This window comes from Mytilus trossulus, chromosome 11 (genome assembly GCF_036588685.1).
Source record: "Mytilus trossulus isolate FHL-02 chromosome 11, PNRI_Mtr1.1.1.hap1, whole genome shotgun sequence".
Classification (NCBI taxonomy): Eukaryota; Metazoa; Mollusca; class Bivalvia; order Mytilida; family Mytilidae; genus Mytilus; species Mytilus trossulus.
Window position 1 is genome coordinate 46,392,256 of NC_086383.1, and position 71,736 is coordinate 46,463,991.

Sequence of the window (71,736 nt, forward strand, 5' to 3'; positions counted from 1 at the left end):
GAAAAACAAAGAGACAAATACATACCCATATCCTTAAAAAATAAGATGACAAATAGGACGAAATATGTGCTCAGAAAAGATTAGCAATTCAAATTACGAATACGGTATCATGTTCGGGAATGTGAATCCACGAAATACGGAAACAGTACACAGCACTTCCAAAAGTCAGAGAGTTGACACTCAATTTATTTGTAGTGATACCAATTTTATATCCCGAGCTTATTTCAAAATCTAGAAAAATTTGCCTCTTTTATATGGTTGAAGGAAGTGCAGGACTGATGATTTACAACAAAACTTATTAGGAAAAACAAAATTTAATATGACGGACATGAACATTTCGGCAACTTTTATTTTCAAAAATATTCATGAGGAAAAGTGATATCGGGTCGGTGACTGTTTATGGCATAGAAATATACAGTCAACGTATTTTGACTGCTTAAATCGAACGAGTGCCGTATAAAAGCCAATAACAACTAGTAAGAAATCTAAGACAATGTGTGACTTTCTTGTCTTGATTGTGTCTTTCTCAAATAGTCTAATTATAAAAAATTACTACATAAAAATATTTAGATATCATCTATTTTAAGAAAGGAAGTTCATATGTTAATTAAGAATTGAAAATGCCAGATATTCAAAGAATCGTATTATACAGCTGATAAAGTTGAGGATGAGCGTTATTTTTCAATCGAATGCTCACACTATCAAAATTTGAGGGAGGAACTCTCTCAGCATATTCAGTCTAGCACATGCCAGTACTTTGAAAAGTTAGATAAATATGATAAATGTGCTAGTTGGTTTTTTTTTTCTATTTTGTTTTGGCTGCGAATGTGACAGGCTTACGGTGTTATAAAGATAACTATATCATATTACTATGATATATGTATTGTAAAGTCTTACTGTTGACCCAATCATTATACCGCCGCTTTGCAAAAGTGGGAACATACTGTTTTACCTCTGTCTGTCCGTCCATTCAACCGTCCACTCGTCAGTTCGTCCGTCCGTCCCATGAATATTTTCGTTGCATCTTTTTCACGAAGGACATAACAAGGATTCCTGAAAGGTTAATTGAAGTCGGCTACATCGTGTGATACGTTTTCAGATTCATTACTCAACAAATTCCGGTTTACCGAACACTTGTCACATGACAGCCATGTAGAAATTTTTTGTCACATATTTCGCAGGAACTACAATACAATGATTTCTAAAATTTGGTTTCAAGGTTTATTTAAGTCAATTATACGGTGTGAGGCTTTTTTCAGATTTACAACTCAACATTGAAGTATTTGTGCGGGGGCATCACCAGTAGCTCGCACCATCACTGGTTGTTCTTGCTTTATATGCTGTTTATATACCCTTTAATTTGGAAAATGAAATAATATTTTCTGTTCTTGGCTATTTACAGATTTCGAATTGAGTGTATAGAAAGTATTCGAACTACCTCAGTCTTATGTTATATATACGGAGTTATTTCTTAAAATATTATTACATATCTAAACGTAATAATACAGACAGACAAGTTTTATTTTACCCTGATATCCTAATGCTTGACTTTATAAGTGTCGGACTTATGGGTTGTCGGAGTATTGGTCTGTCGGTGCAATGGGTTGTCGGACTATTGGGGTGTCGGACTAATGGGTTGTCGGACCAATGGACTGTCGGACTAATGGGCTGTCAGAATAATGGCGTGTTTTTCAAACATCAATTATATCAAAACTACAGATATAATGGATAATAGAGACAGGCGATCATTTGATCATATACTAGGGGGAAACTTGATGCAAAACATTATTATTTACTGTTGCATTGCACTTAATAGAAAAAGAGTACTTTGTGGCAAATAAATCAAGATTTTTATATAATTACATTAGATGTAAGTTTCATTAAAATAGGTTATTCTGATTGGCTAACATGTTATTCCGTAAACAATTGCATCAGACAATAACATTTATCATGCATGATGACACGAGGTCCCACAAAAAAGTGCACAGGTGAATTAAATAAAACTGGATAAAAATCGTGTTTTCATGATTTGAGCTAAAAAAATGTAATTATAAGTATTGAATACTTCTTTTTGAAACTTTATAGGGTTGTAAAAGCGTTGACCGTGCGTACATTTTTAGAATGAAGCGCGGAAGCGCGGAAGCGCTTCATACAAAATGTACTTCGGTCAACGCTTTTACCACCCAATAAATTTACAAAAAGAAGCATTCAATTCTTAAATAAAATCCACAGCCTTTAATACAGAGTTTTTTGTTATAAAATTTGAAACATAGATTACTCATTTGCTTTTCTATGATGTGCTAGTGTTTATTTTTTGCAAAAAGATCTAAACAACCTGTAAATTCCAAAATACCTCGTGCTGAGTCACTAAAGTCGAGCGCACCCTAAAAGGTGTACTTGATTTGGTCCATATTTTTATTTGTTCTAACCAATAACTACATTAAAAAACTTGTTTTAAGGAAATCAATGCAAGCACTGCATGCAATAATCCTATATCTATCGGTCATCAAATTGCCAAATATGATAGAACAAGGATAAAGGCTGTGAATTTTCTATAAAATTTCCATATGTTTAGCATTGAAGCAACACAAGGGTACATAATCCTTAAAACTGCAAAATCAAACAAATAGATGACAACTGTTATATTCCGAATTGATTCATCTAGGCGTTTTCTTATGCAGAAAATGTTGGATTGGACTTGGTTTTATGGTTAGCCATACCTCTCATTTGTATTGACAGTCGCAGAAAATTGCGCAAAGTAACGAACAAATAGTCCGAACCTTTTCACTAATTCATTACGATCTCTTATTTGTGGAGAAAGAATAAAAAATTAACAAATTCCAAGATTTTATTGTGAGCCTGTGCATGTATAGCGACACATTTCACCATCCTTTTTTTACGATAAATTGCTTCAAAGTTGACCGATATGCATAGAATTTGGCAGAAAAAGGATGACATTTCTTAATATAGAGTAACGTTTTTTCATTTCCCCTGTCTGGTTTCGTAAATTTCCTATTAATTCTAACTGATTTAGTTTTATTTCCAACTAACAGGGTGGAGTCTGAGATTCAGCTTTCAAAATTTCATTGGGTGAACACTGATTTTCAATTAAAATTTGAATTGATTGATTTGAGGTGCAAAATGTACGGTGGCAAATATATCAGGCATGTTCAGAACCATACAATACATTTTGAAATTGTTGTGTCTAAAAAAAACACACATTTCTAGATCTTATGCAGTCATCAAAAAAGGTTACAAAAACATCCCATCAGTTGTAAAAGTGAAAAATAAAATAATACATGGTTTAAATGTAGTATATTCTCTGTATGATGGAAACGTTTGGGTAGTGTGCATAGTTGCAGACATACCTTGAAAACTGTATTTAAAAATTTAAGTTCAATTAACATTCTGTCTTTCGGGGAAAATGATATACTTAAAAAATCTGAGACCATACATGCATCATCTATATCTAAAACACTTGGTGCATTATAAAAAATCCACCTTGAAATTGTACACTGTAGAAGGAAGAAGTCAGACTCTGTGCTCTGAATATGCGCACTTTTGGTATATATATTTATATTAAAGATCATAGTGGAATATAATTGGGAAATCTCAATTGTAAATCATGTCCAACTCAACAACAAAACACACCCATCCCTGTACACCCAAGTGTAAATTAACATTAACCAAAATGATATAAAAATGTTTACGTGCATGTTTTCAGTTTGTTTCTGCATTTGAAGAAATATATCAAACAAACATATTACGGTATCTCTTTTATTTTGTTTTGGCGTTCGGAGCGCTTTTATTGGTTTATTTTCGACAATTATTAAAATAATTAAATGAGTATTAGTTTATTGTTGGCCACTGGGTTTTATTTAATGAATTGTGTGATTGTAAATTTCAAGAAATAATTTTTGAAATACTGAATTGAAAGAAAAAATATGTAACAGGGTCCGAGAGATATAATTTTATTTCGTCCCAACGGATGCGCATTAAGTGTTGAAATCCCAAAATGACAGGTCTTTGATAACTTTTTCCTCATTCCGATGTTGCTGTCCTGTGTAAACTGTATTTATAAGATTACAGTATCGGCAATCTATTTTTAAAAGCTTCCGGAACCATATTTTCTGTACAGTCAACTAATATTCTAAAAACTGGTTACACTTGGAACATATAGGAAAAGTTGTGTGCCAAAATAACCAAGTTCAAGGACATTTGTATTATTCTTTTTTGTTTATTCCATTCTAAAAATAAATTTCTGCCTGATTTTCAAAGACTGTTTGTACTATGTATTTTCAACGTTACAAATTATATCCCGTATTATTTTCCAAAAGAATTTTATTTTTCTATTTTGCAAGAAGCGTTTTTTTTGCAATTAATTTAAAACAAATTGGTTTCTTACAAAATTGCACAAATAGTGTGACAAAAATTACACGTATTTTTACAACCTGTGTTTCTATAGTTTGGATACGGGGGCGTAGCAGCCGGCTGCCGTACCAATAATTTTCGTTCGTACGGCATGCCATAACTATTTTTATTTTATAATTTATTGTAAAAAAAACCAAAGTTTTTGCACGGGATTAAAGAAAACAAGGTTTTTACAGGAAAAAACAAAGACAGAAACTTCCATTTATGAGTCGTAGGTAATATAAAGGGTATACATTTATTAATACTGGTTCAATAGAAATAAGGGGATGTGGTAGACTAGTAGCCAATTAATGAGACGAGTTTAAAACTCTTAAGCTAGGTTTTACAATGTGTTAAAAGTAAACAACTATTGTAGGTCAAACTCAGAGTACGGCATTCAGCATGGAGCCTATGCTCACACAGATCAGCAAGCTAAAAAAAAGTGGGAACCAAAAAGAAAAAAATAATATCGAATCTTTTTTAAGATATCTTTTTTATGTCTAGATGATGCAACCTTACGCTATTTTTGTGAAGCTGAACAGATTTTTTTTAACTTATCACGATTTTTTTTTAAGAAATGATGGTGGATTTGGGATATCTCTGTCAGAATCGCCTGAAAATGTTCTATTTTCCTTTGTTCATACATTGTCAGTATTCACCTCAAAAGCTAACAAAACCTTTAAACATACTTCTTAAGAAGGGTTAGTTAGTACGATAATGTTGTCAGTTCACTCAATACTGCTTATTTTGGCTTTAATATTGGTTCACTTGGACAGAGTTCTTCTCATATATTTTATATGGTATGATGGTATACTACTAAACCCCTAACGACAGGGATTGTGCTTGATATTCATAGGATGAAGACGATATCATTAATTAGTGTAATTCAGGTCTCGAGCTCGCTTGTCAGTATCTGCCAGAAGTCTGTGTTAATTGTATCATTGTCAATAGGTTTAGTTTCTTTTGTGATCTATTCTGATATCGGACTCGGACTTCTGTTCAACTGAGTTTTACTGTGCGAAGTGTTGTGTGTTTGTTTTTTCTACATTGACTAGAGGTATAGGGGGATATTGAGATCTCAAAAACATGTTTAACTAGCTGCATTTTTGCGCCTGTCTCAAGTCAGGAGCCTCTGGCCTTCATTAGTCTTGTATGATTTTCAATTTTACTCTTTTTCATGGGAGATATTGAGGTCCCCGTAATAAAATCATAATAAGCCACATTATTTGTGTTTGTGTCTGTCCCAAGTCAGGAGCCTGTAATTCAGTGGTTGTCGTTTGTTAATGTATTACATATTTGCTTTTCGTTCATTTTTTTACATACATAAGGCCGTTAGTTTTCTAGTTTGAATTGTTTTACATTATCTTATCGGGGCCTTTTATAGCTGACTATGCGGTGTGGGCTTTGCTCATTGTTGAAGGCCGTACGGTGACCTATAGTTGTTAATGTTTGTGTCATTTTGGTCTTTTGTGGATAGTTGTCGCATTGGCAATCATACCACATCTTCTTTTTTAGCTCACCTGGCCCGAAGGGCCAAGTGAGCTTATGCCATCACTTGGCGTCCGTCGTCTGTCGTCGTCTGTCGTCGTCCGTCGTCGTCTGTCGTCGTAAACTATTTCAAGAATTTTCTCCTCTGAAACTACTGGGCCAAATACTTCCAAACTTTAACTGAATGTTCCTTAGGGTATCTTGTTTATAAATTGTATCCGAAGTTTTGATCTATCAACAAACATGGTCGCCATTGCTAAAAATAGAACATAGGAAAGCGTTTAGAGCAAATCTGACAGCAATAATATTGTTTATCAGGTCAAGATCTATCTGCTCTGAATTTTTCAGATGAATCAGACAAAATGTTGTTGGGTTGCTGCCCCTGAATTGATAATTTTAAGGAAATTTTGCTGTTTTTGTTTATTATCTTGAATATTATTATATAGAGATAAACTGTAAACAGCAATAATGTTCAGCAAAGTAAGATCTACAAATAAGTCAATTTGACCAAAATTGTCAATTGACCCCTTAAGGAGTTATTGCTCTTTAAAGACTTTTTTCACAATTTGTTCATCATGTTGACTTACTTTAAAAAATCTTCTCCTTTGAAACTGCTGTATCAATTTCAGCCAAACTTAGGCTAAATGAGTTTCAGAGTATCTAGTATAAATTTTATATTTTATTTCCTTGTATGTCAAGAAACATAGCTACTATGGCTAAAATAGAACATAGGAGAAAATGATTATTTTTTTTGGCTTTTGAAGAAAATAGGACGATCCAAAGAACATTTAAATAAATTGAAAAGCCAAAATAATCATTGATGAGAGATTTAACCAAAAGATTTAAGGTGTGCGATTCAGGCTCTTGAGAGCCTCTTGTTTATATATATATGGACCATAACTTATGTATAACATAAACTTCGACAATTGAACCATATGTCTTTGACGAAAGATGTGTACAGAAGTCATCACTATAAACCTCTCAATAAATGTCAATAAGAAATTCTAGCTTTGGATCCATCCAATCAATTTATAATAGAAATTTAACGGGGTAGAATACAGCATCAAAAATGTTTAACCCTTACTCTTTATTTATATACAATCATCACGTCAATAACTATTAAATTTGTGCATTTTACACACATTTTATGTTTTTGAGCAAAAAGAAAAGGTTCTAAAAAAATTCGTCCCGCTACGCTCAGCATCGAAATTTATTATACGTACCACTATGAAAAATCCCCTCTATGCCAAGACACATTGAATGACATCCGACACAAAGTTGGAAGTATAAATTTCAGCCAAGATAATCCATTTGGATTGTTGACTTTTTGACATATTTCATGTTTCAAATTCTTTTTCTTTTCTCTATATTTTGAATTTGACTTTCAAAAAAGTGAGATACCTCAAATTGTTACAAAAAAATGATGTTTTCATAAGCGAAATTTGAGTGTCAGGAGAGGGTCAGAATCCAGGATTTTGCACCATTTATTCCAAAATTTCTCGGGCCCTTTAGCGGCCCTGAACCCCTGCCGAATATCCGCCTCAACGAGGGGGAGGGGGGGGGGGAGTCGCTTCGCGACCCATAATATTTATTGTGCCGTACCAATATAAATTTTAGTGGTACACCTCTGTATTTTATACTTTTAAATTAATCGTGAAACGGCGTGCATCCCGATTTTAGTGCCGTCCTTGGCAGGACTATTTCCGATTTAAATTTGTCAAATATCGAAAATATGGGAGGTTGCATTGGAATGTCTCTCCTAGATGGGAATTTATATGCGTCTAATCAGGTTGCAGGCATATTGCAACTATCGTTTATCAATTAATGTATCTCTTTTAAGCGCATCTACTCCTTAACAACTGGATGGATATTGAAGAAATATTTACATGAGAAAGTTCTAAATGTTAAAGGGGAGATACTCGCTACTTTAATAGTATGGCATTACAAACTTCTGAGCGAAAAATGTTTTATGGATTTAAATGAAACGTATGTCGGAAAAGGTAAGGGAGAGAGAAAGGGAGGGAGAAGGACGGCGGGAGAAGGGAGAAGAGGGGCGGGAACAGGGAGAAACCTACTCCCCTGTCCAGCCCCTCCATACTAGTTGTCTTAGCAGATCTTAGCAGGAACCAAGACATTGTATATTGCTCTAGCTAAATAAACAAAACAAGCTTAAATATTGTTAGGTTATGCATAGATTTAATACCAATAATTTGGGTATTACATCTATGGGTTATGGAACTCCAATTTGAAGTATTTGAGTTTTTAATAAACAGCTGCGCCATGAGCGCATGATACGCCCGTCGTCTTATGAAAAAAATAACAAATGAGTCGACAGGAAGTCATGATAAGTATATCCTGTCTTATTTATTATTCATTATTCCTGTTCAATTGGAAGTTTATATATTAAAGAGAAAGAAAAAAAGTGCTCACAACATGTTTTATATATTTTTGACCAAAAAGCTCAAATATGTTTTTAAACTCAAAAATAAAAATAAAGAATCATCACGAAAAAATATTCAGATCTTCAGATTAACATAACTAACAAGTGTGTGAAGTTTGATACAATAATCATAAATAGTTTCTGAGATATGGCGCCACATGTGATCCCCCTCCCTTGTTTTTTTTTACAAAAATCTCAATAACTCTAAAAAAATATTTGAATCATCTCCAAAAAGTACATAGATCTTTAGATTAATTATATTACTAAGAAGTGTGTAAAGTTTTAAGCAATAATCATACTGTTTTAGTTACAAAGTCCCGTAACATAAAACGTTTTAATTTTCTTTTCAATAAAAAGTATGCAGATTGTTTGACCATCATAAGAAACATTTATGTCTCTTTTTCGATGGTATTCTTAAACCCTTCCTCCATACCGGTCTTATCCTAGTGTGTAGACTTTTGTTCATGATATTCTTGTCCTGAACATGGACAAAATATTTTCCACCAGACATACAAAAAAAAAAAAAAAAATCTATTTTGAGATGATATTACAATTCATATCAAAGCTATATATTATAATTAATTCTCCGATTTCTGCTAACATGTGTTGCCCATATTTACGAAAACTGACACCCAAACATATAAATTTTACTTCATCAACAATGAACAAATGTACAGTTCTACATATCATGATGATGGACAGTCATGTTACATTTGTGTCTGTGGTAGCCATATTCAAAGCGTTCTCGAATGTTACATTACCAAATGAAAAGTATTACCGAATTTGTATTTTCACGAGCAACACTACGGGTGCAACATGTGGAGCGGGATCTGCTTATCCTTCCGGGACAAAAGACATTACCCTGGTTTTTTTTTAGGGATTTGTGTCGTTCAATCATTTAGTTCATGTTCATGTTGTGTTTTGTAAATCAGCAGTGGATTTAGTGTCTTATAAAGCTATATATACTAGTAATGATTATTGATATAGATTTGAACAAGTCCCACGTGTAATTCTAGCGCTGATACCTCTTTCAAAATCCCAAAGGGCCAAGTGAGCTTTTCTCATCATCGTCGTCGTCGTCAACTTTTACAACAATCTTCTCCTCTGAAACTACTGGGCCAAATTTAACCAAACTTGGCTAAATCATCATTAGGGTATCTGGTTTAAAAAATGTGTCCGGTGTCCGGCCAACCATCCAAGATGGCCACCATGGCCAAAAAACAACATAGGTGTAAAATGTAGATTTTGGCTTAAAACTCTGAAACCAAAGCATTTAGAGCAAATCTGACATAGGAGTAAAATTGTTTTTTCAAGTCAACATCTATCTGGCCTGAAATTTTCAGATGAATCGGACAACCGGTTGTTGGGTTGCTGTCCCTGAATTGGTAATTTTCAGGGAATTTTGCCGTTTTTGGTTATTATATTGAATACTATAAAATTTATTATAGAGAGAAATAAACTGTAGACAGCAATAATGTTCAGCAAAATAAGATCTACAAATAAGTAAACATGACCAAAATGGTCAGTTGACCTCTTTAGGAGTTATTGCCCTTTGTAGTCATTTTTAACCAATTTTTCGTAAATTTTGTAATCTTTTACAAAAATCAGCTCCTCTACAACTACTGGGCCAAATTTAACCAAACTTGGCCAAAATCATTAGGGTATCTTGTCTTAAAAATTTGTTCAGTGACTCCGCCAAAATGGCTGCCATGGCTCAAAATAGAACATAGGGGTAAAATGTAGATTTTGGCTCATAACTCTGAAACCAAAGTATTGGGAGCAAATCTGACAATATATATATGCCTTGAAATTTTCAGATGAATTGGACAACTGGTTGTTGTGTTTTAGCACCCCAATTTGTAATTTTTAAAGGAATTTTGCCGATTTTGGTTATTATCTTGGATACTATGATAGGTAAACAGCAATAATGTTCAGCAAAGTAAGATCTTCAAATAAGTCAACATGACCAAAATGGTCAGTTGACCCCTTAAGGAGTTTTTGCCCTTTAAAGTTAATTTTTAATCAGTTTCATTTATATGGTAAATTTTTGTAAAATTTTTACAAAATATTTTTCTCTGTAACTAAAGGGCCATGCAAGTTTATTATAGAAAATTGTAAGTAGCAAGAATGTTCAGTAAAAGTAAGATCTACAATAACCTCACTATTACCAAAAACACAATTTTGTCATGAATCCATGTGTGTCCTTTGTTTAATATGCACATAGACCAAGTTGAGCGACACAGGCTCTTCAGAACCTCTAGTTTCCCAATAGCGATGTCAGTTTGTCCATGACATCGACTTTTGAGTTTGAACATTTCATCTTCCGGCTACGCTTTAAATGGCATTAATAAATTTTAATACATAGTGTATTAAAAAAAGGAACATTTGTAATATTACATTCAGTATGTTTAGGAAAATGTCCCAATACAGCTGTAAGAAAGAAACCCGTTCTAAATACTTTGTTTCTCCTAAATAGGGTTCAAAAAGGTTTGTAGAGGAATTATGACACACACGATTCATGCCATAATTTTTGTTTCAACAAAATTTTCGAGTGAATGTGCTAAAAACTACTATGTGCATTAACATTTTTATAGTATCAGCAAACAACAATGAGATAGTAAACCAATCATACAGGTAAATAAAGTCAAATAAGCCATCTTGTCTGCTCTTTGGTCGGGTTGTTGTCGCTTTGACACATTCCACATTTCCTTTCTCAATTTTATCTAAGTCAAGATTTTCATACGGCCTTCAACAATGTGAAAGTGTCAGAACAAGTTCAAAATTGCCCTTGGTATATCATATATATATTATACGTTGGATATTTTTTATACTGTATGTTAGGGGTTCATGTGGATAGGAATTTTGATACATGTTAAAGAATCAGTAATAATAAACGGTAAATACAAAAACAAAATTGGCAATACTATAAAAAATAATTATGAGAAGCTTTTAACGGTTTCTTTGGACCTCTTTTGAAAAGTAAGTTAACTATGTGGAAGATGTATGAAGGCCAATTGCGAAGTTCCAAGGCTGGACAATTGGGAATTATTTTTATAGTTCGGCAGATAATTACAGCTAATTAATAACATTTTAGATAAATATTTAAAAAAAAAAGTTGGTATTCATTTTTTTGGTTTTGTTTGTGTGTGATATTGTGTTGAACTACTGTTCAAATTAACTTAAAGAACAATTCAATATATAAATGATAGACATATTTTACATGCAGACTTTAACTTCATAGAAGACAAAATAAAACCAAAGTACACACATTATAATTTAAACAAATATGTTATTGAAAAAATTAAACAGTTTCAAAGATATGTCAAAAGAAAAAAGACAGATAATAGAATAAGATCAGATATATTTTATTAATAACTTCACATGTTTCATAATTTGGTCAATTGTTCTCAAATTGACCAGTTGTCGCTGATCATACCTATTCATAACATTTTAAATACAGAAGGAAAACAAAAATGCTGTCTCACGGTTACCATAAATGTCCACTTTACGATTCTTATACAGTATATGTATTCTGTTCTATCACCATCTCAGCCTATGTGTCATTTATAATATGGTACATACGTATGTAATATTAAAGCCTATTATACATGTATGGACCATTTAATGCACATCGCGTGATATTCTATTTTCTACAATGTCTTATTTATTCATTTGTCACTATTACAAAGATGAAAAGGAATGCGTGTCTGTGTCGAGGTCCTCCAAGGCAAACCTGAAGTCCGACATTGATTTTACATCCTTTAAATCCAATTGATCCCTGATTGTTTGGTAGAATGTACTTGGACACTGAAAGAAAACAATACAGAGTAGAAAGTTACAATTATTCTATAATATTCAACATAATAATGCACCAGCCTATCTTTGCAATTCATTCCACCAATGGCCGCCATTTGTCAAAAACCCGTAGTAAGTCATATAGGTTGGTTTGAGTGATCCCTTTAATTAACATTTTGCACAGCGATAGTCATGATGATAACAACAGTTTTGGTTATCGAGCCATCTGAAACAAAATCCATAATGGCTGCCAAAAACAAAATGGCGACCAATAGTTGGGAGACTTTTCCATATTTGGATTAGTTATCACTCTATAATAGTTAAAGCATGACACTTTGAATAGTGGTAGTTTTATGCTTATTAACATATTTTTATATGAACTCATTCCATACGGCAAAATCAAGGGTACTTTATTAAAATGATTCAGACAAAAGTCAATTTTGTCTCACAGAGGTCATTTCGGCGCCCCGTAATAAGTGATCAGTTATTTTTATATCTGCTGGACTATTACTAGATTCACGACCTAATCACAAACCAATTAATGAAGATTTTCTTCTATTTTTTAACTATTTGACATCTTAGGTCTTGTCTAATAGTTATTGTTAACCGTTTACGAAATATCATTGACTGAAATTTATACAACTAACCTCTTGTACAAGCAGCCGAAAAAATGCCACGTCTTTTCCTCGTAAACGACCCAGTAATTTTCTGAAATGAAATGTTCATACATTTAAATGTAAAATATTCATAAAAAAAAACAGTCATCTTTTACACTTAACGGTCTCGATGGTCTTGGTGTTAAAACAGACTAGTGATACATATAGATATTTATTTTCAGACCACTCGATATGTATCGCATGTCAAGCTAAAGTAATATACTAGGTAATGTTGCTTTTCGGAAAATATTTTCTATATCGAAGTAATTAAATATTCTTTTAATAGTATACTGATTATATAGATATTTAAGATATAGATATTTGATAGAAAACATTTCTCATACATATTATAAAGCTCAAAATCAAAGAAGGCACTAAGCAAATGAGGATGCACATACTTTGGCAAACCGTTATTATCCAACCATTTCTCTACTTGTGAAGGTGTCCATTTCCTCACTGTATTAATTACAGTAGTCTTTCCCCATGTTCCCTCCGTTGGTTTTGCACCCGACATCACTGGCTTCTCTGCTTGTAAAATTGGCTGTAACAATAGAAATAATACTTCTTGGACATTTTTGTTTAGAATTAAAAACAAATGCTTTATTACATACATTTCAAATGCGCTGTTAAACCACAGTCAAAGGTTGGGGTAAATTTGAGCAATTATAACCATGGCAAACAAGTCTGTATTATCTCTATGTTCCCATTCAAGAACCTGTCATTCATTGGACATCTTGGGTTGCTGTCTATCTATGTCTAAATGATACCAACTGATATACACTATATTGGTTTCCTCAGAATATGGAATAATTTTAAAATGTTTGCGGACAAAAGAGAATATAAGCTTTGAGGTATATAGAGTAATAGTATTATGTTATGTATTTACCTCCTGGTGAGATTTAACAACATGGAGGTATAGAGTAATACTAGTATGTTATGTATTTACCTCCTGATGAGATTTAACAACATGTTCTGGTACCTCTACCAACACTTTAGTACTTCTGTTCAATGACTCCAGTATTTCTCGAATAAGTTCGTTTGTTTTTTTCTCGACTGGATATTTTCCACTGAAGTCATAAAACAGTTTGGCCCCAATAATAAACCCTAGCCAACCATCGGCCTTGTAATTCATCTCCATCTTTAATGGTATTATCTTTTTCTTCAATTGAAATGCATATTCTGCCTCTGTAATTATATCAATTAAATCTAATTTAAAATTAGAATACTACACATCTGATGTACTACAATTTCATCAAATTGTTGCATTACATTGCATAACATTGTATTATAAAGTTGTTCCTGTGTATTTTGTGCATCTAAGGAAGCCCAGTACTGTGCATACTTTTTGTGACTTGTCGCCGTCAATTGTCTATTGGAAATTGGACAATCATGATTGCAGATACAAGTGAAGTGATGTGTGACGTAACTCTGCACGCATCTATAAGCTTACGTAGAAGATGATGCTTGTCGATGTTGTATTTGTGAATTCATCTAGATACTTACGACCTTATTTGAAGTCTAAAGAATGAAATAGTATTAAATTATCATAAATTTTATCAAACTAGTAATTATAAGTTCGCGTAAGTATCGAAAATGAACACAATTCTGATTTTATTCGGTGTTACAAGTGTCAAGAATTTGAGCATAAAAAGGACCTTAAAATGTCTCAGCATATTTCAACTGCCTTAATTTTTATGCTGTCATTTGAGTATATCGAAATAATCCTATTGGTTGACAAAATGAGGTCATATAACCATCTTATAAGGAATATATGTTATCTAACTTTCTAACTTTTAAATTTGGTCTTGTTTAATATGATTTAATCTTGTATAGCTACGTTAAAGATTATGATTTAGATTAAATGCACCATATAAACTACACGAACCAGCTCTACAGTTGTCACTGTTCTTATATTTGAATGAATAGCAGACAAGGACAATATCTGCTTGCTCTACAGCCTTCGCCATAGCCTGCAGTGTTGACCCTTGCATATCATCGACGTCCATCCAGACTTTGATACCACTGTTCCTTAAATTATCACGTATCTGTTTTACCATTGGTTGATGCCCCCAGTTGTAGCTAATCATAATGTGTTTGTTGACACTTCCTGTAGATTCACCGTCTTCCAAACCACCATTTGGAGTTTGCACTAGAAAAGATAAATTGAAAAAAAAATCAGAAATGCTTATTAATAATGTTTATTAACCATCTTGTTCCACATTAATCATTTATCTTATATTCAAGAAATTCCATTCTAAAATGTTGAATTCCATTTAATATAATATGTATGACACATCTAAATATAAATTGAATGAAGAGATAGAAGACAAATATAAGTCTAATACTTTAAAAGTACATGCATGAAACTTGTGTCAAATGATATGAATGTACAACATAATTGTATTATATTTACAGCTTTTTTGGTGGTCTGTGATCGTCCATAAAGCTTTATTGCTAATTCTTTTTACTTCTTGGTCTGACGATGTGGACATTTTTTTTAGAGTCTTTATCACCTTCCATTTTTTCGTTTCGATCATCTCTGTTCTGTTTTGTTCATCAAATGATAACGTCCAGATAGCCCGAACAGCCTCTGAAGAAGAACGTCTATTACTTACAATTAACGACTTTATAACATTCTGTATAACATTCAGAAACATAATCAAAATTACCTAATATACTGTTAAAAATTAAGTGTAATATTATATGATAACCAGTTTGATTTAAACTTACATGACTTATCTGAAAATATTGATTCACTGTAAGAACCATGCAATAATTTAGAATGACGACATTGTGCTAGTAGCCTACATCAGTTCTTGTGTTTGTTGCATAACTTGAGTAGAATATAATTTACCACGTTGTTCCTCGATGTTGCCAATGCCACTGATTTTCACAAGAAGAGGAACTGCGCCATGCTGTACAACTGTTCTCTTATTGTTATCATTTCTCGCCACTTGATGAACAACTGTCAGTGATAAAATAAAGGTATATGAGGCTATATAAATAAACGATAGAAGTAGTTGGAAGCTACAATTTATGTGTCATTTTTTTTTGGCCCGAAAACTTTTGATACCGGTATAGCGTTTACTGAATAACGCATGCTTAAATCAAACAAATCTGTAGATTGTTATAAACAAAAATCTAACCCTCATGCGAAATTATCTTTTTTACTTTTCTCTCTTTCTAACACTACAAAAGATGGTAAAACAAATCATCTACCAAGAACTAGATTTCTTCTCAGAGGTCAATTTACAATTTCAATCAGTTTGACTTATTTGTAAACCTCATTTTGCTGATGTTGAACATTTTTGCTTTATGTTGTTGCTCTCTATTAATATTTGTTTCTACAAGCAAAAGCATAAAATGGGTAACACTTGTCAATCAGGGGCAATTAATTATTCCTGAAAGTAATCAGTTGACAATTTCGCCAGTGTCTACTTCTTTGTAAATCTTATTGCGTTTTTGCGTTTTTAAAAGAGCTTTTTACGATACTGTTGTCAAGTCATTAAAGATTGCATATTTTGGCGTTAATATTGAGTCACTGATAAGGTCTTTGCGTCGGAACTAAAGACATTTATTCTAAAAACAGTTGTTGGCATGACACGGGTTATGTTCTTCTCATATATGTTATGATGGTATGATACTAAACCCCTAACGGGAAGGATTGTGCCTGATGTTCATATGATGAAATCATAATCTTTCAGTCAGTTTAATTGAAGTCTGGAGCTGGCATGTCAGTTAACTGCTAGTAGTCTGTTGTTATTTATGTATTATTGTCATTTTGTTTATTTTCTTTGGTTACATCTTCTGACATCAGACTCGGACTTCTCTTGAACTGAATTTTAATGTGCGTATTGTTATGCGTTTACTTTTCTACATTGGTTAGAGGTATAGGGGGAGGGTTGAGATCTCACAAACATGTTTAACCCCGCCGCATTTTTGCGCCTGTCCCAAGTCAGGAGCCTCTGGCCTTTGTTAGTCTTGTATTATTTTTATATTAGTTTCTTGTGTACAATTTGGAAATTAGTATGGCGTTCATTATCACTGAACTAGTATATATTTGTTTAGGGGCCAGCTGAAGGACGCCTCCGGGTGCGGGAATTTCTCGCTACATTGAAGACCTGTTGGTGACCTTCTGCTGTTGTTTTTTATTTGGTCGGGTTGTTGTCTCTTTGACACATTCCCCATTTCCATTCTCAATTTTATTTGGTATTTACAATTTCTCCCTATTATCTTCTGTAAAAACACAAAAAAACAAACCATCTTTCAATTAAAAACACTCATTTAAACGATCAATATGGTCAATTGACCATTTCGACCAAATCATATTAATTGAGGTCTTGTGTTGCGAAACAGATTTCATTAGATGTGAAGTCGATTACATTGAAAGGAAATCATTTTGCACGGGAAGACTTTCTCTGATTGGAGTGGATTAAAATTCAATCAAAAGCGAAAAGTCAAGTAGACTTTAGGAGATTTAGAGCTTGATATGTCAGTATTATGTCAGTATTTTTTTTATGATAATCTCTTCATGTTTTTTACTTTTTGTGTCGTTTGGTTGCTGTTTCATAGACGTATATCACATGCTTTTTCACAAAAATGTTCAGCCAGAAGCTGTATTTCAAAAAAATAAAATGATGTAGCGACCTAAAATAAGGTGTTTTTGTTCCTCAGTTTTACATTTTACATTTGAAGAAGACATAGATGTACGTACTTCTGGCTAATTCCACCAGAGACCAGCCGTCACAGTTTCTGTCTTCAATTTCCAAAGCCGTAGAAATTGTCCACATTAAAAACGTTATGACTTCACTATTGCTCTTTAATATCTCACTTTCAGATTCGTTCACTAAATCAGCAAGGGTTGCTAAACACAGGAGTCGAATTGTATTATCTTTCGAATCCAAATATGGTTTCATTGCATCAATGCAGTTTACCTCTCGAACTTTGGGAACATTATCTTCAAACATGGCAATGTTGTGTAGAATTGTCATCAGCGATTCTAGAATATCTGATCCTTCCACTGACTTTAATGGTGAAATGGTAGAAGGTTAATTTCGTTAAGGAATGAAATCAAATATTTACACATGAGATTAAAATATTAGCTAAAGTTAATAGTGGATATGCTTTTTAAGTTAAAGTACACTTCTTTACTTGTATTGTTAACGATGAACAAAATGACACAAACTTAGCTTATTTTTATCTACTAAATTTTCTTAATGTATTCTCACTCCAACGAACTTAAAACTCTATGGCTTTTGTAAGACTATGCATGAAACGTGATCAATACAAGTCCTTATGGCATTAACATATAATTATTCAATATTTGCACATGCTTAACCTCATTTTGAGGATATACTTCGATAGAATGTTGCAGTTTTAATAACAGCAGATTTCATTGAGTATGTGCACAAAGGTAGTATCTTTGGTTAGCTTGCTTGTTAGCTGAACCGTGAATTCATTATCAGGTCTGGTATACTACCCTTCTTTTGAAGTAGTCTAGTCCAACAGACAGATAGATTGGTTATCTGCCGGACTAGTCTACTCTTAAAGGAGGGTAGTTTATCTGACCTCACAATGACTTCACGGTTCAGCTAACAAGCAAGCTAACCAACGATATTACCTTTGGATACACACTCAATGAAATCTGCTGTAAGCTGCAATTAGTATTAGTTTTTCAAACTGGCTTCTAGTGTGAAAGGAATTCGGGAAAATTTGTCCAATCCTTTAAGGTTTTATTTGCAAATTATATCTTTACAGACTTAGTTTGGGCTACTTATATTAGTTTAATCGTGGCTTGCAAAAAAAAAATCATAACAACACTTTTTTAAAAATACATTGAATACTTGTGTTTAGTAGATAATTATGTAATTTAATTTTTAATTAATTTACCATATGGCACCTCACTTTATAAAATGAATGAACACACTAACTTATTTATAACGTATTATTCCGTATGGTGCAATATGTAACTCTTTTATCGATATTTGTCATTTTTTCTTTATTTTTACCTCCATATCCGTTCCACTAAAGTGAGTAACCCTCCACTGTTGCAGCTTTCTAGTAGTTATGGTAAGGAAGTGTGTTTGCTGTGATATAATGCCACTCAGAACAGAGTTTTCATTAGAACAGTTCAACAGGTACCACAACATTGTCATTACAGGTTCAATCAGTTCTGGCGATAATCCAGGATATTCAGAGCTGCTGCCAGATTCCAATATTTCAGCGCAAAGTTTACAATAAATTTCAGCTGTCTGATTCTGTTTTAACTCCATCGTTAACTTCTGTTGCATGTCTGACCTTCTCGTGGAATTCTCTAGGTTAAGCAGACCGGAGACGATATCATTCAATGATAAAGCAGCATTCTGAAGATCAGTATTAACGAAGGCACCTATGCTTCTTTTATTATAATTTTCTTTAATAACTAGCATATACTTTCTGCCTGAGTTAATAAGATCGGATGGATCTACTGGTCCATGGTTTGTTAATACGCCACACTCACTGTTAGATTCATCATCAGACAAACCACATTGTTCTGCCTGTTTTTGCATTGCTACAATTGTTTTATCACCAGCACAGTTTGAGGTAGCTATAGATGATAGGACGTTGTCAGGATATTTCTGAAAAATAGCATTTCGATGGACATTGTGGTAATGTTAATCCATACAAAAGATTTACCTTAACATTAATGCTTAAGACATAAGAATCAACATGTGATCGCCAATCGTTTAAAATAACAAATCATAAAAATAAGAAGATGTGATATTATTGCAAACGAGACAACTCTCTACATGGTACCAAATGACGTAGAAGTTAACAACTATGTTACCTGATGGCCTTCAATAGTGAGCTAATTCCAATCCGCATAGTTAGATATAAAAGGCCGCGAATAACAAATGTAGAATAATTCAAACGAGAAAACTAATAGCATCAGCCCTAAAATAAAATCCGATTTACTTACAAAACAATAAAGCGAAAACAAAAATGATATACGGCATCAAACGAAAACCATTGAGTTACAGCCTTTTGAATGCGGTGGGGTGAGAAATACAGATACAGATGATTTCAAACAAGCTGCAAACATCCTGCAAACATTGCAGCTTTTTTTTGCTAGCAGAAACAAATATGTTTGCAGTAAGATAACAGGAAAAACTAGAATATAAGGGATGTTCGTAGCTAGATTGCAGAAATCCTAGTCAATTATATATGTTTGCAAGAGCATTGCAAGAACTGCATTAAATGACTGAGCAGGCCTATTAGTAAATTCCTGGAAGATAAAGATTTAAAATTTGAAAATGTTGATGGTGTTTGAGTCATGTAATATATTAATGTTCAGGGAGGCATTTAAGCTTGAAAACTAAAAGTTTAATTATCAAAGACATTATCTGTTAAAACGATTGTTTTCCGGTTTTTTTGTCAATTTGAATATTAATGTTGGTCGCATGTTTGCAACAAACATGCAGGAAAAGTTAATTTGCATAAAAAGTTTGCAGCAGGTCTGCAACAAACACTAATTTGCTTATAAATCTTTGCAGTATGTCTACAGCAAACACTTATTTGCATGGTACATTGTTTGCGGCATACATGTACCTGTAACGTTTTTACAGCAAACATGCCCCAAATATAGACTTTGTATTTTCTGCAAACCTGCAGCAATTGTTTGCAGGAGGCTGATTTTTTCAGTAAGGGTAGTCGTGAAACGAATCTTTTTGTAAAGTGGATACACATTACGAGCATATACAGATTCATACTGTAACTAACAAATACATGCCTGTACAATATTGTTAGACTCTTTTTGTGTTATACCTTTTGCTCCCCTGCAATAGATGAGCTGCATCCCATCGAAATAAAGTCAGCTGCTGGAAATTAAAAAAAAACATTGTTAACAGTATATATGTAGGACTCTAAAGTGCGATGGGGACGCTAAAGTACGATGGTCACGCTAAAGTACGATTGTCTTATCTAAAGTGCGATGCCAACATACGCGAAAGTGCGATGGTCCGCTAAAGTATAGACATAACGAACGTACTATGGATTATGACGTGAACAGTCGTTAATACAAACAAAAAATGAATATTTAGTCTTAGAGGGTACGCACTGAAACCCGGACCCGGACCCGGACTGAACGCCGGCCCCGGACTGAATGCTGGACCCGAACTGGGTAAAAATTATGAATTTTCTTATAAATACCTTTTCTTTTTTTATTAAGTGGAAGGAAGATAATTTTTGGAGAACAATAACACATTATATTAATTATGAGATTATCAAATTTTGCTCTTACTCTTGTATAGTCTAGCATGCAAGTTAGACTTGCAATGATTCTGAATCTTCAATTTACAGTTGTGCAACTACTTAAAAAAATATATATATATATGTATCAATGTTTACAAATGACTTTAAAAAAATATATATATATGTATCAATGTTTACAAATGACTTAAAAAAAAGCCATAGAATTTTTTTTTTATAAATTATAGTAGTTAAGCAGCTTACCACACAAATCATGCAAATGGTGATACAAGCATGAAACTTTGTAAGAACATGCCTTTAGGTGTAAGTAATCATATTATGGGGGTAGCCACGAAAAAAAATCATCCGATCATGGCGGCCATCTTGGATTTTCGAAATGACGTCTTCAGAGGGAAAAGACATCATATCTATGGCCCGTTTTGCTTGTTTTGTATCCAAAATGTTTCAAAATGGAGTAAATCATTGTAACATTAGATAAAATATCACTTTCGGTCAAATATCGGTCGATAACCCACTCCTGATTTCATAAATATCCCGAATATGACTATTTTATATCCCGAATAATGTCAGTTGTCATATTCCACAGATCTTTGACTAATCTTTGATTGCTACATTAGGTTCGATAGGTTATAGGCCAATAGGGGGTGCAATGTTAGTCTAGTTAACGTTTTTGAGAGTGTGTGTTCTCATTGTTATAGGACGTGGCTCGGTACTTGTCTATCCACAGTTTATATTTTTAGTTACGAAGTTTTATTTGCAATTGTGATTGGATATTGATTTGAAGGAATTTTATCCTTATTATGAACACAATTCTCAGATTTGTTTATTGTTTTTTTTTTTATCGGGATGTATAAGTACCCGGCCACGTCCACTTGTATTTTTGTCCGTCTGATGAGTTAAGCCTTTTTAAACTAATTTTTATAGTTCGTTCTTTTGTTGTACTGTTATACCACTGTCCCAGGTTAAGTGGAGGGCTGGGATCTCGCTAACATAGATATAGGAAGATGTGGTGTGAGTGCCAATGAGACAACTCTCCATCCAAATAACAATTTAAAAATTAAACCATTATAGGTTAAAGTACTAGCTGTTTAACATGTTTAACCCCGCCACATTATTTATGTACGTGCCTGTCCCAACTCAGGAGCCTGTAATTCAGTGGTTGTCGTTTGTTTATGTGTTACATATTTGTTTTTCGTTAAATTTTTTACATAAATAAGGCCGTTAATTTTCTTCCAAAGCTTATAAAAATTAAATGCTTCGCAAATGGCCAAAATACCCATGACTTGGGACAGGCGCATATAAATGCGACCGAGGAGGGTGTTAAAATGGGATTTGTAGGATAAGAATCACTCCTAGCCAAATTTATCATGTATCCATCACAGGACAAAATCTTAAATTGAGAAATTTTCAAAAAGAATCAACTATGTTTTTTTAAGGATTTTAATAGATGCTTATTAAGCTGCTTGGTTTTTTTTTATAATCCATCATATTGTAATAAGATACACGTACGTCATTTATGGAATTCGTCTTATTAAATTTGTATTTATTATGAACACATTAGATGAACCGCAAGTAGTTTTAGATTGTCCACTTAATTTACACTGAACTTAGAATAAACAGTTGGATATATAAAATCAAATACCGTCTTCTTTCATATTAAAAGGACAAAAATCTGTGCTATGTTATCATAAACTCATCTAAAATCTACATCTATATGGTAGACTCTATATTGATATATGCATATTAACCCACGCTGGTTTACAATAAAACAGTCCACAACCCGGACACAATTATGAATATTCTCACTTCGAAACGGTTGGTCTCTGCTCATATTTCTTGGTGCTGCGTGCTTGGCCGAGAAGCATCAAATATCAATTTCAAAGTCTGATTTTACCAAGTTGGCATTCGAGGGGAACGGATACGTGCTACCATGATACATTTGTACCACCGAAGCTGTTTACTGCAACGAAAGACATTGTCCACCCACAACTGTTGTGTAAAAGTAAAGGGAATGCTGCAGCATGGTATAATATTTAGGGTCCTTGTAATACCAACTTGTCTTAATAAACTATAACTTAGAATACCAGATTTATGCACCATTCAGGATTTTAGTCCACGAAATTTACCATCAAAATATACCACACAGTAAAATTCAAGCACAATTTTAATGCTTTAATAGATTTTTTTAACAAACTAAGCTCATTAACACAAACTTAACATCCGATCTAAGATATACAAGAACATGTTTGCCAAAGATGTTTGTGTTACAATATAATTCTGCAATTTGTACTTTTAGGCAATATTAAATGCGGTCTTCTATAATTTTAGCATTTCATTTGTAAAAATGGTCCGTTTTAATATAATCCTCAAACGCATACCAAATTGTGTTATATCTAATCATTAGATCACTTTTTGACTGCCTTCATGTATAAATACGTCCTGAATGTGACATTTATTCACTGATCCCTAAATGTAAACAACTTACTTTTTCAGCCGGTCATGGCGTTTCTCAGAAGACATCATACGGACATACCAACCATTTTCCAATTAAAAATATAATCATATATCTTACCTGGCAGTATAGGAGCAAATATGCATAATGAAGACGAACTGTTGTTTGTATTTTGTTATATTTAAACTAATTGCGAGTATATATACCCGATATTCTATAAATAGATTGATGTTCGTTGATTGAATTTCGTTGATAATGGTAACGCGTAAACATAAATTACCTTTTCAAAAACCATTAACAGTTTAAATATATTCAAACATATCACTACTAACATCATGGTAGTATAGATCCTATTAATATGTATAGTACAAATGATAATTATAGAGCATACACAGCACAAAACCTTGGTACGACTTTTCTTTAAAATTATATATTATCCGCAATGTTTTCCTTCAATTTATTAAATTGTAATTAACAGGGAATTACCATTAAGACTTTTTTGTCTTGCCTTTTGTCTTTGTAAACATCTTTCAACAGTTACTGTACATGTAACATTGAAATATAAGATACGTTTGGATTTTCGCATGGACGTAAATGTACAATAAGCAGAGCTCAACATTCGGAACATGCTTGCATATATGTCAGATTTCCTTTATTGATCTTTATTCATAACGATTTTTAAAACAATAGACAAATTAAAAAAAAAATGAAAATGGAAATGGGGAATGTGTCAAAGAGATAACAACCCGACCATAGAACAGACAACATCAGAAGGTCATTAACAGGTCCTCAATACGGGGCGCCGAATGGGACTCTTGTGGTTTTGTACAAAATTCAATTCTGTCATAACAAAATCATTTTTGTCTTACAAAACTATGTGCTACAGATTTGTTTTGTGAGAACTTCAATTTTGTGATGACAAAATTCATTTGTGTAGACAAAATTCATTTTTGTCATGACAAAATTCATTTTTGTAGACAAAATTCATATTTGTCATGACAAAAGTCAATTTTGTCTTAAAGGTATGCAAATATAAACATATTTGCATACAAAATTGACTTTTGTTACCTGATATGGAAATTAAATCACAAAAGTCAATTGTGTACGGTAAGATTCAATTTTGTGAAACAAAATTTACTTTTGTGAGACAAAATTGACTTTTGTGAGACAAAATTGACTTTTCTGAGACAAAATTGACTTTTGTGAGACAAAATTCAATTTTGTCATTTTTGTTGAGACAAAATTCAATTTTGTCATTTTTGTTGAGATAAAAGTCAATTTTGTTAATTTTGTTGAGACAAAAGTCAATTTTGTAAATTTTGTTGAGACAAAAGTCAATTTTGTTAATTTTGTTGAGACAAAAGTCAATTTTGTCAATTTTGTTGAGACAAAAGTCAATTTTGTCAATTTTGTTGAGACAAAAGTCAATTTTGTGACGACAAAATTCATTTTTGTGATGACAAAATTCAATTTTGTAACAACAAAATTGACTTTTTTGAGACAAAATTGACTTTCGTGAGACAAAATTGACTTTCGTGAGACAAAAATCTATTTTGTTGAGACAAAATTCAATTTTGTTAATTTTGTTGAGACAAAATTCAATTTTGTTAATTTTGTTGAGACAAAATTCAATTTTGTCAATTTTGTTGAGACAAAATTCAATTTTGTCAATTTTGTTGAGACAAAATTCAATTTTGTCAATTTTGTTGAGACAAAATTCAATTTTGTCAATTTTGTTGAGACAAAATTCAATTTTGTCAATTTTGTTGAGACAAAAGTCAATTTTGTCAATTTTGTCTCACAAAAGTCAATTTTGTGTAACAAAAGTCAATTTTGTGTAACAAAAGTCAATTTTGTGTAACAAAAGTCGATTTTGTATGCAAATTAGTACACAGAAACCAAACTAAACTAATTTAAATACAAAATTGACTTTTGTCGCTCAATTTTCAATTTAGGTAACAAAAGTCAAGTCTGTGTAACAAAAATGAATTTTGTCATGACAAAAGTGACTTTTGTCCGCTGATAGATAATTTTGTATGACAAAATTTCAAATTTGTAGTATGATACAAATTTTGTTAAACTGAACTCATTTTTGTTGAACAAAAGTCACTTTTGTCCGTACAAAATTGAATTTTGAGTACAAAACCACAAGAGTCCCATTCGGCGCCCCGTACTCAATGCAGCGAGAAATTCCTGCAACTTGTATTTTAACCCTTTGTTCTAGTTCTAGCCATGATGGCCATACTGGGTTGCAGGTGGAGTCGTCGACACATTTTTAGCTCACCTGGCCCGAAGGCGTCGTCCGTCGTCTGTCGTCGTTAACTCTTACAAAAATCTTCTCCTCTGAAACTACTGGGCCAGATTAAATCAAACTTGGCCACAATCATCATTAGGGTATCTAGTTTAAAAATTGTGTCCGGTGACCCAGCCAACCAACCAAGATGGCCGCCATGGCTAAAAATAGAACATAGGGGTAAAATGCAGTTTTTGGCTTATAACTCAAAAACCAAAGCATTTAGAGAAAATCTGACATGGGGGTAAAATTTTTAATCAGGTGATGATCTATCTGCCCTGAAATTTTCATATGAATTGGACAACTGGTTGTTGGGTTGCTGCCCCTGATTTGGTAATTTTAAGGAAATTTTGCTGTTTTTGGTTATTATCTTGAATATTATTAAAGATAGAGATAAACTGTAAATCGGAAAAATGTTCAGCAAAGTAAGATTTACAGATAAGTCAACAGGACGAAAATGGTCAGTTGACCCCTTTAGGAGTTATTGCCCTTTATAGTCCATTTTTAACCGTTTTCGTAAATCTGAGTTATCTTTTAAAAAATCTTCTACTCGAAAACTACTGGGCCAAATAAAATAAACTTAGCCACAATCATCATTGGGGTATCTTGTTTAAAAATTGTGTCCAGTGACCCGGCCAACCAACCAAGATGGCCACCATGGCTAAAAATAGAACAAAAGGGTAAAATGCAGTTTTTGGCTTATAACTCAAAAACCAAAGCATTTAGAGCAAATCTGACATGGGGTAAAATTGATCATCAGGTCATGATCTATCTAACCTGAAATTTTCAGATGAATTGGACAACTGATTGTTAGAGTGCTGCCCCTGAATTGGTAATTTTAAGGAAATTTTGCCGTTTTTTGTTATTATCTTGAATATTATTATAGATAGAGATAAACTGTAAACAGCAATAATTTACAGCAAAGTAAGACCAAAAAATATGTCAACATGACCAAAATGGTCAATTGACCCCCTAAGGAGTTATTGCCCTTTATAGTCAATTTTAAACATTTTCCACTGAAACTACTGGGCCAATCATCATAGATAGAGATAATTGTACGTAGCAAATATGTTCAGTAAAGTAAGATCTACAAACACATCACCAAAACACAATTGTGTCATGAATCCATCTGTGTCCTTTGTTGAATATTCACATAGACCAAGGTGAGCAACACAGGCTCTTTAGAGCCTCTAGTTTAAAAAACCAGACACCTTATTAATGATTTATGATGTTATGGTTCGGTTATTTAAAATTTTAAAAATTTTAGATTAATCTTTTACGGTTCTTTCATTGTTTTTTGTTTTTGTTTGTTTGTTTTTTTTGTTTGTTTTTTTAATTCAACCTCTGCATCTCCCTGTCTTACAAAATGTGAAGGATCTAGGGGACCAATCTTGATTCTCTAGGGTATTTTTCTAGCGAAAAATTTTGATTTTTAAAATTGAAAAAAAATCAATAAAGAGTTTACACATCACTTAAAAGATTATTTTTTGTGAGAAGCAAAATCTATATAAAAAAAGGAAATCACCTGAAATTGCTCTGATGTGCTGAAGTAATAAAAGACAGAACTGATCAATAGCCTAGGAATGAATGAAATCATTTATCGGTGACCCCATTGTCTATATTACTCGCTTTCGGTTCGCTGGTGAAACAATGAAAACACTACAAAAACGCAAATACAGCCCGATTAGGTTATCCACATATTGATAATTGTAAAATATCAGCTGCTCGATACAATATGAAGGCTGCGCTCACTCGACAAAAAGCTTCATATTGTGACTCGCGTATGATATTTTACAATATCAATATCCAGATAACCCTGATAACCGGTACCTATCACGTGTACATTTCGTTCATTCGTGTCTGATCGGTTTTAAAATATTGGTTACCAATGCAAATAATAAGAAATTCAAAAAGAAGATGCATTGAAGACCTATTGTTGTCATTGTGTTGTGTTCTGCTTGTCGGTTGGTTGTAGTCTCTTTGACGCATTCACCAATACCATTTTCTTTTCTATAACATTAAGATATCAATTATTTTTTAACATTCCTGCTGAAGACTTTTTTATAAAAAATAATGGAAAATTGTACATGAATAAGTCAAATTTGCATTGACGGATAGATGGATTGCTTTTTCGCGTAGACGCCCTGTTGCAAATATTTGAATTGTAATCAAACACAAACATTAAAGACGTCATTAATAAATCTTAATTCGGGTCTGAAAGAGCATATTTATTAGTTTGAGTACGTTGCAATATTTACTGAGTCTCATACTTTTCGAGTTCAGTCAATTTGGCTTAGTCTTTCTTCCATAGTAAACCCTAGCTCGTTCACAATTTTTCGAGATTTAATTTAACTACAGGTATGCGTAAAGAAAACATCTACATAACCTTCTGCAGAGATAGATTGGAGACTTTTGGTATATGTATATGTATGTATACACTGTGTATCATCGCCACCGGAAATTGGGTACCAACGAAGCGGAGAGAAATAGAAAAAAAAGTAAACAAGTTAAGAATTTGTTCAATTTAAAGCATTTCCATTCATTTGATGAGGGTGCCGCTTAAGAAATGATTTTCTGATATACAATTCTTTAAAGTATTAGGCCGATAAGTACAAAATTAATATAAGAATTTGTGTAATTACCCAAAACTTGCCATTTAGTAACGGAAAATTTTGAGGTCAATCGTGCTCTGTCTGTTTTTAGCATGTTTTATAAGTCATTTTGTATTGTTTTTCATAGTGTTGTCAACGGTTAACCGGTTAACCGGTTAATCGGTCGAACGACCGAATACCGAATACCAAGAACGCTAACCGGTTAACCGGACTTTTTTCAATTTCGATAGATTTTATAAAAATTTGTGTTGAAAATCAAATCATCAAATAGTTATGCTTTATTTGAAAATTGTCGTCGTGGTAATTAGTTTGACAGCTCAATTTCCAGTATATTGATTGCTATTGTTAATCCTAAAAACATAAAATTAATTAGAGTTTGAGGCAGATTCTTTAAGAAACATAACTAGTAAACATGTTTTTTTAACAGTAACTTTAAATCAGAAATGAGATTTAATTTTACTAATTACTTCATTATTTCGTTTTCGATCTGATATTGTGTAAACCTACATTTAAATGTGCAACCTCCGTAGTGCAAGGGTTAGTCTTACTTTAAATTCAAAAATTGGGAAATGCAAACCAAATTATGTGAATGTACTCAATGTATACGTGAAAGTACGAGTAACATGTTTAAAGAAAAAAACAAACACCGTGAAGAAACAGGTCGTACAGCATGTACAATGACCTATAGTTGTTAATTTCTGTGTCATTTTGATCTCTTGTGAAGAATTGTCTTATTGGCAATCATACCACATCTTCTTATTTATAATTAATCATTTCAAATTGAAACACACCCCATAATTTTCGGAGACAACAAGAGAAAAGGAAAGAATAATAGGTTTCAGACATATGACATATTCAATTCTACGAGATTAAGAATTTTGTTTGGATTTTTTTAATCTGAAGTTGGTACAAACGCTATAGTTGATACGGTGTATTTGATTATTAAAAGTCAAACTTCGACAGGAATCCTCACAGACCAGCCTTATTATGCTAAAGAAAAAACTTCAATTCTAAAAGCGTATTTATGACTTGGGGTGAAAGGTTGTCAAATTGACTCTCATACCACACCTTATATCTATGTGTATGGTTCTATTGATAAGGCTTTCAAACACCAACTTAAATTACCGGTTAACCGATTAATCGGTAGAACGATTATCCGAGTAACCGGTTAGGCAAAAGTGTACGATTTGACAACACTAGTTTTTCAATAAAGATTTGACGCTCGATCTTTTCATTTCAATTTTATGAAAAAAACAGCAGAAATGCATATGATTTTTTTTTCACCTCTTGATAGATATATATGTCTATGGTTTCAGGAAAGGTATCAATCTTATTAATTGAGATTTTCCTTTGAACCAAGTTTTTGAGATCTTTGTGACATGTTCAACCCCCTATTTTGCAATATTTGGTATCAAATAAATGCTGATTGTTGCCATGGTTACACAAAAAAGAGATTATATTTCACCATTATTGCTATTGGAAATCAAATCTATAGACGATTCTCTTTCCATACTGAAAAGGACAAAAACAGTTTAACATAAAAATTAAAAAAAAGATATTTGAACTTAATACTTTATTTCCTTTGAAGGTACGGTAAATAACTATTCTAAAATTAGCAAGTTGCCATACAGTTGAAAACAAATTGCAATACAGTAAATTTTTCAACACGAGCAAGTTGCCGTACCTGGAAAAATAATGAAAAACAGTTCAATATCTTGAGAATGGGGCGACAGAGGACGATAGACCTCACAATTTTCGGGTACTAAGTGTCAAGTTTTGGAGTATTACACAAAATCTTGTATTAATTTTGTACTTATCGGCCTAATAATTTAAAGAATAATATATCAGAAAATCATTTCTCAGGCGGCACCCTCATCAAATGAGTGGAAATGCTTTAAATTGAATGAATTCTTAACTTGTTTACTTTTTTTTTTTATTTCTCTCCGCTTCGTTAGTACCCAATTTCCGGTGGCGATGATACACAGTGCCTAGAGAATCATTCTAACGATGTTATACATGTTATAGTAGATCTGATTCGTAACTTCATCCTCGACCGGGGCACCTGTACTTTTTATTTCTAACTTCTACGACAACACCGCCTAGCATCCCGTAGAGACCTCATCCCTTCCTCTAACTATAGCTTATAAAGATAATAAGCTTTCGTTTCGTAAGATGTTACTTTCTCGTAGGAATTAAACATGGATCTCTGATACAATATACGAAGTATTTTTTTTACTGTACAGAAATTATCATTTACTCATCTATTCAGTATAGTTACAGGATGCTAATTTTTTTTTAGAAGCATATTATACAATCACTGTAATTAATATATATGTATGTGTCTGCCTATGTATATGTATATAAACATAAACCAAAGTATTTTCAGTATAATTTGGGAGTTTTAAATGATTGACAATGCAGGGGCGTTAATCTATTCGTATCGCAAGTGCGATTGAATTTCTAATTTTTCCACGCCCCTGCATTGTAAATTACGTACAACTTATTAATTGTACTGTAATTAACTTCTGTGTATCTTAACATCTAACCATTTCATATTTACATGTATGATATAAAAACTTTTTGTTTTATAGAACAAGTTCTTTGATATATTACATAAGATAAAACTTTCTATTTGTAGTATTTTTTATTGACAGTGTTAAAGTTTAAGTATTAATTCATCTCCTTGCTGTTTGATATGATGAGTTATATTTTATATTTTCCGACACATTATTTTTGACTGTTTTCGCCTGGATCATTAATATTTGGCTTTCCGTAACCTAAAGCATCTCCTCCTACCTACATCACCCACCCGTGTGTTCTCAATACTTGAAACACTCCTCATTTATAATAGTTTGTATTATCAATTGAGTACCCTGATAGTATATAACTTAACACGTTTAACCTTCTTTGAGGCCATAGTGTGATTCGGAACATCGTCATGATGGGAAATCTCCAGATGTCAACATCATACATAAGTTGTTAATGTATAGACATTATCATTACTGTTGAAACAAGGACTAGAGAAGAAAATGAAGTTTGTTTACTGTCTTGCCATCTTTGCCTGTTTGGTTTGTAAGTAGAGTCAAATTTTTTGATATTTAAAAATAGTATAGTTCACGAGAGACCAATTGTTGCCTTGGTAATGATTGTCCAAACGGTAAATTGTCATTTAAATTTATTCAAAATATGGTGATGTGGTATGATTGTCAATGAGACAATTTTCCATCGGAAATCAAATAAAGTAGAAGATAGAAACTAAAGGTTACCTTACGACTTCTTTTCAAATGCGCAAATCTTATGCTGTTTAGTATTCTACAAAAGGGACCTGACATGACAAATGTAATACAATTGAAATGTTAAAACGAACGGCCTTATTTATACATGTTATATACAAACTGATAAAAGCAAAGCAAACACGACAAATGACAACTGAATCATAGGCTCCAGACTTGGGATAGATACTGACATAATGAAGTGGAGTATAAAATCATGATTGTGGATGCCAAATTGTCCCCTTTACCTCTTCATTTCTATATAGCGTCATGCTGATGTAAGGGCATACGATACAGTTACAGGGAAGGTAATGACGTTGCTAACGTAATTTGTTATTTTCGCGACGTCAAACTGCGACATATCGGGAAAAGATGCATTTTTCGACTGATTTTTATCATTCAAACTGATTTAATTTGAAAACGAGTTCATGGACCCATATTTTTCATAACGGCATTTTGTTTCATTTTGCAGGGAGATTATGTGACCCAAATTTTATAAAACTGTTAATAGAGGATTTTTTTAAATTTTGATAAACATGCAGTAAAAAATTACGTGTTTTCCTCAATTCATGAACATTTGATAAATATGACTTATTTCTGAATAAAAAAATGCATATTTATAAAATACAGAAATTACAGATTATTTAACAGAAAACAATTTGCGTTTATCTTTCATAACAAAAAAGTTATGTCTTTCTTTCGAAAACGAAATTACGGCCACAAATCTGAATTTTGAGCAAATATACAAAATTTCGACCTCATTTTACTCAAAAAGTAGCACATGAAGGTATATTTTTTATTACATATTTGTTTTAATCAGGTGAAAAACAGCCTATATGCAAATTTTCATGAACTTGTAAATACAGGATCAAAACTGTATCGTATACCCTTAAGTGCAGTGTCGTTCACTTTAATCGCACACCTCCTTTGATCATATTCAGAAAAACATGTCCATCTTTTACGACTGTAGAACCAGTGCTGAAATGATCTTACATTTTGGACAGCGTTCGCTATCGCGTAGAAAGGAAGAGAAGGAGAACTCCCTTCTACTGATTTATTACTTAATACATCCTGGAAACCTCGACCTCTTAATCTGATCATAAAGTGTTTTTGAGAGAACTCATATGTTACTGTATGCTTCATACAACCAAAAAAATAATAGGACAGCAAGTGCAACCAATATTGTTAAAATGAAAAGAATAGCACACATAAATGCGATAGTAGGACTAAGCACTGGTTGACCATATACACTTTGTATGTCACAAAGTTAAGATAAGCCTGATAAGAAGGTTATTTCCTATTTCATTTGTAGACCAACTGTTATGTAGAATGTATACGAACCAGAAGAATTCACTATTGCATACATAATACTGAAACGTCGTAACTGGTTGTATTTTGAAAAAAACCAAATGAGATTTTAAAAATAATTTATTAGACTATATTTTTCAATTCTCTTAAAAAATGTAATAATAGTACAAATTATATGCACTCAAAAAATGATCAACTATAACAGATCTACAAAAATCATAACTAATTGCACTAAATGTAAGATTTAATATCAAATAACATAACTTTACTAGGTAAACAATTCAGATTCTTATGAGCCTCTTGTTAATATTTGTTATACAAACATAAAGATTTAGTACTAGGTGTTTTATGCTAAGATATATTGATATATGTAATAAATGTAATATAAATGTATTTTAATCTTTGTTTTTACAGTCTCTCATAACTCTTTTTAGAGTGGCTCTTTTATAAATTGTTAATATTATATTGTGTTGCATATCAAATGTTTTAAAGAGGTGAGACTCTAATAAATTATTTGTTTGTTTGTTGTTTGTTTATAAATCGTATGTATGTAATAATTTACATTTTTTTTGTTAATAGGCATCGGCCATTGCTGTAATACAGCAGGTGAATGTTCTATGACATGTGCTGCAGATAGTCACGTGGCCTGTATAAGCCATAACTGTGAATGCCGTCTAAATACCCGTAAGTGGGTTCAATAATAATTCGATATTTATCCTACTGTTACCCTAGTCATTTGAATTTCAATGACGTAATGACTATAGTGCCAACTATTGATAAATATATGTAAGTGTGTGTATGTGTGATACAAGGTCCCAGTTCAGTTATTATATTCTATATAGACATAAGTTGTCAACTTAGAGTCAATTTCATTGCTTTGCTTTGTTTGTATGAATGTTTGCTCAAGCATTGTTATTGATGGATATCTGAATACAAATAACAAAGGCCGAATTACACTTTTAAATTTAAGCTGCAATAAGTGAAACTAGGCATTAAGTTTAAATCATAGGCAACAAGCTAACGTCTAGGCATTTATTTAAGGTATTTCAAAAAACAATTCGGCATTCAGTTTAAATCCTAGCCAATAAGCTAACGCTTAGGCATTTATTTAAGTAATTGCAGAAATTTTCAGACATTAAGATTATTTCCTGTTTTTTTATCTATTATTTCCAGCCAAAACCGGCTAGATCTTTGAAGAGCCGGTTTTGGCTGGTCAATCATAGATAACCGAAGATATGAAACTTGCCAGTCATATCATCTTTCCATCGATTTTATTGTATACATGTATTGTATATGTAAATATTCTTAGATACTCATATTATCTTTTCACTTCTTAATCTGGATTTATACCATTAAAGCAAGAACACATTTCTCTAATCTTAGTGGAATATAAATTTTATTCAGGGAAAACAATACTCACTAGTATACCCAAAGCAAAAGTACAACGGTCATGCAAATATCAAACTTTCAAAATAAAAAAAATAAGGCAGCTAAATTGAACTATTAAAATTCAAAACCATTCGGGGTTTGAAAGACTGGTAACTAAAGTATAGGAGAATGATGTGAGAAATTTCAAAGTTTAATAATGTTTTTTTAGAGGACATGTATGATATTTTAGGGAGAAAACAACAAATAAAGACATATGTCAAAGTGTTGTATTGTAATTTTAGACCGCAGAATAAAGCCAGATAAAAATGGCTTTGCAAATATTTTCCATGATTCCATTGTGCTATTTCTGCCAGATTGTGAAAATTGTAACGTGATTAAACATGCATATGGAATTATAATAATGAAATGTATTCCTCATTTTTGACACAGCAGAATGAACTTCCACATTTGTAGTGTAATCCCTGCGACTCGAACATTATCAATGTTGCTGTCAATACTAAAGTTTATTGGACAGTCTTTATATATTAATAAATGCAACAGTAGTATACTGCTGTTCGAATTTCATACATCGATAGAGAAAAATCCGGGTAACAAACTAAAACTGAGAGAAACGCATCAAATAGAAGAGAACTGCGACACAACAGAAACACAACATTAAAATGTAACACACACAGAAACGCACTATAATATAACAATGGCAATTTTCCTGACTTGGTACAGGGCATTTTAAGAAAAAAAATGATGGGTTGAACCTGGTTTTGTGGCATTTATATCAATAATATAAATCAAAACATAAAGGTTATTTCTGAATAATTTTTCGAATTATTTTATTATTAAAGGCGTTAAGAACCTTTGGTGACCCCACAGTTTAAATTCTATAATAAGTAAGAAGTGAGCAATGGTCATTACAGACAAACGTTTCACCTAATCTGTCCCAGTCAATGGGATAATTAGGTCGTCAATCAATGGCCAGGACCACACTGTTTTGAATATGATTCTAATTGAGAGAAAATATAGGACAGTCAACATTTAACATTAATTCGTAAATGACAAAGCAACTATTTATTAATCTTAATATTCCAGAGGGAGGATGTTCATCCAAAGATGACTGTCAATCACATCAATGTCGCCATGGATACTCACCTCATTGTATTGATGCTCGATGTGATTGCTGGAAGAAGGATTAAGGTATCTATAATAAGTAGCTTTTAGACACATTTACAAACAGTATTGTAGAAATAGTAATTAATGCATTACTTTTTTATCTACATAGTATTTGTAACTTCTTTCTTATATAATTGTCAGTGTTTCCCCAAACATGAAACGCGATGATTTTAGAAAATACGTACTAGTCATTTTGCTTTTTTATATTAATCTCGAGCATTTTGAAAATGGACGGACTTCGTTATCAGAGACGCTTATCCTTTAGATATAACCGATCTCCCAAGTTTTGGAGTTCATGTGACTTCCTGAGGGTTTGTGTTGCTACCTTGATTTTCCCCTCTGATTTGATTATCGGTAAACTGCTTACGGGACGCCGAATGGGACTCTTGTGGTTTTGTACTCGAAATTCAATTTTTGTCTCACAAAACTCAAATTTGTATCACAGAAGTCAATTTTGTCTCACAGAAGTCAATTTTGTCTCACAAAATTGAATCTTGTCTCACACAATTGACTTTTGTGGTTTAATTTCCATATCGGGTAACAAAAGTAAATTGTGTATGCAAATAAGTTTGTATTTGCATACGTTTTTGACAAAATTGACTTTTGTCATGACAAAACTGAATTTTGTAATCACAAAAATAAATTTTGTCTACAAAAATGAATTTTGTCTACAAAAATGAATTTTGTCTACAAAAATTAATTTTGTCATCACAAAATTGAAATTCTCATAAAAAAAGTCTGTATCACATAATTTTGTAATACAAAAATTATTTTGTTATGACAGAATTGAATTTTGTACAAAACCACAAGAGACTCATTCGGCGCCCCGTACTGCTGCCTCTTTTTTAAAACAAAATCAATCAGAGCTACATGTAGCACCGGCGTATTTATAACTTGCATATTCTAGAAAATCATTTTCTTAAAAGCTATGATTCATGTATATAATGCAAAAGGATTTTAAGAATGTACTTAGGTGAAATAAAAAAAATCCAAAATTTAGAATCAATACTATAAGTCAGAAAAGCAATTGTTGAGAAACTAAATAAGCTCAACATATTGACTGGTTATAAATATCCTTTCGTGACATACAATTTGAAGAAGAAGAAAAGAATAGCGAGAAAAGGCTGACTCGGACTTTTATAATAACACAAATGAATAATGTTTGCATTGGTATTATTTGGGTCTCAAATCAAAAGGAAAAAAAACCCTATAATCTGCTTACATTTTGGTAAACGACCTTAAAATGTAAAGCAAAATGGGCGTTATTTGGCAAAATACCCTGTATCGTAGGATAAAAAAAACATCGAGTCCGAACATCTGACTCAAATTCTTAGACCGTACCCAAATACATTCTGAAGTAATGAAAAATGTGTTTTAACCCGTTTGACAAATTTTATTTAAAGATTTAGAAATATAAAGAAAAAGCGGTTTTTAAATCATATGTTTAAAAAACAAAGTCTGCCGAGTCGAAATGGTTTCTTGTAACAACAAGAAAAACCAACTTTAGTCGCAGATGCATGATTTTTTTATTAGTTGTGAGGGGCTTTGAACTAGCTGTTAGATAACTGCGAGTACTCTCAGATCTGTTCATTGTGTCTTTTTGTTGTCGGGATGTACAAGTACCCGGCCACGTCAACTTCTATTTTTGTACATCTGATGAGTTAAGCTTTTTTCAACTGATTTTTATAGTTCGTTCTTATGTTGTACTGTTATACCACTCTCCCAGGTTAAGGAGAGGGTTTGGATCCCGCTAATATGTTTGCCCCGCCACATTATTTATGTCCCAAGTCAGGAGCCTGTAATTCAGTGGTTGTCGTTTGTTTATTTGTTACATATTTTTTTTCTTTCATGAATAAGACCGTTAGTTTTCTCGTTTGAATTGTTTTACATTGTCATATCGGGGCCTTTTATATCTGACTATGCGGTATGGGATTTGCGCATTGTTGAAGGCCGTACGGGGACCTATAGTTGTTAATGTCTGTCGTTATGGTCTCTTGTGGACAGTTGTCTCATTGGCAATCATACCACATCTTTTTTTTATTTGTACTTAAAAGCCCTCAATTATGAATGATTATACTAAAAATAAACAATCTTGGAACAAGAAGAACAACTGATTACTGGCAAGAATTATAAGTGACTATGAGAACAAATAAAGGCAACACTAGATTACCACTGTTCAATATTCATAATTCAATTAAGCCAAAAGAAAACCATAAAAAAAACAACAACAAACAAATTCACCAAACTTAAATCATATAATTGAAAACCAACAGAAACAATAAACTACAACAAAAGAATACACCAACATACATACATACTTGAACTGTAGATATTCCCATATTGCTGTTTTGGTACAGGACATTTTTAGAAGAACAAAAAAATGTGTTGAACATGGTTTTATGGCTAGCCAAACCTCCCGTTTATATTGTAATGTTAAAAATATCGTTTGATTGACATCTCTACCATACAAGAATACAGTACAAACAAACGCAAGAACACCCAACACAGAAAAAAATACACAAATAAATAAAATAATAGTACATTTCAACATGTAAACCGCAGAATTACAGCGGACACCTCCAATGAATTTATCACAGCACAAACGAAACAAACTGTGAGTGATTCAAATGGGCCAACGTCACAAAAAGGGGAGTACTTTTTATGTCGTTTATATATTAATAATCTAATTTTGGATGTAAAGCTTCTCCTGATTGGCTGCAGTGTTTTATCTAACCGTGAGTTCAAAGATATAATTTTTTCCTGTGACCGTGACGTTATCAACGTCTTTCAGAATTTTTAGAACAGATAAATCATGTTATAGAGGGGTCTTTAAAAAAAAAATGCCAGGCAAGGGACGGTGAAATTTTCCGATCCTCTAGGCAAGTGAATTTCATCCAAAAACTGGTATTTTTACCAAAAAAATAAACAAACTTATTCTCCATGAAACTTAGAAACTTGGAAAATTTGTAACTATTATTAGTAAACATTTTTTACTCTCTTTTGTAGGAAGACGAATATAGAATAACCAAAGAATGTTAAGGATAAATTTGGATAATAAATATCTTATTTATACTTTCATGTTATTATTGGGTGAATTATGTACATGTTCTGTTTACATAAGACGAGGATTTTGCATAATATTGTCATTCACATGATTATGATACTTAAACGTAGATAGAACTATTGGTTCTGTCATGAAAAAAAAACCCCACTATGTGATCAATCAACTATAAGCTTCTCGACACAATATGGCATATTCAAGAACGTGTTAACTGCGATAGTTGAACTAAAATGTGTCCAATTGTGACACACAACTAATAGTTACCCATCTTAAATAATTCGTTAACCGTTTCGCCGATGAATCCCGGTTTACCATGATTCACGGTTCAGACAGCTGATGATTAGTCCCGGTTTACCTGTATCTAAATACCTCTTCATACTGCCCGCTGAAAAACATTGCAAACACAAGTTATCTCTCTTTGTTTGATACCCGGATGAAAGCGAAACATGGCGCTTCCGTTTGTTGAAAATCCAGACATGTTAAAATCAGATTAAAGTTACGGATTTTAATTGAATTTAAAATGAGGGAACATTTGTTTTTTGAAGAATTGAGTTAGAGTAGTATTCTTTTTTGACATAAAATACCGTTGTATGTACAAAAACAATTGGTAAGGTTATCGTTCAGTGTAAGGAATGTTTACATCCTCGTTAAAATATTTGAAACTTGTCATATTTTGTAAATTTCTTACATTTTATTGGCGAATATTTACAAAAATTTTTTTTTTTTTTGCAAAAAGTTTTTCAAAACATTAACAAGTTTCGTCAATCTCCTACGCTTATTTTATTGTATTGTTTGCTAGAAAAAAACGGAACAGAACCCAACAAATACGATATTGAATACGACATGAATTTGTATGTGTTTAAAAAAAATAAGAATAAACAAATTTTGATAACTTGTGCAGTTTATTTTAATTTTTGGTACCACGGAAATCATCGACGTTTGGTCGAACACATTAAGTAACCTTTAAAAGAGGGACGAAAGATACCAATAGGACAGTCAAACTCAGAAATCTAAAATAAACTGGCAACGCCATGGCTAAAAATGAATAAGACAAACAGACAAACATTAGTACACAACATAGAAAACTAAAGAATAAACAACACGACCCCAACAAAAAACTAGGGTGATCTCAGGTGCTCTGGAAGGGTAAGCAGATCTTGCTCCACATGTGGCACCCGTTGTGTTGCTTATGTGATAAAAAAATCCGGTAAATAGTCTAATTCGATAGGTCACATTCATGAAAAGGAAGAGGATTGTAGTTACGACGTAAGGAACATATCCGATATCATTTGTGAAACGGTTATTCCATAACGGTCAACCAACTGGTGATGGCGTCCGTAAAATTAACGAAGGGATGGTTTCAACTTCACCATTTGGAACTTTTGGTTTAATAGCTTCCTTGTGAGCAGCTACCCTCTATCAAGAAAATCATGATAGGAAATGCAAGCACGGGAATATCGTATCAACTGGGAGATATATACCCCGTATGAAGGTGCTGCTGAAATGTTGCTACTTAGAAATGGAAAGTTCACAATTGGAAAGCTGAAATCATCTCTTTTGTCGTAAAGTTTTGTTTTCAACCGACCCTCAATGTCAATTTCTAGATGTAAGTCAAGATATGAGGCCGACATAACTGTATCTGTAGTATCCTTTATCTCTAGTTCGATGGGATAGATACGTTCCACATAGTAACCAATTTTTTTATTTTTTAAGTGAAAGAACATCATCTATATACCTGAAAGTAGAATTAAAGGAATATTTCTAACTTCTTATCTTTCTTCCTAAGAAGTTCCTGCATGAAATCAGCCTTATAATAATAAAGAAACAAGTCGGCAAGTAGAGGGGCACATTTTGTACCCATTGGAATGCCGACAGTCTGTTGAAAAACACGTCCTCCGAACGTAACAAATATGTTGTCAATCAAGAAATCCAGAATCTTGATAATATCAGTTTCAGAGAATTTTTTGCTTGAATCAGAGTGATCCTTTACAAAGTAGGATTTATCCCTTCCGAAGACAAAATACTTGTATCTACGTTGGCCATTCTTTTTTTATGAAGCAAAGCGATACCAACTGAATTCTTTCAATTTGTCTTTTAGTTTGGAATGTGGAATACTTGTGGAATTTTAAGTATCCACATCAGATCAATGCCACCTATAGAATAAGCAGTTTCACAATAACTTTGAAGCCCGTCTTTGATTGCTAATAAAATAGATGTTAATAATTTAGAAAGAGGTTTTGTGGAGCACTATACCGTTGTTTTTAAGGACACTTATGTAGTTTTATGTATCCAATACAGTGATGGAAGATCCAGTTCTTCATCTTTGGTTGAAATTCCAAAGGAACATAGAACAGACCTATGATTATCCAGCATTTCCTCATTGGTAGTGTCGTGAGGGTATATGTTGAGTTTCCAAGTGAATTGTCAATACCTTATGCGTTTATCAAGTAGTTAATGTAATGATTTTTACACACAAAAACGATGTTGTTTAGGGCTTTATCTGCTAGGACAACAACATATTTGTCATGGAAGTAAGATAGGTCTTTTGCAACATTTGGGTCTTTAAAGATTGACGTAGCATGGGCATTGATAGATCCATTCAGTTTCTTAATTCTGATTTGTATTAACGACCTCACTGTCTTATCCATTCGGAAAGAGTGTCTACGTCTTCCTTCTCGCTTTAGCCCATTGCCTGTCATAATCCTAGACTGAATCCATCAAAATTTTAAAGTTTAACCTATATATCTAACGTGATGTTTATCGTCTGCTTTATCTTTCCATTGTCGGTGACAGTGAAAGCAGATTCCAACGTTATAACAGGTACTTCATTAAACATAATGAATGATCACATCACATGTATAGTGTAAAAGTTCCGTCCAGCCATGGGAACACAGAAAAACCCTCTGCAAGTAATAATTATCGGGAGAAACATAGGTCATATGCAGAGGTAGTAAAATCCAGTGCTCTGGTTGACCATGCATCTGATACAGAATTCCCTATATAATGTACATTTATAACTTTGATTATACTGTCGTATGTGATCACAGTTACTAGTATTCACTGTAGTTAACCGGCAAATATAGTTGAAATTCCCAATAACATTTCTATGCCACGTTCTATCCAGCATTAGTCTCCTACTTCACAGAACTTCAGAAGCTTTCAAAAGTTATATACAAAATAACAAATCATAAAAGCGGACTTGATTGAGTAATGCATATACATATAGGTGTATCTTATGCACCCAGACATATTGTCTAAAATAGGATTTTAAGGGATAGGCTTAGTCTTAGAGGCATGATATTTTTATTAGTTGTTAATGGCTTTGAACTAGCTGTCAGATAACTGCGAGTACTCTCGGATCTGTTCATTGTGTCTTTTTGTGTCGGGATGTATAAGTACCCGGCCACGTCCACTTTTATTTTTTGTCTATCTGATGAGTTAAGCCTTTTTCCACTGATTTTTATAGTTCGTTCTTATGTTGTACTGTTATACCACTGTCCCAGGTTAGGGAGAGGGTTGGTATCCTGCTAACATGTTTAACCCCGCCACATTATTTTTTTGGGCCTGTCCCAAGTCAGGAGCCTGTAATTCAGTAGTTGTCGTTTGTTTATGTGTTACATATTTGTTTTTCGTTCATTTTTTTACATAAATAAGGCCGTTAGCTTTCTCGCTTGAATTGTTTTACATTGTCTTATCGGGGCCTTTTATAGCTGACTATATGCGATATGGGCTTTGCTCATTGTTGAAGGCCGTACGGTGACCTATAATTGTTAATGTTTGTGTAATTTTGGTCTTTTGTGGATAGTTGTCTCATTGGCAATCATACCACATCTTCTTTTTTATAATAGATATTTCATATCTGTTGGATAGTTTTGCAGTGTTTCGTAAATTATACCGTTGCGTTTGATTAAACCATCAACCATAATCTAACAAGACGAAGTCGAGTGAGATTATGTGTTTTAACAAAAACAAAACTATGGTAAAATTTACGATACACCGAAAAGCTGTCCAACAAATTTGGTATATCCGTTTCATAATCAAAACATTTTCATTCTACCGGATATGGATATACTTGTATAAATCCTTTGAAGAAATAGCATTTCTAACTTCCCCACTAAAAATTAATTTTCACGACCAAAAAAAAAAAAGGACCAATCAAAAATCTAAAATCGAGAAAAAAAAGTGTACCACAAAGAATCAGCAACAAACTAAAAAGTAAGAAATTACATAAAACGGACTCTGATTTAGCACAAGAAATTAATAAAGAAAAACAGCCAACGGAAGATGATCATGCATACATTTATACTGCTGAGCAATGTTCTCTCTACAAATTTCATTTAGCAATCCAGAAAATAGAAAAATCTTAAAATTAACCCCAAGTCATATTTATTGTTTATTGGGCTTACATGAGAATGAAAAATCTGATCAAAACAATATTCTAAACAGACTTACTGTTAATGAAAACTCTTCTTTTAAAAATCAGTATCACCCTCTTCCTGATCAATTAAATATGAGATGCAGAAAACTGGGAATAGAATATGAAAATCAAGCTAATTTAGAAAGTAAAAAAATATTTTATAAAAAAACCAGCTACAATTCAGTTAAAATATTGATGAAAACTACGTTCAAAATCCTTCACCTCTTGATGGAATCAGTAGTTTTAAAATTAACAATTGTCTAATTGTTTTAAATTTTGTAATATTTGCAAGGAAAAAAAATGGATATTAAAATGACACAAGATAATGAATGTAAGCATAGTCATTTATTTAGATAAATCACCAATAAACATATTTCAGCAGAAAACAATATGGACCCTAAAATATTCAATCCGAACTTATTATTTTATTTTAGACAAACACTTTATGTTGGCTTGGCTTGCTGGTATTTGAGGTTTCGCCTTCCTCAAATTGTGTAATATGAAAACTTTCCACTTGTGTCACAATAGCGCAGAGTAGTTCTGTAAGGGCTCATGCCAAAAGTGTTTCCCCTATACTGAAATGCAAGAGAATCGACTACAGAAAAAGAACATTTAACGCTTTGATTTCAATAGTTATCAAAGGTACTAGGATTATAATTTAGAAAGTCAGACATGCGTTTCGTCTTCATAAGACTCATCAGTGACGCTCATATCAAAATATCTATATTAGTCCAGTCGAAATGTGAAACAATTGATCAGAAGGTGGTAAAAGCATCAAACTTTGCAGAGTGTTAGTTGGGGTCATAACTAACACTTATAGCTATGGACCCAATTCGGGAAATCAAAATGGCGGCTCTGGGCGGCCATTTTGAAATCATATCCAAAAAGTCAATAAAAAATTATTAGAAAAAATATGAAAAATACGTTACTTAACTAATTTTGATAAACTTCCGTATTTCTTATGACAAAGAATATAAACTGAGGACTATTGAAGTATTTAGTAGCCATCTTGAATGGTGGCCATTTTGGAAACGTAAATTTGCAATATATTATTATTCGCTATCCTGAATTGTTTTTTGAATTAATACTAAGTTTTATATGCATTTATAACTAGTTTTGCTAATCATTTATTAATGACTGTTGCTTTTCATATGCATATAAGATATATTCACCAAGTGCTCAAATAAGGTATGCTTATGTTAACAAATAAATGTATTTACAGAAATACGTAAATTCTTTTAATTGCAGTTTAGTATGTAGGGCTTGGGTAATTTTTTACCATTAAAAAAATCCGTATATAAAATATGAGCACTGTATGTTGAACAGGAAAAATACGTAGGTATCAAAATCACTAGAGTTGAACAAATCTAATAAATAAATAAAGAATTCCGCAACGGGAAGAGAGGACACGTGATGATTTACAATGCCAAGCAAATACAAAAAGAGCAGACATAGACATTTGAGCTGGTAATCAGTCATTTTTTGTAAGCATACAACTGTTCAACGTTGATGAAGGCCATTTAATGGGAGAATCACAAGGCAAAAGGTACTAGTCCTGTCAAAGCAAATCTTAATATATATAGTCAGGAAAAACAAAATGAGTCAAGGATTGAAAAACCTAGTAGAATAACCAGCCACAGTTGTGATGAATCAACAAGAACAATGATTGCAGATATTTATTTATTTCTTTGTGATGAGGTATCTGACTATCATTATGAAGCATCAACAATTGTGATTGACAATATAGTATGTGACTGTCACTTGAACTACTTACCACTGTTCTTTTAGCCAGATACAGTGCTGAAGATTAATATTTCAGGAGCCGATCTCATGCTTAATGTGTGTTAAAACTGCACCACAAGTCAATAAGACAGAATTCGAGACACAGAAAGAAAGTCAAAAATCTGTTATCCATTGCAATAGGGCTTGCCAAAATAATAGAAAACAGTGACGGTTCAGTCTGGAACAGATATTGTTTTAATATTTGAAATTGATGATATGGTAAAATGGTACAGTGAACGTCCTTAGTAAATATTAGTTGTCATGGAAGGAATGATTAATACAACATTTATGAAAAATTGAATACTAGCTACCATGGATGATATGCAAGCACACATGAAAGGTTGCGTCTTTTTCTGGATTCTCAATGAATATGTTGGGGAAGTTCTGAAACAGGCCATGTCTTTTAAATTTTTTTTAAGTCGTGATGGGGAATGCCTCTTCATAGTCAAAGTACCTAGAATAGTTTGAAGGGTTAGGCTTGCTACTATAGAAAGGTTTACAGGGACATTCATTGTAGGCTTTCAAAATGAATCCGTTCCACAATCTTTGAGACATCTTACTCTCTATCGGAGGACTGATCAGTTGCAGTTGCATCCCTTCGATGACGAGTTGCACAATTGAACTATTATAGCTGAGAAATAGTTAGTGTTGTCTTCCACTCATCGATATTACTGGATTGTGTCTCGATGGTTGGCCATCCTGTATCATTCATACTCAGGAACCTTGTATGCTTGCAGATATCCTTTGTTAATTACATTCCTATTTTGTTAGATGCGTTGCATCAGTCCTTCCTTCCATGATAACTACCAAGTTGTTCCAGGCGTTTATTGTACTATTTAGCGTGATCTGCACGCTTGGCGATTGGTACAATACCTTTGCAAGATCGTGTGTCGTCAATCTATTTTATTATTTTGAAAAGCACAACTCCAAGGATAAAAGATTATTGGCTTTCCTTCTATGTCTTTAATCTGCCTATTTGCTATGTCAAGTTTTATCAATCATTAAGCAGGATACTGGTGATTTGACATCTCCAGCTCTTACTTTGGCCAAGGAAATATGTTTTGTAGTACAGTTGCACAGTCATGTCCCGTTTTTGTCGATTTTAAATTTCGAAGTATCATGGAGATCTTCAGATACATCACCACAGAAAAAATATATTGCAGTCATTGTTTGTGTTGATTCAGTATCACTTAACAGTGTCTAGATACTTCTTGTTTTCTTTCAACTGACAATTTATCTTCAACATCAGAAGTATGTTTCCCTTTTACTGATGAAATATTTTGAGGTCTGAAAATTTGTTTGACAGGATTTGTGCCGTCTGGAGTGCTTCTGCAGTTTCATAACCCTCATTCAACTGTTTCAAATTGAGCGGAAGAAAAACAAATTCAAGACACAACATTGTTGCATGCCTGCATCAAAAAGAATGATTGCCAGCTCAAATATCTATGTCTGTTCTGTTTGGATCTGCTTGCCATTGCACGCATACCCTAGCTGCATGCTCACATGTCCTCTCTTGCCGTTTCACACATAACTTCTAGCCTAAACGCTCATTATTTTCTTCTGATATCTAGCTCCAGTGTTTTGGAAATCTACAATTTTGATATTTTCCAACAACAACGTTCAGTCATAAATTATCGAATATTCGTAATTTCTGTTTTACAAAGTTACTTAGGCAAACGTGTAAGTAACAGTTAGAAATTCTTATACTGATATTTTTATTTTGTAAACATGTGCATGCCTTATCTGACCATTTTATAAATATATAATGCATATTAGTAAAAAAAAAAGTTTGAATGCAAACAGTGAATAAATAAGATTAGCGAATAATGTTATATTGGAAATTCATGTTTTCAAAATGGCCATCATTCAAAATGGCTACCAAAAAATCAATACATATGAAGTCCTCAGATGACAGTCCTTGTCATCTGGGATGAATATACCATATGACTTTATAAGAACTTCCTGCAGCAAGCGCTTAACTGATAAGTCAAAGTGAACATGGTTACTAAGGAAATGCAAATGTGTAAAGGCAGTATTACGTATGTAAATGTGGAGGGCAATGTGATAGAACATGATAGACAGAGTGAGGTTTGACAAATCATGTACATTTCATTTTTAATTGAGAAAATTTGAGCAGTTGGTCTTCCTATAACATTAATTACTTGTATGATATAAAATTCAGTATGTCTGCAATCAAGGTTTTTGAAAGTTGTTTCAAATGAACAATATCAACAAAACGAATTATCCTGTAATCAGCCAACTATTATAAATGACAGGTATACAAATATTTTCTTGCTTTATTTATACTTGTTAAATAAAATTCTCCTGTTATTCTATGTTGAACAAGCGGTGGCAGGAATATTGCTTTTAGAGTAATAGTTCATTTTATGATCTTCTTCGTGATCGCGTTTTAACTATGTCGATACTTTTGAACATTAGAGACATGTACATTGTCGGAAAATATAAAGTAATTTGTACCCTCTACGAAACAGAAGAAAAACTCAGGGAGGGGGGTTCATAGGCTCGATTTTCGTCCTGTTTATATAGCTCAAACAAATACATTTGTATATCTTCGACTTTGGTTTTTATTTTTTATTTTCATCGAATAATGACTACCTTTTTTGGCTTAAAAAACTAAGATTTTTCAAGATGGCCGCCATTCAATATGGGTAATATTTCCAAAAACTTTGTTCAACAAGACAATTGGAATCAGCACTGTTATATTACCCAGGTTTCATGTCAATATCTTCTCTAATATTTAAAATTTTTTTTTTATTATTAATCTATAGAGATCAAACGGCCGCCATTTTAAAATGGCCGCCTCTTTCGCAAATTTTGACTTTCAGAGTGGGTCCATAGCTTAAACTGTTGTCCATGACATATACTACCACTATTCCAAATTTCATGCTTTTACCACAATCTGAGCAATTTTGTCAAAAATCTGCACAAATCGACTGGACTATATAGCCAAACAAGTACATTGGAAGAGCATTGAGGATCCAAAATTCTAAAAAGTTGTGCCAAATACGGCTAAGGTAATCTATGCCTGGGATAAGAAACTTCTTATCTTTTTGAAAAATTCTAAGTTTTGTAAACAGGAAATTTATAAAAAATTACCACATTATTGATATTCACCGAAGTGTTGACTACTGGGCTGGTGATATCGGACGAAACCGCTAAATTGCTAAAACACACTGTAATGCAAAAAAATCAGATGCAAAATCAGAAAGAACAAAACATAACTCAAAACAGTAGATTTGGCTGACAATCCTTTTTAAGTTTTAAGTTTAACGTTGCTTATGGTATAGGTTACATTGTCTTCGATGGTGAAACATTTATTATCAAACCAAGGTTATGGTGTACATTATATATAAGAAGATGTGGTATGGGTGTAAGTGAGATAACGCTCCATTCAAGTGATAATTTGTAAAAGTAAAATATTGACATGTTGAGTGCTCACTATCCTTCAAACATTCTTTAACAGAGACAGAAACAATATTTTCTTCATATAATTTTTATTTATTTTTTCAAACAAGTTACGTCAGCTGTTTAATTCTGAAAGAAAGAAAAGAGAATATAGAAAGTATAAAATAGGTATTTATGAAACAGTAAGTATGTTCATGATGATAAATCATTAAAAATGGGGTAATTTCAAATGGCTGTGGCCAAAAAAAGGATGTGCAAAACCAAATGATTTTTTCTTCGTCAACTACTAATACATTCTTACAGTCAAATAATCTCAAAAGTAAGACAAAAAACCCAGTTTAATTATAGAAATGGTTGGCTCATCAGGGATGTACAGCGTGAAAGGTATATTTAGTCGTCCCCGTGTCCTTGTATAAATTACAAATACGGCATGGATTGTTAACCTGTTTTAAAGCCGCATTGTTACCTGTAATTATACTTGTGTTTGTCTTTAAAAGGATATTTGACCTTGTAACGTTGCTTTGCCAACTATTATATGTCACCCCCACATTTGGTTTCTCATCAGGTACAAGTGTACTTCATTTTCATCATTTTACTACAAACAATCCACTTACCATTTAATTATTACCATGATGCCAATCAAATTGACATGTGCAATGTGCGTCGACACAGTGGGCTGAATGGTATTTGTCACAGTTCAGATTTCCGCATTGTGATTTATCGGTGCAGTCTAGTTCTGTAAATTAAACAATTAAGATTTTAACAGTTTGCCTAACATTCGCCTAATGATAGAGTAAGCATTATACTACCATTTAAGATGTATGTCTAACCAGTCTCTGTTATAACATTCGTCCAATTTTGAGATGTACTAGCTCATCTTGCACATTATTTCTCTTTTTATGTATACCTAGGCAGTCTCCGTTGTAAATACTTTACCTACGTCAATTTCAAATTTGATGTACTGTGAGGATTGTTTTTAGTAATATCAGAATGACGTGATTCATTTTACATCACACCGATGAAGATATCTGTTATATATTATATATACGGAATTTGATGAGACTGTCATTAAAGTGAGAGGGTTAGCGCTATAGAACCAGGTTTAATCCACCATTTTCTACATTTGAAAATGCCTGTACCAAGTCAGGAATATGACAGTTCTTGTCCATTCCTTTTTGATGCGTTTTGTTATTTGATTTTGCTATGTGATTACGGACTTTCCGAGTTGATTTTCCTCTAAATTCAGATTTTTTTTTATTTTCCTTTTTACTAGTATTCAAATTACAAATATTTACTGGAATTTGTATGTGTTGCTTCCTTTGTGTGATAATGGTGTTGTTTTGTACACTTTTTAGGCGCATTTGTATTTTTTCTTTTTTGTACAGTATAGTTTTATTTTTCATAACAATAAAGCACTGTCATAAAATGCAAGGGTTGGAATCAAGGATATAAAATCATCGACGAAGCATATATAGTACTAGTATACGTATCTGTTGGTGTGGCAATGACAACTAAAAGAGGGACGAAAGATACCAAAGTGACAGTCAAACTCATTAATCTAAAACAAACTGACAACGCCATGGCTAAAAATGAAAAAATCAAGCAGAAAAACAATAGTACACATGACACAACATAGAAAACTAAAGAATAAACAACACGAACCTCACCAATGACATTTATATAACCGCAATTTACTAGGAGAAAGAATGCGATCAAGTGTTAAAAAAAGCTTCGCCCATCATATGTTAGTGTAATGCATAGGAGAAACGAGAAAATTAAATCTTTCCATCCACATATCTCTGGTAAAAATATAAAACATGACTGACGTTTTTATGTCATTTTAATTTTGGACACACACAATGTTTTGTTTATTACCTCATTGGTCCGTGATATGATGAGTTTTCTGATTATAATATTCGGTGAATATAATTGATTTATACTTTTAAGACTATTTTGATAACAAATAGATATAGGAAGATGTGGTGTGAATGCCAATGAGACAACTCTCCGTCCAAATAACAATTTATAAAAATTATTCATTATAGGTCAATGAATGGCCTTCAACACAGAGCCTTGACTCACACCGAACAAAAAGCTACAAAGGGCCCTAAAATTAAAAGTGTAAAACCATCTGAACGGGAAAACCAACAGTCAAATCTATATAAAAAACGAGAAAGGAGAAACACGTATAAATTACATAAACAAACGACAACTACTGTACATCAGATTTCTGACTTAGGACAGGTGTAAACATTTGCAGCGAGATTAAACGCTTGAATGGTACCAAGCCTTCTCCCTTTTTCTGAAACAATAGCATAACATCACAACATAGAAAACCACAAGATAAAATATCAATTGGAAGGCTTAACTCAATCAAAAAACGTAAATACATGTAAACAATTATAGTTTTCTTAAAAGTAAACTTACCGTGATCTCCATGACATTCACATTTATGATTGATACACGCCACGTGTTGTGCAGCAGAACATGTGACAGTACATTCACTTGCTACATTACAGCAGGTAATACATCCTAAAGCAATAATAATCATAACATTACACCAGGTAATACATCCTAAAGCAATAATAATCATAACATTACACCAGGTAATACATCCTAAAGCAATAATAATCATAACATTACACCAGGTAATACATCCTAAAGCAATAATAATCATAACATTACACCAGGTAATACATCCTAAAGCAATAATAATCATAACATTACACCAGGTAATACATCCTAAAGCAATAATAATCATAACATTACACCAGGTAATACATCCTAAAGCAATAATAATCATAACATTACACCAGGTAATACATCCTAAAGCAATAATAATCATAACATTACACCAGGTAATACATCCTAAAGCAATAATAATCATAACATTACACCAGGTAATACATCCTAAAGCAATAATAATCATAACATTACACCAGGTAATACATCCTAAAGCAATAATAATCATAACATTACACCAGGTAATACATCCTAAAGCAATAATAATCATAACATTACACCAGGTAATACATCCTAAAGCAATAATAATCATAACATTAGACAGTTTGAAAAAAACCAGCTTCAAATTTTAGTAGATCATCAAAATATTGATAATCAACGCATTCAAGTAAGTTCTGTATGTAAACATGGTACAGTATCCTTTCGCAGCAATAATGAAAAGAAAGTGTGATAAATGAAGTACTAAAATGCATCTTTATAATATATTCGTTTCAAATTATTTTTAGATAACCCACTTTACAGTCTCACATTTAAACACATCAGATTGATAAATTTCGTATCATCTCTAAATTATAAAAAGGTTAACTAAAAATGTCATGTGATGCTAATAAAGGGACAGGCAATGTTACTTAGCATACAGATTCAAGAGGGTGGTATGTAAACATGGTAAAGTATTCCTTTGCAGCAACAATGAAAAGTCATTTCGGACCCTTCATAGCTTGCTGTTCGGTGTAAGCCAAAGCTCCGTGTTGAAGACCGTACTTTGACCTATACTGGTTTACTTTTACAAATTATGACTTGGATGAAGAGTTGTATCATTGGCGATCATACCACATATTCTTATATATAGATGTTTAAAACAACTGAGTTTCTTAACCGTAAAGTTGATTCTACACAATGTGTCTAGTTTCTGATATTACCTCTCAAGGAGAGGGACTATAAAATTAATTGAATTTTGTTTATTTTAGCATGCCAATGGCCGAGGGTGAATGTCATATTTCTGGCGATGGTAAATCATTGTATCAAATGAAATCAAAAGTCAACAATTGTTTTATTATATGACTCTTAATCCTTCTCCGATTTTCTATTATTTGCTCGAAATACTTTTAAGACTGCTTCCTGTTTTATACCACATGTAAATAGTGCGTTTTCAGTGGCGAATTTTACTAAGATGAAATATTCATTTAAATTTACTAAAAACAAATACTCCACAAAAAAAAGAAAAAAAGAAGACAGTGAAATCAATTGAAATTTTGTTTATGTTTACATTTTTATAACTAATCATAGAAATCAAATATAAAAGGGCGAAGGAAGTGTGTGATGTGTACAGTTATATTTTCAACACACATTAAAAAGATATTGTCTTTCTATAATGTTTTAATTTTTATGACTTGTTTATGTTTGTAATTAACTTGATAATCACAATTTTAAGTACTATACAATTATTGACTTTTGATGAGGTTGATACAATTATTTATCAACCCATAGATATTTTAATCACATAGACCAACGGCCGAGGGTGGATGTCATATTTCTGGCGTTGATAAATCATTGTATCAAATGAAATGAAAAGTCAACAATTGATTTATTAGATGACTTTATATCCTTCTCCAATTTTCTAGTAATTGCTCAAAATACTTTTAAAATTGCCTTCTGTTTAAAACCACATTCAATCAGTGATTTTGCAGTTGCAAGTTTTCCTAAGTTGAAATAATCATTAATATTTACTAAAAACAAATACACCACAGAAAAAGAAGAAGAAGAAGAGAAGAATTATGCCAACAACAAGAAGAAAAAAATTACGAGAATTTACTTGACGTCTTTTAAAAACATACGTCATTAACGTTGCCTTGGAATATCTTAATTAGGTACAAGGGAGATGTTTCAAACCTTATATTAACCTCTCGTGATTTTTGCCGTGTTGAATATTACGTCTTATCAAAGAGGATTTCATATGCTTTTAGCCTATGAGAAAACAGAAAATTTATAGTCATGCAATAATGAGTGTTGTGTTTTAGCTATTATTTTACTAGTTATTGAATACCGTACGGTGACCTATAGTCGTCTGTGGCAATTGGTATCTCGCGGAGAGCTTTTTCATTGGCATTCATAGCACGTATTATTATTCTTGTATTAAACGTATAATTGAAGTGACAAATGTTTTTGAAAATAAAATTTAGTGTTTTCTAAGTGATGTAGCTGATAAACTGATCAATCCAACATCATGCCATTTCTTGGGCTTAAAGTGTAGAATGTTTAAACACCAAAGCAAAAGATAATATTTGAAATTCCAACAAAATGTCAAATACTCAAAGGAAAATTCAAAACGTCTTTTATCAAATGGTAAAATCAAAAGCTCAAAATGCTATAAAGTTTTTATTAATTTTTACTCAGAACAAACGATTGGAAAAATCATTTGGAAAACTAAAACCCTATGGTCGTTTTATTTCAAACTTTTTAAATGAGAGGAGGAGTCATTGTCATACAATGAACGAAATTCGTGCAAAAACTTAATTGATTATATCCAACATAACCATAGTCAACTATGATCAATTGTATTTCAACATTAACTGCAATGCAATTTTAAAGACAATTATTTTCATTCAAATATTGAGTATATCCAGCAGTTTTTACGTATCATGCTTTCATTAACGTAAACTAAAGAATGTTTTGTACTTTCATTCAACGCAGTTGTATGTTTTGAGAACTCACCAATGATGCATAAAAGTAATCCTAAACACAGAGTCAGTTTCATTTTGTGTTGTTAAGGCTGACCAGTTGTACAAAGTGTTTGTCCCTCGACATTTTATCACCTTATCATTTGGAATAAGACGTGCTCTATCCATCTGGCCATTTCACAGAGGAAATTCATGTTCTGTATAATCACGATAGTAAAATGAAATGAAAACGACATTTGATTTCCGTCGTGCTTTTCTAGATTCAACTTCACCAGGAACGTAAAAACCCAAACAATTGTAAGCTAATGATGCATTAGTTTAAAACAGATAATGATAAGAAATAATGCATTTAGATGTTTTTTTACACCTGGTTGCTGCTTAATTCACCAATGTTAAAATTTCCTTAATTAATTTCATCGATTGTCATACAAGTTGAAATGTTAGCGGCAATAAGTGAAATTAGGAATTAAGCTCAAATCCCTGACAATAAGCTTACGCCTAGGCAGTAAGTCTATTGCTTAAATGATGTTAGGCATTCGTCTTAAATCTTAGGATGAAAGCTTGATTCCTGATAACTTTTTGCAGGCATTAAGCTTAATGCCTTAAATATAAATGGGAGTAAATAAAAGGCAAATATTCATTTACATAAAAATGCATGTGTTACATGATAACATTATGGGAACAGAAGTTTAAAATGTCATTTATCAAAAACAAAATCATTAATAAAATATGCTATCATCAAATAAGACTTAGTCTTTAATAAAATATGAAAATTTGATAGAAATTTGTGTTATATTCTGACATATAAGGAGGCATTCACAATATTTCAGTAGTATTTTTAAGTTTTATAGAATACTTTTTTTGAAAAATCCCCCCTGACAACCGATAAGACAATAGTTTTAAGTTGCCAAATGCATAAAAGTACATTAAAAGAATATCAAAAGCTAGTAGATACATTTGACTATTAAAATACGACTGGCATATAAAGACCGTAATGTGGCTAATTTTATCGGTTTAAAAAGCTTTATGGTTAGAATGTACCAAATTAAATTAAATGGGCGCAGTCATTTTGCAAAGGGGCCATGACATAGAGATACAAATATAAGGCTATCTGTGATTGGTTTTTATATTATTTATATATTTTTCTTTTCGAAAACATTATGAATAAAGTTTCATAAATTAATGCAGATAATACATATATATGTGCAATAAAATTTGTTCAAGAAAAAAATAGGCGATAGACTAGAAATCTATTGGGGTCTCCCCGCACAGGTTCGAATCCTGTCGACGACGCAGACTTTTTGGTATCAACTTTTTGTAATGAATCACACACTGCTCACTGAACGCGCTCAAAGACAAGTAGGAATCAAAGTTATCGATAAGCTAACCGCAGATAGACATTGTCCTGAAAACGACCATTCGCAATGAATGCAGTTGTTGTATGACAGAGTTCATTCGGCTTAACCGGTGACTGAGGAAGATCGTAAGGATATCATGCATCGAGGAAGAAAAGGGACACATTGTCAGGATCAATCCTGACAATTTCGAGGAGATAAACGGTGATTCGCCAGTAAATACTTTGATTTTGATAAAAAAAAAAAATCGTGAACTTTCCTTTCTTCCGTCTGAAATTAAATTGCTATTGAAGGAAAACTGTTCGATATGAAGTAAGAGTAACGTATGTGAGAAACTTTGTGTTTCATGACATGTAACTTGAACAATAAACAGGCATGAAGTAAGTCTCGCTTTCACTCACACAGTTTGCAATCAGTGCCTTTCCATTGACACAAACGTTGAATGTGAGACCTTATCAACATTTCTAGAAAATTGCAGCAAAAATACATATGACCCCGACGTGATTCGAACACGCAACCTTCTGATCTGGAGTCAGACGCGCTACCGTTGCGCCACGGAGTCCTTCTTCCAACCAAATGGAATTTTTAGTCTATAACGCTCAGGTTATTATCGATCCTACTAAACTTGTACCCCTCCCTTTGGCTGTAAAATAATAAAATCGTGTTTTCCTTAATTTTGAAAAATATATACGATTCAACACGAATCAATCATGATAATTTATAGACAAAATGTACAAGACAACCTTGAATATTGAAAATAGCGCCTGCGGCTACAACTTCAAATTGTTTGGAATTTAACTCTAGTTACTTTAATTTAACAAAGACTAAGTTTCCTTATTCAGACTTGCCAATGGAATATTAAGAACTTATCAGATGACTTCCGTATGACGATGTGGCACTTACGACAGGTTGTTGCCGCATCTGGTATTAAGTATAAAGTAGTTAATTTTGGACGTATGTATCAAGTCGTCGTGGCCGAGTGGTTAAGGCGATAGACTAGAAATCTATTGGGGTCTCCCCGCACAGGTTCGAATCCTGTCGACGACGCAGACTTTTTGGTATCAACTTTTTGTAATGAATCACACACTGCTCACTGAACGCGCTCAAAGACAAGTAGGAATCAAAGTTATCGATAAGCTAACCGCAGATAGACATTGTCCTGAAAACGACCATTCGCAATGAATGCAGTTGTTGTATGACAGAGTTCATTCGGCTTAACCGGTGACTGAGGAAGATCGTAAGGATATCATGCATCGAGGAAGAAAAGGGACACATTGTCAGGATCAATCCTGACAATTTCGAGGAGATAAACGGTGATTCGCCAGTAAATACTTTGATTTTGATAAAAAAAAAAAATCGTGAACTTTCCTTTCTTCCGTCTGAAATTAAATTGCTATTGAAGGAAAACTGTTCGATATGAAGTAAGAGTAACGTATGTGAGAAACTTTGTGTTTCATGACATGTAACTTGAACAATAAACAGGCATGAAGTAAGTCTCGCTTTCACTCACACAGTTTGCAATCAGTGCCTTTCCATTGACACAAACGTTGAATGTGAGACCTTATCAACATTTCTAGAAAATTGCAGCAAAAATACATATGACCCCGACGTGATTCGAACACGCAACCTTCTGATCTGGAGTCAGACGCGCTACCGTTGCGCCACGGAGTCCTTCTTCCAACCAAATGGAATTTTTAGTCTATAACGCTCAGGTTATTATCGATCCTACTAAACTTGTACCCCTCCCTTTGGCTGTAAAATAATAAAATCGTGTTTTCCTTAATTTTGAAAAATATATACGATTCAACACGAATCAATCATGATAATTTATAGACAAAATGTACAAGACAACCTTGAATATTGAAAATAGCGCCTGCGGCTACAACTTCAAATTGTTTGGAATTTAACTCTAGTTACTTTAATTTAACAAAGACTAAGTTTCCTTATTCAGACTTGCCAATGGAATATTAAGAACTTATCAGATGACTTCCGTATGACGATGTGGCACTTACGACAGGTTGTTGCCGCATCTGGTATTAAGTATAAAGTAGTTAATTTTGGACGTATGTATCAAGTCGTCGTGGCCGAGTGGTTAAGGCGATAGACTAGAAATCTATTGGGGTCTCCCCGCACAGGTTCGAATCCTGTCGACGACGCAGACTTTTTGGTATCAACTTTTTGTAATGAATCACACACTGCTCACTGAACGCGCTCAAAGACAAGTAGGAATCAAAGTTATCGATAAGCTAACCGCAGATAGACATTGTCCTGAAAACGACCATTCGCAATGAATGCAGTTGTTGTATGACAGAGTTCATTCGGCTTAACCGGTGACTGAGGAAGATCGTAAGGATATCATGCATCGAGGAAGAAAAGGGACACATTGTCAGGATCAATCCTGACAATTTCGAGGAGATAAACGGTGATTCGCCAGTAAATACTTTGATTTTGATAAAAAAAAAAAATCGTGAACTTTCCTTTCTTCCGTCTGAAATTAAATTGCTATTGAAGGAAAACTGTTCGATATGAAGTAAGAGTAACGTATGTGAGAAACTTTGTGTTTCATGACATGTAACTTGAACAATAAACAGGCATGAAGTAAGTCTCGCTTTCACTCACACAGTTTGCAATCAGTGCCTTTCCATTGACACAAACGTTGAATGTGAGACCTTATCAACATTTCTAGAAAATTGCAGCAAAAATACATATGACCCCGACGTGATTCGAACACGCAACCTTCTGATCTGGAGTCAGACGCGCTACCGTTGCGCCACGGAGTCCTTCTTCCAACCAAATGGAATGTTTAGTCTATAACGCTCAGGTTATTATCGATCCTACTAAACTTGTACCCCTCCCTTTGGCTGTAAAATAATAAAATCGTGTTTTCCTTAATTTTGAAAAATATATACGATTCAACACGAATCAATCATGATAATTTATAGACAAAATGTACAAGACAACCTTGAATATTGAAAATAGCGCCTGCGGCTACAACTTCAAATTGTTTGGAATTTAACTCTAGTTACTTTAATTTAACAAAGACTAAGTTTCCTTATTCAGACTTGCCAATGGAATATTAAGAACTTATCAGATGACTTCCGTATGACGATGTGGCACTTACGACAGGTTGTTGCCGCATCTGGTATTAAGTATAAAGTAGTTAATTTTGGACGTATGTATCAAGTCGTCGTGGCCGAGTGGTTAAGGCGATAGACTAGAAATCTATTGGGGTCTCCCCGCACAGGTTCGAATCCTGTCGACGACGCAGACTTTTTGGTATCAACTTTTTGTAATGAATCACACACTGCTCACTGAACGCGCTCAAAGACAAGTAGGAATCAAAGTTATCGATAAGCTAACCGCAGATAGACATTGTCCTGAAAACGACCATTCGCAATGAATGCAGTTGTTGTATGACAGAGTTCATTCGGCTTAACCGGTGACTGAGGAAGATCGTAAGGATATCATGCATCGAGGAAGAAAAGGGACACATTGTCAGGATCAATCCTGACAATTTCGAGGAGATAAACGGTGATTCGCCAGTAAATACTTTGATTTTGATAAAAAAAAAAAATCGTGAACTTTCCTTTCTTCCGTCTGAAATTAAATTGCTATTGAAGGAAAACTGTTCGATATGAAGTCAGAGTAACGTATGTGAGAAACTTTGTGTTTCATGACATGTAACTTGAACAATAAACAGGCATGAAGTAAGTCTCGCTTTCACTCACACAGTTTGCAATCAGTGCCTTTCCATTGACACAAACGTTGAATGTGAGACCTTATCAACATTTCTAGAAAATTGCAGCAAAAATACATATGACCCCGACGTGATTCGAACACGCAACCTTCTGATCTGGAGTCAGACGCGCTACCGTTGCGCCACGGAGTCCTTCTTCCAACCAAATGGAATTTTTAGTCTATAACGCTCAGGTTATTATCGATCCTACTAAACTTGTACCCCTCCCTTTGGCTGTAAAATAATAAAATCGTGTTTTCCTTAATTTTGAAAAATATATACGATTCAACACGAATCAATCATGATAATTTATAGACAAAATGTACAAGACAACCTTGAATATTGAAAATAGCGCCTGCGGCTACAACTTCAAATTGTTTGGAATTTAACTCTAGTTACTTTAATTTAACAAAGACTAAGTTTCCTTATTCAGACTTGCCAATGGAATATTAAGAACTTATCAGATGACTTCCGTATGACGATGTGGCACTTACGACAGGTTGTTGCCGCATCTGGTATTAAGTATAAAGTAGTTAATTTTGGACGTATGTATCAAGTCGTCGTGGCCGAGTGGTTAAGGCGATAGACTAGAAATCTATTGGGGTCTCCCCGCACAGGTTCGAATCCTGTCGACGACGCAGACTTTTTGGTATCAACTTTTTGTAATGAGAGAGTCGAGTGGACCTTGATGTGAACGGACGTACATTTTGTCGTATGGAAAAATACACTCTGTTTATATGTTATTGCTCGGATTTCCAAGCTAGATAAAGGATTAATGTGATTCTGACTTGTAACAGCAGTAAGTCTTTTTCATTATATTGCAAAATTTCGTCGTAAAGTAACTTTTGTAGACATGTTAAGATCATCGTGTAAAATGAGGTCCTAAAGGGGAATTTATTAGGATTTTGATTTTTTATTCCATCATGGAAAGATTACCGTTATTATTGACAAGTACGATACATAATGCTTGTGAACAATTTCGTAACATTACATTTACAGTGCACGGAGAAAACGATAAAGCAAGAATATCAATTATGTTTACTAATCAAGAGAGTATCAAAAGTAAGCGTAAATCGAATTCTACAATTAAACGTGACAATAAAAGACTGAGGGAATATAATGAAAACAATAGTGACACTATAATAACAGAATGTGCCACAAATACTCAGTGTTCAAATAATGCAGATAATTATGTCGAATTAGTTAGCGAAATGGACGTTGAAGTTACCCCGAATGGTACCCCAACAACGTTAACAGGTGAAATTCAATCAGCTGAGAATGTGAATATTGATTTGTGTGTACACAAAACAGGTAAATCGCCTGACTGTGTAAACAATAACAAAGATGTAAATACAGGTGAAAATGTATATTCAGCAGACAATATTGAAGTAGCACAGGAAGATTGGAATTTGGATGATAATTCTGATTTCTTTGCTACTTTTAAGTTCCGTAAATCAAAAGATAGTACATGTGACAAACCGCCGGTTTCAAATATTTCTGTTAAAACGAAAGAAATTAAGAAATCAAATATAAGAACTGAAGAAAGTGAAACAGATGATGCTAATATGAAAATCGTACATGATGCAAGTGATGATGAAAAATGTGAATTAATTTCCAAATTTGTCCTGAAAAAAAGTAAATTTACAATTGGTAAACTGATTTGCAAAATTGAAAAAACGGGTAGACTAATTATTTTGGATATAGACTCAAACACATACGAAGAACTAGTTAGAAGTGACCGATATTACAAAAAGTTCAATACAGTATTGACACAAGACTTCAGTGATGTTCGTGAAACGCAGCATATGAATGCTGAAATTGAACAGGCAATACTTCAGATGATAGACTATGCTAAAAATAAAAAATTGTTGTAAATAAATTGTTGATAAATATATTCTTTGTGAGCATGCGTGTATGTATTTGTAAGATTGAGTGTATGCTAGCTTTTGTTTTTTGCCTGCGGAATTATTTATGACTGCTGTCACATAGAACTTGTTTGATATTGATGAATATCAACGTTAATGATCGTGAACTCGCATGGTGGAATGGTTTCCAGCCCCGTACGAACATTTGATTATTTCGTTTCAATTTTCGTCTCTTTATTTTCTGTAAACATTGAAAGACAATTACCAGTTAATTTCATACTTAATATTGTATTCTGCGTAGGTTTCTAATATAAGTTGAATGATTGAGCTGCATGAAAGATTAGTGTGAGGTAGCATGATAGTTTAGGGACTTGATGTTTTCCAATAATATGTTGTAAAGTGATGTAAAAGATGATAAAGATTTGTGCAATAAATTTTATCAAGATAAAAAAAAAAAAAAAAAAAAAAAGGCGATAGACTAGAAATCTATTGGGGTCTCCCCGCACAGGTTCGAATCCTGTCGACGACGCAGACTTTTTGGTATCAACTTTTTGTAATGAATCACACACTGCTCACTGAACGCGCTCAAAGACAAGTAGGAATCAAAGTTATCGATAAGCTAACCGCAGATAGACATTGTCCTGAAAACGACCATTCGCAATGAATGCAGTTGTTGTATGACAGAGTTCATTCGGCTTAACCGGTGACTGAGGAAGATCGTAAGGATATCATGCATCGAGGAAGAAAAGGGACACATTGTCAGGATCAATCCTGACAATTTCGAGGAGATAAACGGTGATTCGCCAGTAAATACTTTGATTTTGATAAAAAAAAAAATCGTGAACTTTCCTTTCTTCCGTCTGAAATTAAATTGCTATTGAAGGAAAACTGTTCGATATGAAGTAAGAGTAACGTATGTGAGAAACTTTGTGTTTCATGACATGTAACTTGAACAATAAACAGGCATGAAGTAAGTCTCGCTTTCACTCACACAGTTTGCAATCAGTGCCTTTCCATTGACACAAACGTTGAATGTGAGACCTTATCAACATTTCTAGAAAATTGCAGCAAAAATACATATGACCCCGACGTGATTCGAACACGCAACCTTCTGATCTGGAGTCAGACGCGCTACCGTTGCGCCACGGAGTCCTTCTTCCAACCAAATGGAATTTTTAGTCTATAACGCTCAGGTTATTATCGATCCTACTAAACTTGTACCCCTCCCTTTGGCTGTAAAATAATAAAATCGTGTTTTCCTTAATTTTGAAAAATATATACGATTCAACACGAATCAATCATGATAATTTATAGACAAAATGTACAAGACAACCTTGAATATTGAAAATAGCGCCTGCGGCTACAACTTCAAATTGTTTGGAATTTAACTCTAGTTACTTTAATTTAACAAAGACTAAGTTTCCTTATTCAGACTTGCCAATGGAATATTAAGAACTTATCAGATGACTTCCGTATGACGATGTGGCACTTACGACAGGTTGTTGCCGCATCTGGTATTAAGTATAAAGTAGTTAATTTTGGACGTATGTATCAAGTCGTCGTGGCCGAGTGGTTAAGGCGATAGACTAGAAATCTATTGGGGTCTCCCCGCACAGGTTCGAATCCTGTCGACGACGCAGACTTTTTGGTATCAACTTTTTGTAATGAATCACACACTGCTCACTGAACGCGCTCAAAGACAAGTAGGAATCAAAGTTATCGATAAGCTTACCGCAGATAGACATTGTCCTGAAAACGACCATTCGCAATGAATGCAGTTGTTGTATGACAGAGTTCATTCGGCTTAACCGGTGACTGAGGAAGATCGTAAGGATATCATGCATCGAGGAAGAAAAGGGACACATTGTCAGGATCAATCCTGACAATTTCGAGGAGATAAACGGTGATTCGCCAGTAAATACTTTGATTTTGATAAAAAAAAAAATCGTGAACTTTCCTTTCTTCCGTCTGAAATTAAATTGCTATTGAAGGAAAACTGTTCGATATGAAGTAAGAGTAACGTATGTGAGAAACTTTGTGTTTCATGACATGTAACTTGAACAATAAACAGGCATGAAGTAAGTCTCGCTTTCACTCACACAGTTTGCAATCAGTGCCTTTCCATTGACACAAACGTTGAATGTGAGACCTTATCAACATTTCTAGAAAATTGCAGCAAAAATACATATGACCCCGACGTGATTCGAACACGCAACCTTCTGATCTGGAGTCAGACGCGCTACCGTTGCGCCACGGAGTCCTTCTTCCAACCAAATGGAATTTTTAGTCTATAACGCTCAGGTTATTATCGATCCTACTAAACTTGTACCCCTCCCTTTGGCTGTAAAATAATAAAATCGTGTTTTCCTTAATTTTGAAAAATATATACGATTCAACACGAATCAATCATGATAATTTATAGACAAAATGTACAAGACAACCTTGAATATTGAAAATATCGCCTGCGGCTACAACTTCAAATTGTTTGGAATTTAACTCTAGTTACTTTAATTTAACAAAGACTAAGTTTCCTTATTCAGACTTGCCAATGGAATATTAAGAACTTATCAGATGACTTCCGTATGACGATGTGGCACTTACGACAGGTTGTTGCCGCATCTGGTATTAAGTATAAAGTAGTTAATTTTGGACGTATGTATCAAGTCGTCGTGGCCGAGTGGTTAAGGCGATAGACTAGAAATCTATTGGGGTCTCCCCGCACAGGTTCGAATCCTGTCGACGACGCAGACTTTTTGGTATCAACTTTTTGTAATGAATCACACACTGCTCACTGAACGCGCTCAAAGACAAGTAGGAATCAAAGTTATCGATAAGCTAACCGCAGATAGACATTGTCCTGAAAACGACCATTCGCAATGAATGCAGTTGTTGTATGACAGAGTTCATTCGGCTTAACCGGTGACTGAGGAAGATCGTAAGGATATCATGCATCGAGGAAGAAAAGGGACACATTGTCAGGATCAATCCTGACAATTTCGAGGAGATAAACGGTGATTCGCCAGTAAATACTTTGATTTTGATAAAAAAAAAAAATCGTGAACTTTCCTTTCTTCCGTCTGAAATTAAATTGCTATTGAAGGAAAACTGTTCGATATGAAGTAAGAGTAACGTATGTGAGAAACTTTGTGTTTCATGACATGTAACTTGAACAATAAACAGGCATGAAGTAAGTCTCGCTTTCACTCACACAGTTTGCAATCAGTGCCTTTCCATTGACACAAACGTTGAATGTGAGACCTTATCAACATTTCTAGAAAATTGCAGCAAAAATACATATGACCCCGACGTGATTCGAACACGCAACCTTCTGATCTGGAGTCAGACGCGCTACCGTTGCGCCACGGAGTCCTTCTTCCAACCAAATGGAATTTTTAGTCTATAACGCTCAGGTTATTATCGATCCTACTAAACTTGTACCCCTCCCTTTGGCTGTAAAATAATAAAATCGTGTTTTCCTTAATTTTGAAAAATATATACGATTCAACACGAATCAATCATGATAATTTATAGACAAAATGTACAAGACAACCTTGAATATTGAAAATAGCGCCTGCGGCTACAACTTCAAATTGTTTGGAATTTAACTCTAGTTACTTTAATTTAACAAAGACTAAGTTTCCTTATTCAGACTTGCCAATGGAATATTAAGAACTTATCAGATGACTTCCGTATGACGATGTGGCACTTACGACAGGTTGTTGCCGCATCTGGTATTAAGTATAAAGTAGTTAATTTTGGACGTATGTATCAAGTCGTCGTGGCCGAGTGGTTAAGGCGATAGACTAGAAATCTATTGGGGTCTCCCCGCACAGGTTCGAATCCTGTCGACGACGCAGACTTTTTGGTATCAACTTTTTGTAATGAATCACACACTGCTCACTGAACGCGCTCAAAGACAAGTAGGAATCAAAGTTATCGATAAGCTTACCGCAGATAGACATTGTCCTGAAAACGACCATTCGCAATGAATGCAGTTGTTGTATGACAGAGTTCATTCGGCTTAACCGGTGACTGAGGAAGATCGTAAGGATATCATGCATCGAGGAAGAAAAGGGACACATTGTCAGGATCAATCCTGACAATTTCGAGGAGATAAACGGTGATTCGCCAGTAAATACTTTGATTTTGATAAAAAAAAAAATCGTGAACTTTCCTTTCTTCCGTCTGAAATTAAATTGCTATTGAAGGAAAACTGTTCGATATGAAGTAAGAGTAACGTATGTGAGAAACTTTGTGTTTCATGACATGTAACTTGAACAATAAACAGGCATGAAGTAAGTCTCGCTTTCACTCACACAGTTTGCAATCAGTGCCTTTCCATTGACACAAACGTTGAATGTGAGACCTTATCAACATTTCTAGAAAATTGCAGCAAAAATACATATGACCCCGACGTGATTCGAACACGCAACCTTCTGATCTGGAGTCAGACGCGCTACCGTTGCGCCACGGAGTCCTTCTTCCAACCAAATGGAATTTTTAGTCTATAACGCTCAGGTTATTATCGATCCTACTAAACTTGTACCCCTCCCTTTGGCTGTAAAATAATAAAATCGTGTTTTCCTTAATTTTGAAAAATATATACGATTCAACACGAATCAATCATGATAATTTATAGACAAAATGTACAAGACAACCTTGAATATTGAAAATATCGCCTGCGGCTACAACTTCAAATTGTTTGGAATTTAACTCTAGTTACTTTAATTTAACAAAGACTAAGTTTCCTTATTCAGACTTGCCAATGGAATATTAAGAACTTATCAGATGACTTCCGTATGACGATGTGGCACTTACGACAGGTTGTTGCCGCATCTGGTATTAAGTATAAAGTAGTTAATTTTGGACGTATGTATCAAGTCGTCGTGGCCGAGTGGTTAAGGCGATAGACTAGAAATCTATTGGGGTCTCCCCGCACAGGTTCGAATCCTGTCGACGACGCAGACTTTTTGGTATCAACTTTTTGTAATGAATCACACACTGCTCACTGAACGCGCTCAAAGACAAGTAGGAATCAAAGTTATCGATAAGCTAACCGCAGATAGACATTGTCCTGAAAACGACCATTCGCAATGAATGCAGTTGTTGTATGACAGAGTTCATTCGGCTTAACCGGTGACTGAGGAAGATCGTAAGGATATCATGCATCGAGGAAGAAAAGGGACACATTGTCAGGATCAATCCTGACAATTTCGAGGAGATAAACGGTGATTCGCCAGTAAATACTTTGATTTTGATAAAAAAAAAAAATCGTGAACTTTCCTTTCTTCCGTCTGAAATTAAATTGCTATTGAAGGAAAACTGTTCGATATGAAGTAAGAGTAACGTATGTGAGAAACTTTGTGTTTCATGACATGTAACTTGAACAATAAACAGGCATGAAGTAAGTCTCGCTTTCACTCACACAGTTTGCAATCAGTGCCTTTCCATTGACACAAACGTTGAATGTGAGACCTTATCAACATTTCTAGAAAATTGCAGCAAAAATACATATGACCCCGACGTGATTCGAACACGCAACCTTCTGATCTGGAGTCAGACGCGCTACCGTTGCGCCACGGAGTCCTTCTTCCAACCAAATGGAATTTTTAGTCTATAACGCTCAGGTTATTATCGATCCTACTAAACTTGTACCCCTCCCTTTGGCTGTAAAATAATAAAATCGTGTTTTCCTTAATTTTGAAAAATATATACGATTCAACACGAATCAATCATGATAATTTATAGACAAAATGTACAAGACAACCTTGAATATTGAAAATATCGCCTGCGGCTACAACTTCAAATTGTTTGGAATTTAACTCTAGTTACTTTAATTTAACAAAGACTAAGTTTCCTTATTCAGACTTGCCAATGGAATATTAAGAACTTATCAGATGACTTCCGTATGACGATGTGGCACTTACGACAGGTTGTTGCCGCATCTGGTATTAAGTATAAAGTAGTTAATTTTGGACGTATGTATCAAGTCGTCGTGGCCGAGTGGTTAAGGCGATAGACTAGAAATCTATTGGGGTCTCCCCGCACAGGTTCGAATCCTGTCGACGACGCAGACTTTTTGGTATCAACTTTTTGTAATGAATCACACACTGCTCACTGAACGCGCTCAAAGACAAGTAGGAATCAAAGTTATCGATAAGCTAACCGCAGATAGACATTGTCCTGAAAACGACCATTCGCAATGAATGCAGTTGTTGTATGACAGAGTTCATTCGGCTTAACCGGTGACTGAGGAAGATCGTAAGGATATCATGCATCGAGGAAGAAAAGGGACACATTGTCAGGATCAATCCTGACAATTTCGAGGAGATAAACGGTGATTCGCCAGTAAATACTTTGATTTTGATAAAAAAAAAAATCGTGAACTTTCCTTTCTTCCGTCTGAAATTAAATTGCTATTGAAGGAAAACTGTTCGATATGAAGTAAGAGTAACGTATGTGAGAAACTTTGTGTTTCATGACATGTAACTTGAACAATAAACAGGCATGAAGTAAGTCTCGCTTTCACTCACACAGTTTGCAATCAGTGCCTTTCCATTGACACAAACGTTGAATGTGAGACCTTATCAACATTTCTAGAAAATTGCAGCAAAAATACATATGACCCCGACGTGATTCGAACACGCAACCTTCTGATCTGGAGTCAGACGCGCTACCGTTGCGCCACGGAGTCCTTCTTCCAACCAAATGGAATTTTTAGTCTATAACGCTCAGGTTATTATCGATCCTACTAAACTTGTACCCCTCCCTTTGGCTGTAAAATAATAAAATCGTGTTTTCCTTAATTTTGAAAAATATATACGATTCAACACGAATCAATCATGATAATTTATAGACAAAATGTACAAGACAACCTTGAATATTGAAAATAGCGCCTGCGGCTACAACTTCAAATTGTTTGGAATTTAACTCTAGTTACTTTAATTTAACAAAGACTAAGTTTCCTTATTCAGACTTGCCAATGGAATATTAAGAACTTATCAGATGACTTCCGTATGACGATGTGGCACTTACGACAGGTTGTTGCCGCATCTGGTATTAAGTATAAAGTAGTTAATTTTGGACGTATGTATCAAGTCGTCGTGGCCGAGTGGTTAAGGCGATAGACTAGAAATCTATTGGGGTCTCCCCGCACAGGTTCGAATCCTGTCGACGACGCAGACTTTTTGGTATCAACTTTTTGTAATGAATCACACACTGCTCACTGAACGCGCTCAAAGACAAGTAGGAATCAAAGTTATCGATAAGCTAACCGCAGATAGACATTGTCCTGAAAACGACCATTCGCAATGAATGCAGTTGTTGTATGACAGAGTTCATTCGGCTTAACCGGTGACTGAGGAAGATCGTAAGGATATCATGCATCGAGGAAGAAAAGGGACACATTGTCAGGATCAATCCTGACAATTTCGAGGAGATAAACGGTGATTCGCCAGTAAATACTTTGATTTTGATAAAAAAAAAAATCGTGAACTTTCCTTTCTTCCGTCTGAAATTAAATTGCTATTGAAGGAAAACTGTTCGATATGAAGTAAGAGTAACGTATGTGAGAAACTTTGTGTTTCATGACATGTAACTTGAACAATAAACAGGCATGAAGTAAGTCTCGCTTTCACTCACACAGTTTGCAATCAGTGCCTTTCCATTGACACAAACGTTGAATGTGAGACCTTATCAACATTTCTAGAAAATTGCAGCAAAAATACATATGACCCCGACGTGATTCGAACACGCAACCTTCTGATCTGGAGTCAGACGCGCTACCGTTGCGCCACGGAGTCCTTCTTCCAACCAAATGGAATTTTTAGTCTATAACGCTCAGGTTATTATCGATCCTACTAAACTTGTACCCCTCCCTTTGGCTGTAAAATAATAAAATCGTGTTTTCCTTAATTTTGAAAAATATATACGATTCAACACGAATCAATCATGATAATTTATAGACAAAATGTACAAGACAACCTTGAATATTGAAAATATCGCCTGCGGCTACAACTTCAAATTGTTTGGAATTTAACTCTAGTTACTTTAATTTAACAAAGACTAAGTTTCCTTATTCAGACTTGCCAATGGAATATTAAGAACTTATCAGATGACTTCCGTATGACGATGTGGCACTTACGACAGGTTGTTGCCGCATCTGGTATTAAGTATAAAGTAGTTAATTTTGGACGTATGTATCAAGTCGTCGTGGCCGAGTGGTTAAGGCGATAGACTAGAAATCTATTGGGGTCTCCCCGCACAGGTTCGAATCCTGTCGACGACGCAGACTTTTTGGTATCAACTTTTTGTAATGAATCACACACTGCTCACTGAACGCGCTCAAAGACAAGTAGGAATCAAAGTTATCGATAAGCTAACCGCAGATAGACATTGTCCTGAAAACGACCATTCGCAATGAATGCAGTTGTTGTATGACAGAGTTCATTCGGCTTAACCGGTGACTGAGGAAGATCGTAAGGATATCATGCATCGAGGAAGAAAAGGGACACATTGTCAGGATCAATCCTGACAATTTCGAGGAGATAAACGGTGATTCGCCAGTAAATACTTTGATTTTGATAAAAAAAAAAATCGTGAACTTTCCTTTCTTCCGTCTGAAATTAAATTGCTATTGAAGGAAAACTGTTCGATATGAAGTAAGAGTAACGTATGTGAGAAACTTTGTGTTTCATGACATGTAACTTGAACAATAAACAGGCATGAAGTAAGTCTCGCTTTCACTCACACAGTTTGCAATCAGTGCCTTTCCATTGACACAAACGTTGAATGTGAGACCTTATCAACATTTCTAGAAAATTGCAGCAAAAATACATATGACCCCGACGTGATTCGAACACGCAACCTTCTGATCTGGAGTCAGACGCGCTACCGTTGCGCCACGGAGTCCTTCTTCCAACCAAATGGAATTTTTAGTCTATAACGCTCAGGTTATTATCGATCCTACTAAACTTGTACCCCTCCCTTTGGCTGTAAAATAATAAAATCGTGTTTTCCTTAATTTTGAAAAATATATACGATTCAACACGAATCAATCATGATAATTTATAGACAAAATGTACAAGACAACCTTGAATATTGAAAATAGCGCCTGCGGCTACAACTTCAAATTGTTTGGAATTTAACTCTAGTTACTTTAATTTAACAAAGACTAAGTTTCCTTATTCAGACTTGCCAATGGAATATTAAGAACTTATCAGATGACTTCCGTATGACGATGTGGCACTTACGACAGGTTGTTGCCGCATCTGGTATTAAGTATAAAGTAGTTAATTTTGGACGTATGTATCAAGTCGTCGTGGCCGAGTGGTTAAGGCGATAGACTAGAAATCTATTGGGGTCTCCCCGCACAGGTTCGAATCCTGTCGACGACGCAGACTTTTTGGTATCAACTTTTTGTAATGAATCACACACTGCTCACTGAACGCGCTCAAAGACAAGTAGGAATCAAAGTTATCGATAAGCTAACCGCAGATAGACATTGTCCTGAAAACGACCATTCGCAATGAATGCAGTTGTTGTATGACAGAGTTCATTCGGCTTAACCGGTGACTGAGGAAGATCGTAAGGATATCATGCATCGAGGAAGAAAAGGGACACATTGTCAGGATCAATCCTGACAATTTCGAGGAGATAAACGGTGATTCGCCAGTAAATACTTTGATTTTGATAAAAAAAAAAATCGTGAACTTTCCTTTCTTCCGTCTGAAATTAAATTGCTATTGAAGGAAAACTGTTCGATATGAAGTAAGAGTAACGTATGTGAGAAACTTTGTGTTTCATGACATGTAACTTGAACAATAAACAGGCATGAAGTAAGTCTCGCTTTCACTCACACAGTTTGCAATCAGTGCCTTTCCATTGACACAAACGTTGAATGTGAGACCTTATCAACATTTCTAGAAAATTGCAGCAAAAATACATATGACCCCGACGTGATTCGAACACGCAACCTTCTGATCTGGAGTCAGACGCGCTACCGTTGCGCCACGGAGTCCTTCTTCCAACCAAATGGAATTTTTAGTCTATAACGCTCAGGTTATTATCGATCCTACTAAACTTGTACCCCTCCCTTTGGCTGTAAAATAATAAAATCGTGTTTTCCTTAATTTTGAAAAATATATACGATTCAACACGAATCAATCATGATAATTTATAGACAAAATGTACAAGACAACCTTGAATATTGAAAATATCGCCTGCGGCTACAACTTCAAATTGTTTGGAATTTAACTCTAGTTACTTTAATTTAACAAAGACTAAGTTTCCTTATTCAGACTTGCCAATGGAATATTAAGAACTTATCAGATGACTTCCGTATGACGATGTGGCACTTACGACAGGTTGTTGCCGCATCTGGTATTAAGTATAAAGTAGTTAATTTTGGACGTATGTATCAAGTCGTCGTGGCCGAGTGGTTAAGGCGATAGACTAGAAATCTATTGGGGTCTCCCCGCACAGGTTCGAATCCTGTCGACGACGCAGACTTTTTGGTATCAACTTTTTGTAATGAATCACACACTGCTCACTGAACGCGCTCAAAGACAAGTAGGAATCAAAGTTATCGATAAGCTTACCGCAGATAGACATTGTCCTGAAAACGACCATTCGCAATGAATGCAGTTGTTGTATGACAGAGTTCATTCGGCTTAACCGGTGACTGAGGAAGATCGTAAGGATATCATGCATCGAGGAAGAAAAGGGACACATTGTCAGGATCAATCCTGACAATTTCGAGGAGATAAACGGTGATTCGCCAGTAAATACTTTGATTTTGATAAAAAAAAAAATCGTGAACTTTCCTTTCTTCCGTCTGAAATTAAATTGCTATTGAAGGAAAACTGTTCGATATGAAGTAAGAGTAACGTATGTGAGAAACTTTGTGTTTCATGACATGTAACTTGAACAATAAACAGGCATGAAGTAAGTCTCGCTTTCACTCACACAGTTTGCAATCAGTGCCTTTCCATTGACACAAACGTTGAATGTGAGACCTTATCAACATTTCTAGAAAATTGCAGCAAAAATACATATGACCCCGACGTGATTCGAACACGCAACCTTCTGATCTGGAGTCAGACGCGCTACCGTTGCGCCACGGAGTCCTTCTTCCAACCAAATGGAATT

The 71,736-nt window shown here is 33.8% G+C and overlaps 1 protein-coding gene and 27 non-coding genes across 32 annotated transcripts; 13 read left to right on the forward strand and 15 right to left on the reverse strand.

Annotated features, from left to right (window-relative positions):
- Positions 1-11,687: 11,687 nt before the first annotated feature.
- LOC134691208 (uncharacterized) lies at positions 11,688-23,826 on the reverse strand. Of its 5 annotated transcripts, none has more exons than XM_063551544.1 (11): positions 23,769-23,826; positions 20,593-20,645; positions 18,798-19,406; positions 17,504-17,813; positions 15,644-15,754; positions 15,203-15,379; positions 14,675-14,938; positions 13,736-13,974; positions 13,188-13,330; positions 12,781-12,841; positions 11,688-12,145 (listed from the first exon to the last, which is right to left on the reverse strand). In XM_063551544.1, the coding sequence occupies exons 2-11, from the start codon at positions 20,626-20,628 to the stop codon at positions 12,020-12,022; spliced, it is 2,076 nt and encodes a 691-aa protein (XP_063407614.1). In that variant the 5' UTR covers positions 20,629-20,645; positions 23,769-23,826; the 3' UTR covers positions 11,688-12,019. The 5 variants fall into 5 exon arrangements, with proteins under 5 accessions (XP_063407614.1, XP_063407613.1, XP_063407611.1 ...); XM_063551543.1 differs by lacking the exon at positions 23,769-23,826 and adding an exon at positions 23,609-23,727 and having other exon boundaries at positions 20,593-20,642; XM_063551541.1 differs by lacking the exon at positions 23,769-23,826 and adding an exon at positions 23,609-23,727.
- Positions 23,827-55,477: 31,651 nt separating this feature from the next.
- On the reverse strand, positions 55,478-55,549 carry Trnaw-cca (transfer RNA tryptophan (anticodon CCA)). The gene has a single exon. It is a non-coding gene; the product is annotated as a tRNA-Trp (tRNA).
- Positions 55,550-55,952: 403 nt separating this feature from the next.
- Positions 55,953-56,034, forward strand: Trnas-aga (transfer RNA serine (anticodon AGA)). The gene has a single exon. It is a non-coding gene; the product is annotated as a tRNA-Ser (tRNA).
- Positions 56,035-56,586: 552 nt separating this feature from the next.
- On the reverse strand, positions 56,587-56,658 carry Trnaw-cca (transfer RNA tryptophan (anticodon CCA)). Its single transcript has one exon. It is a non-coding gene; the product is annotated as a tRNA-Trp (tRNA).
- A 403-nt stretch (positions 56,659-57,061) lies between these two features.
- Positions 57,062-57,143, forward strand: Trnas-aga (transfer RNA serine (anticodon AGA)). Its single transcript has one exon. It is a non-coding gene; the product is annotated as a tRNA-Ser (tRNA).
- A 552-nt stretch (positions 57,144-57,695) lies between these two features.
- Positions 57,696-57,767, reverse strand: Trnaw-cca (transfer RNA tryptophan (anticodon CCA)). Its single transcript has one exon. It is a non-coding gene; the product is annotated as a tRNA-Trp (tRNA).
- A 403-nt stretch (positions 57,768-58,170) lies between these two features.
- Trnas-aga (transfer RNA serine (anticodon AGA)) lies at positions 58,171-58,252 on the forward strand. The gene has a single exon. It is a non-coding gene; the product is annotated as a tRNA-Ser (tRNA).
- Positions 58,253-58,804: 552 nt separating this feature from the next.
- On the reverse strand, positions 58,805-58,876 carry Trnaw-cca (transfer RNA tryptophan (anticodon CCA)). The gene has a single exon. It is a non-coding gene; the product is annotated as a tRNA-Trp (tRNA).
- Positions 58,877-59,279: 403 nt separating this feature from the next.
- Trnas-aga (transfer RNA serine (anticodon AGA)) lies at positions 59,280-59,361 on the forward strand. The gene has a single exon. It is a non-coding gene; the product is annotated as a tRNA-Ser (tRNA).
- A 2,307-nt stretch (positions 59,362-61,668) lies between these two features.
- On the reverse strand, positions 61,669-61,740 carry Trnaw-cca (transfer RNA tryptophan (anticodon CCA)). Its single transcript has one exon. It is a non-coding gene; the product is annotated as a tRNA-Trp (tRNA).
- Positions 61,741-62,143: 403 nt separating this feature from the next.
- Trnas-aga (transfer RNA serine (anticodon AGA)) lies at positions 62,144-62,225 on the forward strand. Its single transcript has one exon. It is a non-coding gene; the product is annotated as a tRNA-Ser (tRNA).
- Positions 62,226-62,776: 551 nt separating this feature from the next.
- Positions 62,777-62,848, reverse strand: Trnaw-cca (transfer RNA tryptophan (anticodon CCA)). Its single transcript has one exon. It is a non-coding gene; the product is annotated as a tRNA-Trp (tRNA).
- A 403-nt stretch (positions 62,849-63,251) lies between these two features.
- Trnas-aga (transfer RNA serine (anticodon AGA)) lies at positions 63,252-63,333 on the forward strand. The gene has a single exon. It is a non-coding gene; the product is annotated as a tRNA-Ser (tRNA).
- Positions 63,334-63,885: 552 nt separating this feature from the next.
- Positions 63,886-63,957, reverse strand: Trnaw-cca (transfer RNA tryptophan (anticodon CCA)). Its single transcript has one exon. It is a non-coding gene; the product is annotated as a tRNA-Trp (tRNA).
- Positions 63,958-64,360: 403 nt separating this feature from the next.
- Trnas-aga (transfer RNA serine (anticodon AGA)) lies at positions 64,361-64,442 on the forward strand. The gene has a single exon. It is a non-coding gene; the product is annotated as a tRNA-Ser (tRNA).
- Positions 64,443-64,993: 551 nt separating this feature from the next.
- Trnaw-cca (transfer RNA tryptophan (anticodon CCA)) lies at positions 64,994-65,065 on the reverse strand. The gene has a single exon. It is a non-coding gene; the product is annotated as a tRNA-Trp (tRNA).
- Positions 65,066-65,468: 403 nt separating this feature from the next.
- Positions 65,469-65,550, forward strand: Trnas-aga (transfer RNA serine (anticodon AGA)). Its single transcript has one exon. It is a non-coding gene; the product is annotated as a tRNA-Ser (tRNA).
- Positions 65,551-66,102: 552 nt separating this feature from the next.
- Positions 66,103-66,174, reverse strand: Trnaw-cca (transfer RNA tryptophan (anticodon CCA)). The gene has a single exon. It is a non-coding gene; the product is annotated as a tRNA-Trp (tRNA).
- A 403-nt stretch (positions 66,175-66,577) lies between these two features.
- Trnas-aga (transfer RNA serine (anticodon AGA)) lies at positions 66,578-66,659 on the forward strand. The gene has a single exon. It is a non-coding gene; the product is annotated as a tRNA-Ser (tRNA).
- Positions 66,660-67,210: 551 nt separating this feature from the next.
- Positions 67,211-67,282, reverse strand: Trnaw-cca (transfer RNA tryptophan (anticodon CCA)). Its single transcript has one exon. It is a non-coding gene; the product is annotated as a tRNA-Trp (tRNA).
- Positions 67,283-67,685: 403 nt separating this feature from the next.
- Trnas-aga (transfer RNA serine (anticodon AGA)) lies at positions 67,686-67,767 on the forward strand. Its single transcript has one exon. It is a non-coding gene; the product is annotated as a tRNA-Ser (tRNA).
- A 551-nt stretch (positions 67,768-68,318) lies between these two features.
- Trnaw-cca (transfer RNA tryptophan (anticodon CCA)) lies at positions 68,319-68,390 on the reverse strand. Its single transcript has one exon. It is a non-coding gene; the product is annotated as a tRNA-Trp (tRNA).
- Positions 68,391-68,793: 403 nt separating this feature from the next.
- Positions 68,794-68,875, forward strand: Trnas-aga (transfer RNA serine (anticodon AGA)). The gene has a single exon. It is a non-coding gene; the product is annotated as a tRNA-Ser (tRNA).
- Positions 68,876-69,426: 551 nt separating this feature from the next.
- Positions 69,427-69,498, reverse strand: Trnaw-cca (transfer RNA tryptophan (anticodon CCA)). The gene has a single exon. It is a non-coding gene; the product is annotated as a tRNA-Trp (tRNA).
- A 403-nt stretch (positions 69,499-69,901) lies between these two features.
- Positions 69,902-69,983, forward strand: Trnas-aga (transfer RNA serine (anticodon AGA)). Its single transcript has one exon. It is a non-coding gene; the product is annotated as a tRNA-Ser (tRNA).
- A 551-nt stretch (positions 69,984-70,534) lies between these two features.
- On the reverse strand, positions 70,535-70,606 carry Trnaw-cca (transfer RNA tryptophan (anticodon CCA)). Its single transcript has one exon. It is a non-coding gene; the product is annotated as a tRNA-Trp (tRNA).
- Positions 70,607-71,009: 403 nt separating this feature from the next.
- Positions 71,010-71,091, forward strand: Trnas-aga (transfer RNA serine (anticodon AGA)). Its single transcript has one exon. It is a non-coding gene; the product is annotated as a tRNA-Ser (tRNA).
- A 551-nt stretch (positions 71,092-71,642) lies between these two features.
- Trnaw-cca (transfer RNA tryptophan (anticodon CCA)) lies at positions 71,643-71,714 on the reverse strand. The gene has a single exon. It is a non-coding gene; the product is annotated as a tRNA-Trp (tRNA).
- Positions 71,715-71,736: the final 22 nt, after the last annotated feature.

Bases quoted from the DNA above. Each gene is read 5' to 3' on its own strand.
- LOC134691208 (XM_063551544.1), bottom strand. From the start codon at position 20,628: ATGGGATGCAGCTCATCTATTGCAGGGGAGCAAAAG. The intron at 19,407-20,592 runs GTATAACACAAA...GCTATTTTTCAG, and splicing joins CTATTGCAGGGGAGCAAAAG to AAATATCCTGACAACGTCCT. The intron at 15,380-15,643 runs GTAAATTATATT...GTTCTTCTTCAG, and splicing joins CAACATCGAGGAACAACGTG to AGGCTGTTCGGGCTATCTGG.